Genomic DNA, 72,089 nt, shown 5'->3' on the forward strand with positions numbered 1-72,089 from the left:
CTAATCCAACGATATTGTCTTCTAATTACACAAGTTAACTAGTCTTCACTATTAAAACCTACTACAACCTCCACCACATGCACATATATAGTCTTCGGCGATATGTACACCGCTTATCTACTCTACTCTACTATTGACTTTATGTTTTGGTTCCTGAAAGTAGAAGATCACATGTCTACAAGAACCATAAGTAATAAGTCCCCGCCAACAAGCCAAATCATTATGACGATCTTCGAACGAATTTGGAGGTAACAAACTTCTAATTCAACCTTCCATTTCCCTTCACAACCACAAGAAAATCCACTTTTGTTTTTTTTGTAGCCAATATTGTTGGATTCTGCAAAGGGCTAGGGCGTTGTTTATCGAAGAAAAACCCGCCTTGATTAGGTTCTCCAATGAAGCAGCAACTTCAGAAACAAAATCGGGTCATCACCACTATTACAATTTGTCAGTTTGTGACATAAGTTGGCCTCCATCAGAAGTTTCTATACAAAACCCCTAAAATGGATCACAATTTTGGTTTCTTAACACTCTCAAAAGGTGAGGGGTTGTTATGGTGGTAGTGGAGTAGTTTTCGGTGAAGGTGTCGATAAAAATGCCCGACATGAGTAAGTGAGATTGAGCGACAAAAAGAGTAAAGAAATTAAAAAAATATATAATGGTCATGAATTATATATGGCATAATAGTCATATATTATACATCTCACATAATGTGGGGCCCATTTCTATTAGTTTATTATAAAAAGGGTAAAGAAACAAAAAAAAGATGTAATAGTTGTGCATTATACATTTGGAATGGACAACGAAACAAATTCAAACCACATATGGAAATAAAAAAAAGTTTGGAACCAAACATACAAATTACCCCAAACTACATTAGTCATTAATTTATATTAATAAAATCGTGGCTGTCCAAAAATAATTATGATTTTGTTACAAGATCTTGAAATAGTAGATATGATATTTTGACAATTAGTCAAAGTAAGTTGCTTTTTATGGAGGATACATAGTGATAGTTAATAGAGTACCAATACTTGAGTTTTTATATAGTGTTGTTCACTGAAGAATGTATATATATCGTATATATATCTTTGGCATACAATTTCATATGCATTATGGTTAAAAACTTTCTAATTTTTTTTCCGTTTTTAAAAGAATAATTATAAGAATTAAAAATCTTGAAATTCTAACTCTATAACGTAGTTATGACATATATACTGCTTATTTGCTTATATCGAAGAACGTCCGACAATCACTCTGTATCCCACATTTTAATGAAAACTTTTAGACCGAGCAAAATTAATAAATGTGGTGTCGTCCTTATTTTCTGGTCATCGTGTAATTTCTTGGTGTTGATTGTTAGTAGTAACGATCGTGACCAAGTACTCTTTGGTAAACCGCATATTACTACATCGACAATTTCTTATATAAACAACCAATCGAAGATCTACAAGGACAAGCCTAACAACGAGTCACTTTCTGTTAATTGTTGTGGAATAATTAACATAGTGATTCACTTAAGATTGGTATAATATAATATTAAGGTACTTCTAAGGAAAGAGGTCGATGGGGACTCATAATTTAATTCTGTTATTCATCCATGTCGTTCTTTTTATGGCGCCGGGTATTTTAGCAGCTGGTCGGAGAGATGTAGATGAAAATACAAACCAACATGGCGATCCTCATCATCCCGAGCTGTTTGCAGCAGAGTTTGGGTGCGTTTATGTTTTTTCTTTAATTTAAATAGAGTTATATACACGTATATGTAGTTGCAGCAGTGTGCATGGTAGTAACTATTATCTATATACGTAAATCTTTTGTAGTGCTGCTCCAAAAAGGAGGAACCTAAAAGCCTGCGTTGCAGTAAACCAAATAGACAAGTGCTGGAGGTGCAAAGCCGATTGGGCAGACAATCGTCAAGCATTAGCCGATTGCGCTCTTGGTTTTGGAAAGGGAACCACCGGTGGCAAAGGTGGCGAAATCTATGAGGTGACTGATCCTTCAGATGACGATTTTACGGAGCCAAAGGAAGGAACCCTCCGTTGGGGTGTTACCCGAGACAAACCTTTATGGATCACCTTTGCAAAAGATATGGTTATCAATCTAAAACAAGAGCTCGTAATAAATAATGATAAGACAATTGATGGTAGGGGTGCAGCCGTCGAGATCTGTAATGGTGGAGGTCTCAGTGTATACAATGTGAAGAATGTCATTATTCATGGGATCCACATCCACGATATTCAAGAAACCCCCGGTGGTAACATTAAGAGTAATGAGGGAAAAGCAATGCCAAGATCAAAACACGATGGTGATGGTATTATGGTTTTTGGTTCTACGAATGTATGGATCGACCACTGCTGGTTTCATGATGGCCCAGATGGGCTTATCGATGTCACAATGGGTTCGACAATGGTGACCATATCCAACTGCAAATTCAGCAAGCACGACAAAGTAAGAAACTAACATTTGAATATGATCATGCATCTTGAACATACGTATCTATATTAATTATCTAATTTTCTTCATACGTGATCAGGTCATGTTGTTAGGAGCAGATGCTACACATAGTGAAGATAAAGCTATGAAAGTTACTCTCGCATACAACAAGTTTGTAGAAGGTTGTATTCAGAGAATGCCAAGGTGTCGATGGGGACTTACACAGGTCGTTAACAATGACTTTGAGAAATGGGGAGAGTATGCTATCGGTGGTAGCAACGAACCAACCATTCTTAGTCAAGGTAACAAATATGTGGCTCCCGATGGCGCTAATTATAAAGAGGTATGCAAAACCAACCATGCAAAGTCTCTTATTCGGTTATTCCAGTGAACTTTATATTATTATAAACAATTTAACTTCCGTCATAATGTTCTTTTTTATTTGGTCTAACTAAAACTTGTATTGTGAAGGTTACGCGAAGGGCTGAAGCCACTGAGGACGAGTGGAGTAAATGGAGTTGGAAATCAGATAATGACGTTTTAGAGAACGGAGCTACCTTCAAACAATCTGGTGGTGATATACCAATAACCCCAGAAATGATCACACCTGACACAACACCAGTTGCGGAACTAACAGCTGATGCTGGCTTACTCGTCTGCTCACCTGGGACGCCTTGTTAAGCACCCAAAACAACGAACATTAAGGTGGTGCCGAGGAATAAGGACCGTGACAGTATAAGGTCAATGACTAATTGACTACGAGAAATCACTGAAATCTCTTGTCATTAGTTATTCTTCATTTAAAGTTTCACCAAAGTTTGTTATTAATATTTGATCTTTTACTGACTGAATATTTTCAGTCACTAAAAGTCACTACTTAGAGATTAGATTATTTGTTTTATCTGCATTTGCTTTTGTCATACACATGTAAAATAATAAAAGCAACGTGATATAAATGAAGTATACTTTTATTGCTTGAAACGTACACGTTGTGTTGATATTGATTATGCTAATGTTGCAAGCCACCAAAAGTATATATCCAAATAGTATCTAATTGGGGGATAAGAGTAACCATCATGATGCATCAATTGTCATATCTTTCATGTTACAAAAGTTTAATATTAGCCTATTAGGGCATAATGGGAAACCATTATTTTATCCTGCTAACAACTCTATCAAAAAATTTAGAATTCTACAAACCTTAATACAACATTATTCTTTTTTTTTTCTCAACAAAAAATTATATAACCATTAAACTTTATATTCATTGAATGTTAATTCTCACGATTTAAAACTAGGAGTTTTGCCATTTAAAAAGAAATAAAATATGACATATAATTATTTTGAAAATTAAATTGTTTGAATGTGACAAGATTATATTTAAGAGTTTAATTAATGTTTAAATTCAGTAAAAAGGGGTTAATTAATTGGAATTTTAAGGATTTAACTGAGGTTTAAATTATTTATAGGATTTAATTAATAATTAAATTTTATTAAATCTATTTAAATAATTATGAGTTTATTTAAAATAATTAAAAGAAATATATATAAGTCCATGGGTTAAATCTTATGAAAACGGGTTTGGGGGAAATAATGACAGCATTAAATTGAAGGGACCATTCTTGTTAAATCCTAAAAACCCTTTCTAGTCTTTCACGTTGCCGCGATTCAAAAGTAACATTTTATTTCTTTTTTATTTTAGAACCAATAGCTGGAGATACTAATGAGTTTGAGATACTAATCAAGCGATAATGATTTAAAAAAGTTAATATATTTTTACAAATTTGGTATAGTTTTTTTTTATTCGATATTTATTATTCAACTTGTTAAACTGTACACATTCAGGACTTATGACCGGCTTAGCCGGTAAAAATGACTTAATATGGTAATATATTTCTCGCTTTGTACACATTTAGTCTTTAATATTTTTGTACATATTTAGTCATTAATATATTTTTGGTGCAAAATAAGTCATTATTGTTTTTTATACTCCTTTAATACTTATGAATGATTTCTTTAGGTTTTCTCACGACATCTTACATTGGACAATCATTAATGAGGTGTTTGGGGCTTTTGATGCTCACGTCCATCGCGATTTCGATTACTTGGTTGCTTAGGTCATGTGTTCTGAACGTAATAACTTCTTTGTATGATCTCGGATTTTAACGATCTTTATATTCATGTATTCATATTTTTGTCTACTACAACTTTCGTTTAAATTACTCCCGTTAAAAAATAATATATTTTTACTTACAATCTTTATATCCATATGTTTTTTATGAACGCATGTATGGATGTTATTTATTTATTTATTTATAAAATCGTAAGTAAAAATATATTACATTTTAACAGGATTAATTTTAACGAAAATTGTAGTAGACTCAAAAAACAAACACGTGGATATAAAGATCGTTAAAATCTGATATCGTATGAAGATGATACGACGTTCATAACACAAGGCCTAAGCCAAACAACAAGACCTACACAACCAAACAGTCGAGATAAAGATGAACATAAGCATCAACAGCCCCAAACACATCATCAATGATTGTCTCACGTAAGATGTTATGAGAAAAAACTAAAGAAATCATTCATAAGTGTTAAATGAGTACAAAAACAAGAAAAAATTATTTTGAAACGAAAAAATATTAAGGACTAAATGTGTACCAAAATATTAAAGACTAAATGTCTACAAAATGAGAAATATATTACCCTATTAAGTCATTTTTCCCGGCTAACCTGGAGTAACCGGTAATAAGGATTGAATGTGTACAATTTAACAAGTTGAAGGGGTAAATGTGAACGAAAAACAAACTCAATGACCAAATATGTACAAATCGAAAAATATATTATCGTTTTAAGTCATTATCTCACTATATAAAGGTGATCGATTCATATATTGTCTATATTTATAAACCATAAGTTTGTTAAGTGTTGATAACATGCTAATGTATATTATCACACTAAAAAGTTGTCACACCAAAAAAGTTTACGTCATATGTCATGTCAACCATGGTGTTATAACACTAATTAAAGAAATTAATATGTTATAACACTCACTAATTTCCATGTCATCATTTTTTATTTTTATTTTTCGATTTATTTCTTTTTTATTTATTTTCGATTTATTTATTTTCTATTTTTTTCAATTTGTTTTTTTATTTTCGTTAGAATATTTATAAAAACAAATATAAATTAATAAAACATGCTACTTAATTAAATCCTAAATTAAACATAACATTTAGAAACTAAAAATGACATTATACACATAAAAAATAACACCGAACGCAAAAAATAGGATGGTCCTAATCTAAAAATATAAAACTATTGGATTAGGTGTCTGAACTCATAACTAAAATTGGTATATACTTAAACTGATAGTAGCACAGTCCTTTTGGGTTGCCCTCAAACCTAGCAATTAGATAGGATGACTTTGAAAGAGAGAGAGAGAGAGAGAGAGAGAGAGAGAGAGAGAGAGATTAATTTATTATGTGATTAACAAATTGAAATAAATAGTTTATTAATGTATTATGAAAATAATATATTAATTAATAAAGCTATTACTTAATTAATAATTGATCAGAAATTAATTAGAATTCATTTTGGGATTAATGGATTTAATTAAAAGTGCATGGTCTAAAGTGTAATTGTTCAATAGTTAAACAAAAGGTTCCAGAACCTGCCAACCCTAGGGATGAACGGTTTTGAGGGGATATTCTAGGGTTTCTAGAATATCACATATGGATAAATAAGGAATGAGATAAATACCACATTTGAAATATTAATTTAATATTCAAATCAAGGTTATCTAGGGTTTCCTGTCACTACAAGAACTTTAGCCCTTTACTCACATATATTATGTGATGATAAAAGCCCATTACGTGTCGGAAATTATCTATGCCTACACATAAATTAAGTGTTAACATGTGTTGGCTCATGACTGTAGATATAAATATTTACCCACACATAGTTAATGTGTGGGCATAGAGTAAGCAATACCTACACATGTATGTGTAGGAAAAAGTAATACTTATGCATTGGTAAAGGTCACGTATGATTTTTGGGAAGATGACCTGGCCGATGACGTGTCTGATGATGTGTCCGATGACAAGGACGATGACATGGGTGTTCATTGATGTCGTGGATGCTAACGTGGCAAATTACATGGCATTCCCCTAAAAAGTGTTAGTGACACGTGTTATAAAAGATGTGTTGGTAAAAGTATTTTATGTGGTGGCAAAAGAATTTTTATGTGTAAGTAAATCTTGTAGATGTGTAGGTATTAATTTTTTATGTGTTGGAAAAAAATATAGATGTGTTGGTAAAAATGTAGTTATGTGTGGGCATTAACCGTAATATATGTAGATAATAATGATCCAATATGCACAAACGATTACAAAATGGATTGGTGTAATAAGGAATATATGTGGGTAAAATACTATTTTTAATTAAAAAATTTATAACATAGCTTAAACTTCAAACCACAAATAAAAAGTTCAACTATTAAAATTAAAATACTTCAACTACTAACTAAAAAACTAGTTATAAATAGGTACGAGAATTAGGAATATACTAAAAATTATTGAATACTCATTCCATATGATCAAACTCATTAATATTCTCACCATGAGATTGTCCATATAGGGAGTGGGATGATGTATCACAGTCAAATGTATCACCTTCAGATAGTCTCGGTGATGTACTTGAAGGAGGAGGCATGCTGTTTTTCTTAATCAAAAATTGTTCCATAATTGCACATCTTTTTTTCAACTTTTGAGTATCATCCACTAATTCATCATAAGTAGGGTGCTTTGAATTCTTATTAGAACCCGTGGTGTTACTAATTAATAACAATAGGATCACATCCCCACCCTGACAAACGAACAGATCTTCGACCAAGTACCTTCTCTAGAATAGACTTATCGCTCATTGATTCCACGACATGCTCGTTTCTCCGCTTCATCATATCTTCATGTTAGGACAAATTATAAGGCAAGTACAAAAAACCACTTAATTACCAAATAAAGCACATTTAGAAGGGGTTGCAATGGGTAAGGCCAGGTCATACTCCAATAATGGTTCAAGAAATGTTGAAATGAATGATGAAAAATGTTAAAAAAAATACCCACATCCGCTACTGAAAGAATAATTAGGTACATATTTGCAAATTATAATGCTAATATGCAAGTACAGTGTCTAATATGCCAAAATGTCCATGTATGATGTAATGTCCAAGTCTGTTGCAATTAGTTATTCGATTGGTATAGAATAGATGAGATTATTTCTTTACATTAAGCATTTATAAGTAGTTACAATGCCTAATATGTTTATGCATTGTTAAGGACCGATGTAAGTACAATGCTACAATGTTAAATAAATACAATGCCTAAAATGCTAATATGCTTATGCATTGTTAAGGTCTGATGTAAGCACAATGCTTAACAATTTACAATTAAAAAGTCTAATCAATTTCAATAAGTACAAATAAGAAATGAGCAAGTACACTTACATATTTTGCAGTTTCATCGGTAGATCTCGACCCTTTTTTCTCATCCTAATGTGTAAGCCTCCAAGTCTCAATTTGACCCGTTGAAGAATCCAAATCAAGTCTACCTTCGATGTGATAGCGTATTGTACTTTTTGAACCATTTCTACTATTCATTTTACGCTTTCCACGAGCCATACCCCTCTTTTCTGCAGTCTCCTTTAAGGATTAACAACCCAATCAATAAAAGAAATATTAAATGGAATTTAGTAATGATTAATAATATTATACTTCAAATATTTTAAAACATTACCATGTATTTTGGGTCACACCACATATCACAAAGATACTCCCAATCATCTTTGCTACCCATATTTGGAGGGGCTGTAGTCTTTGCCTTTGTTGGATCTACTGGTCCTCCTATCCCTTTAAAGTAATCATGCAACTGAGATCTGTAGTTTCTCCAAGCCCTTGCCATGTGGTTGTCAATAACTTTGCGAACGTTCGCATCCTCCACATCAATTTCAAAAAGTGTCTTCAAGAAACAAATATAATTAATTGACTAGTGAATGGGATGTTAACAATCATATACTTAATTAGTAAAAACAAAACTTACAGTTAGCCTGTGGCGTAACGGCAACCGAGCTTCTTCTGGTACATGTCTCCATTCTTTGTACTGCAAGATACAATTACTATGCAAAATGGAGCCACACTCGTACATGAAAGCTGAGGCATTGTCACATACTACTTGCATTGTTTTAAAATTGAATCTTACTATCAATCTCTTCTTGGCTGCTTTCATTGTCTTTCGTGCACCATTGCCACATGTCAATTCACGTTTTGCGCTTTTAGTATCAGTATCATGTTCTTGTTCGGTACCATGTTCTTGTTCGGTCTCATAAATTGGGTCTATAAGCAAGTAAAAATAAGTTTATATTTACAACATGACATAATAAATTATATTAAAGTGTAAAATTGAACATATTTCTAACCAGATTGTTGCTCAGTTGTTTGAGATCGCTCTATAACCACGTTTGTTGCAGATGTGCCTATTTACAAAGCTAAAGAATTAGTAACGATCAAAACATTAGTGTAACAAATAAGAACAAAAACTTGTTACGTGTACTTGATATTGGATGAGGTTGATAGTTTGATATTTGAGGGATTGGATCTGGTTGTAGCAGTTATATTAGTAAAGAGGTGTAGAAATTGTTACACCAAAAAGTAAAAATTATTAATAAAAAATTACTAGTGAGGAGGTGGAATAGACAAAAATTTAAAAATAGAAGGTTGTGAAGTGTAAGGATAAAAAATCTTAAAGAAAAAAAACACAACAATACGAAAGGCAGTCCTCCACCCTTACTGTAGAACACTTAAACTAAAAATACAATCCAATATGTGGATAGTGTCAAGTTGATATGATGGTTATGTAATGAGCTATTAACTTTGGATTATGATATTGTATTTAAAACTAAATTTTAATTCTATTATTATGAGTCGATTAATAAGAGTAAGTTTAATTTAGACTTCTATTTTCTTTTTTCAACTTATATAATATTGTATAGTACCATAATTAGTATTGTTTTACCCAAAAATACAATGTACGTATAATTCAATTTATTACTCTTGGTGTATGTCTACATAAATGATTGTACACCAACACAATTTTATCCAAGATGTAACTATTGTTGCTCTGACATTAGAAAAAATAGTACATAAGTAGTTTCAATAGAAAAAAAGTATAACATTTATGGCATGAAATACAAGTTATTTTATTTTCTTTATTTTGTGTTTAATAGCTATAGGTGTATGTATACACGATATGTTGTGGTGTGTGTACAAGTGATTATGTGAATGTGACCACAATTTATATTTTTTAAAAACATACATTTTAAGTTCCTATAAATGTAATTTATTTACTAAAATGGCATAATTGTATGTAGTGGTATGTGTACAAGTGATTATGCGAATGTGACCACAATTTATATTTTTTAAAACTTACATTTTAAGTTCCTATAAATGTAATTTATTTACTAAAATGGCATAACAGTAATTCATTTCACATTTTAACCAGACTAACATGCACCTTAGGCTAAGATGCACCTTAATAGGGTCGAATTCATGGTCAAAATTAAAAAAATATGATCCAATTTGTTTCACTGGAAACCCGATCAGGTTGACCCAATTGACAACCCTACCCATGATAGAAACATACATATTTAATGTAATAAAGATTATTTGAGGAAAATGGGATTAAATATTACCTGAATTTGCTGTGTTTTAAAGAGTAGTACGTTCTCCATCTTGTCTACTCATTCCACCTCGTCTACCTCTTCTGCCTCTTTTTGACATTATGCCCTTTACAACTGTAAAAAAAACATTTTATAACTCAATCGATAATAATAAATTTAAAAATAAAAAGATTGTTACAAAAATCTAACCGACAAATATAAAGAAAATCATGCAAAAGAGTCATCTTCGTCACTATTAATAACGTATTATACAATATATCCTAGAATTGAAAAACACCAAAGATTTATGTATAAAACCATTGTGAAATCCCTTGGCCCAATTTCACACCAAACATACAATATAAGGAAATACACCCACCCCTCATAATCTCATAATGTCGTTACTTTCCTGCGCTTGGTTAAATTTCATAGATATTCGCACTTTAAACACAAAAGACACACTACCCCATATTTCATAGATTGAAGTTTTATTTTTGATAATTCTGATTAAACTGGAACATTTGCTATAATTTCTGATTTTGAATTATACTTTTTGTTACTTTGTTAAATGCTAATTCATTTTTTGAATGACTGAATCTAATTATTATAAGTTTTTCTCATTTGTATATGAATTGGGTTTTTTTTTCTTGTAGGGAAAGAGAAGTTTTTTTATGGTGATTTCAAGTTATTTGCTAATTGCTATTCATTAATGTTGTTTACATGCCTTATAGGAATCTTAGTACAATTTTTCAAATCTGCTTAGATGTTTCATGGAAGAGACTATATACACATAGCATATCCTAAAGCCCTAAACATCAAACCAATTAGAATAAGTACAAGAATATTAATTGCGTCCATGAAGGTGAATCTTGTATGAATAACCAATATAGATATCACAGGTATGGAGAAGTACTGTATGCTAGGGACATCAACAAGACAACAACTAAATTAATCCAATAAAAGTGTCGATCCAAAAAACATAAACTATATTGTGAACAAATGAAGCTAAAAATGGTAAAAGTACCTGGAATTGTCGAATACTTCACACTACCCTGAAGTCTAAGCACTGTATTTCATTACCGCCAATCTCCTTCCTCGTTCCTATAACTGCCTTCTTCCTTCGATAATTTTAAGGTTTTGATTGGGTTTTTTAAGGACGAATCAGAAGGAACAACCGTCTCCATCCATCTATAGCCATGGGCACGCCAATTTCGGAAGAGATCGTGTCGATCTTCTCCGAATTTGATATTTGTTATGTTCTGGTTATCAGGTATAAATTTAATTAGAAGATTATAATTTTGACTTCCAAGTCATTTAACTTTCATGCACACATTTAGTTTAAGAGTACTATGTGTATGGAATATGTGTTTATTACCCACACATATATAAACCTGTGTAGGTATTTAATTTACCACGTTATTTATAAAAACATATATAAACATGTGTAGCTATTTAATTTACCACGTTATTTATAAAAAAATATTGTTTAATATATTTAACTACATATTTATATATAAATATTATACGTATGTAAAGGGCAATATATTACCCACACATACTTCCAATCTTTATTTATGTGTAGGTAAATTACAACCACATAATTAAAATTTGATAATGTGTGGGTAATCTAAATTTAGTCGATCATAAATTTGGGGGGAAATTTTCCCACCAATATAAAATGTGGCTAAAAAATATTACCAACATATATTAAGTGTATGCCAATATGAAAAAAATATAATTGAAGATTACCAACACATATATAAACATGTGTGGGTATTTACCCACACATTTACATGTGTGGCTAAATTATATGTGGGTAAATACTCTAGTTTATTGTAGTGTGTGCCACTATATAATGACCCTTAGACCTCTTATTTTCGGGCACTCATTCTCCTTAAGAGATAGCCGAAAATCCTACTCTCCCCTCTTGTGACATCCCCATTTTCACGTCCAAAAAAGACCGATTTGTTTATGTTTTATTTTAAAAATCAGAGTATCCTTTTAAAGAAAAGTGTTGCGGAATTTGTTCCCAGAAAAGCATGATAAACATATTATCAAAACATTTCCGAAGAAATGTATTTTGTTTATATTAAAACTTTGGGATGTCATTCTCAATACAAAAACATAAGCATAAACAAACCTTACATTCATTTACACTAATGATTCACATCTTTTTTAATCTCTCAGTGTAATGTAGCTTCGTATCGACACCTATGATACAAATAAGTTGAGTGGGTCAGGTTGGGAAACCTGGTGAGTACATAGGGTTTTCAACCCACAATAATATAATTATTATGTTTAATCATCAAACAATCAACCCAATTACCCATCCCCATTATCTTCTTTATTCGTTAAGGATCTACCCTAAGAATCATCTAGCATTCACTTTTTCATTCTTAAGGATTCTCCTAAGGAATAGGCACGAAGTCCATCGTTGCCTATGGCATAGCTGCCAATGTTATCTATTAGGCACAACTGCCAATATTATCATTTAGGCATAGCTGCCAGGATTATGACATTCTCTATTAGGCGCAGCTGCCGATATTATCCTTTAGGCGCAACTGCCAGGATTATGATGTTCTCTATTAGGCGCAGCTGCCGATATTATCCTTTAGGCGCAACTGCCAGGATATTTAGAGTACATCTGGTAAACACGTAAATCAAAAACACCTAGTGAACACTCAGTTCAAAAATACCTAATGAACACTTAGTTCAAAAACACCTAATGAACACATAGTTCAAAAACACCTAATGAACACATAGTTCAAAAATACCTAATGAACACATAGTTCAAAAACACCTAATGAACACATAGTTCAAAAATACCTAATGAACACATAGTTCAAAAACACCTAATGAACACATAGTTAAAAAACACCTACAGGTTACGAGCCTGCTAACGTTCCACTGGAATGTCTAGAATAGTATGTGGTCGTTGTCTATACTCTGCTAGATGACTAGATCATCTTGAACATTGAGACCTCTCATCAATTTTTATTTCATTACACATCATCAAATTCATCTACCCATGTTTTACCCAACATATTTGTAGATATAAAATACATATACAATTTAAATTATTTAAAACATGTATAAAATTGTTCATCCAACATAGATATCAAGAACACAAATAATATACACACATTGCATGTAATTTATATTAAATATTTCATATCTATGTGTAAGATGAAAGTAACTATGCCCTAACTTGTAGCATGATTTGATAGAATCTAACTAGAAACAGTTAGCGGTTTGTCATTGTCAGGCTCGGGAAGGGAAAACAACTTCAGGAAATGAGAGAGAGGAAAGAGGTTTTGGTGTAAAGAATGAAATGGTCGAATTTGCTATTTATAGACTGATTTTGGCTCTCTCACTTCGTGAGCCTCACATGCTCACGTCATGAGCTTCCATGAGTCATCCCGTAGCCTTCCCAGGTGTTTTCTAGCTTCGATTAGTGTCTGTTTGACTCCTCACGTCGTGAGAAATAATGCTCACGTCGTGAGCCTTAAACGTAGACTTTCTATCTGCATTCTAGCCTTGAAAAGTGGCATTTTAACTCCTCACGTCGTGAATTTCTATGTTCACGTCGTGAGCTCAGTCAAATTAGGGTTTCTGACACGTATCATGCTCTCAGACAACTACATCTTCGGAAGGCCATAACTTTTGCATACGAGCTCCATTTTTGACGTTCTTTATATTCACGCGTAGGTGGAGATGTACTCTACAACTTTCTTTTATATCACAATGGCTAAAAGTACTTTATAATAAACTCACGTTTTATGATTTCCAGTGTCATGTTGGTTTTGTCGCGCAACTTCGACATGTCATAACTTCTTCGTTATAACTCGGATTTCGGCGTTTTTTATATGTACAAAAACCTTGTGACATATACTAAAACTTAGTTAAGATTATTTATTCTAAATAATTCTCTATCAAAAAGTCATTTTTTTGACGCTTATCGTCTCTAAATTGACTAGCCCCAATATGCGGACGCTACACCTCTCCTCTCTCTTAAGCCACCTTTTTGCTAGCTTGGATGTGAACCATTAAAGACACGACAATTGTGGTTCTTGCTTCCAAGAGATCTACAAAGAAGGAGTTCTTGTTATTTACTATAATAACAACAATGTATGTAATCTTAAACCCTTTCTTATAATTTTCGAAAATAACATAAGGTTTCTAGGGTTTCTTATTTGATATTCATAGTTATAGGTTCAATAGTGAAAACATAGATCCTTTAGGTTGCATGTGAACTCAAGGGTTTGAAGTTTATTTTTTTTTACCTAATTCCTATCAGTGATGTCAGAGCATTTGGTTTATTTTCAATTAAATAGCTATAATAGTAGAATTAGATCAATTAGGGTTTATAGAAATTAGACCCTAAAAGCCAAAAATTTCGACCAGGGTTAGGGTTTTCGTAACCCTAGCCCCGTCTGTTTGATTTTGAAATTTAGGGTTAGGGTTTTTGAAACCCTAGCCTTCCTCCCCAAGATTTACGAAAATGGCTAGGTTGTTAGGGTTTCCTATTTTAGATAATTGTTAGTTTAATTTGATTAAAAGGGATAATTATAAATTTGGATAACTCCTACACCCTTATTTTCGAAAATAAGAGGGTTAGGATTAGGATTAAATTATTTGATTAATTTAATTACTTAATCCTTATTTGATTTAATATATATAATTAATTCATAATTAATACACAAATATTAAATCAAATTTTGGTTTTTTTGTAAATTTAAATTAATTGATCATTAATTTTTGAAATTTAAAATTAAATAAACCTAGTATTTTGAAAAGTTTAATATACACCTTATTTATAATAATAAATGTTAATTACTATATGTATAATATTAAGTCTGTCAAGTCACTAGTATGCCTCCTTCACGAAGTCGGTCTATAAGGGGGTATAAAGAAACTGTCTATAAAATGGTAGTTGAATGGGTGTCCACTCTCACCCAACGCTTCCTTGATTGCTGGAGGATCGGTAGCAGAATGGACTTGATAGGACACTAATTCTGATTAAAAGTATAATGCTATTAAAAGGTACTAGAACGTTTTTATTAAAATCCCAAATCTAGTTACTTTAGGAAAAATGTGAATTAGTATGCTAACCCATGAAATTTCACATTACACTTTATAAGTAGTTAGTGGATCGTGTGTTGTTAACCGACATACTAATAGGGACTAATAAAGAGTTGTAATGGGTATCTCATAAATTATCATTTTTAATGGAGCGTGTGTGGTTTACCGGCACATCAATTGAGATGATAAATGACACTGAGGTTACGAAGCACATTTTCTTGGTTATTCACATCTTGTTTGTGATATTCGGTATCCCAGTCACAAATAGAAGAGCATAATCTGAGATTAAACATGTCATTGAATAGTTTTAATGAATCTCAAAAAACCTAGGAATTTCACTTAATTTCATTTCTTTTCTGGTTGAATTGGTAAATCGTCATTTACCTACCTTTATAACATTTACAATTAGATTACGACATCCCTTTTCTAAGTTGTGAATTATATAGTTGAGTCCTAGCCTTAATATTTTACTTTGGGTTACTATATTAAGGATTATTGTTAACTAACTAAAATTACCTTCTTTTGTAGATATCTACCTCTGCTGATGCTTCTGCTCTCTCATCCTCCTCCCATCATAACTTCTCCTTGCTCTCTATCTGCTCCAAAGTCATATTGGATGGTACCAATTAAAATGATTGGATGCGGAATATAAAGATGGCTCTTCGATTCGAGAACAAACACTAGTACAAAAATGACCTACGAACACACCATAAAAGTGTGACCATATGCATATAGTGACATTTTATTTTTTCACAGAAAGTGTGACGGAAGGTGACGCCATCGTATGAGTCTTATGGTAACTTTAAAATGTAGTGTACGTATGATATGAAAAAAATGTGGCCGTATTATAAAAGTGTGTGGCTATTGGGTAGGGAATTTTGTTGCTAAAATCAATCATTTTATTCAATAATGTGGCGTTAAACCGTCAGTAGACACATTTGTTTAGTAATTATAGTGACTGTAAACCACCAATCGGCTACATACATGTTGTTTCAATGTGGCGTTTTGCTAATAAGTTGTCACACAATTCTAAGTTTATTAAAACTATTGGGTATGTTTTGCTGACATGTAATTACGGTAAACATGACCATGTTACTAAATGGTCACATGTAATTAATTTCATAAGTGATGCTTTATTAGTCACAAAAACAATCTTTTATTGTGACTATTGCCTATCATATAGAAATAGACAATTAAGTGAAACATAATCATAAGTATTATAAAGACACACATTTTATTAAAATTATGGATTTAATATTAGCTTACGGCCATATTTATATTACTTATCATCACCAATTCTATCATTCAAACACATAAAAAAGTTGTAACTATGACTATTTTATATCATTTTAACATATAAATAAGTTAAAAAATAATCATAATTGATTTAAAGACACAATGGTGTTTGTAATTGTGGCCAATATTCAATTTATTACCGCAAAAATTGGTTATTAGTATAACCTATTTGAACATTTAGACACGCAAACATTGTAAAGGGTGACTATTGTTTGTACTATGACAATAGACAGTTATTTAAACCGTAGCCAAAAGTATTTTAAAGACACAATTTTTCTAACTATGGTTATCATATATCGACAATGTGAAACGATAAAAGGATATTGATACAAATAATAAATCAAATGAAAATAATCCATACATAAGTTCCCTAATTAAATAGTAAAAAAATCCATGTAATCAAAACAAATCTACAAAATATGCTAAAGAAAAGAAATGTCAGAAACCAAAAACTAGAACTGATTTATCTTATTCATAGTGCTCCTTGTATGCTTTGACAATGGCATCTCTCGTGTAAAACTCTTTTTGCGCTTCTTGGAGTTTTGAAGTTCATTTTCTTGAGTTGATTCTACATGTGGTACCTACAGTAGTATTAGAGAAAAGCAATTGGTCAGGGGTACACAAAAGGCATATAAGAAGCAACAACAACAGAGAAACACAAAAGGAAAAAAAAATTCATGATTCATAGAGTTCAAATTACCTAACTTTAGTTCTACATGATTCGATACAATTTTATGAGCTTCAAAATCTATTGCCTGTTACAGAAAGCATTTGTAGTTTACTGGAAAAGATTATACAATTCAACACATGGGATACCACCAAATCCACAAGTTGGATGTTGACCACAACTGCACCAACTTCGCCATGCTGAAACAAATGCAACTTACTTAACTTTAAATATAAAATTCAAGCTCACAAATGCAGTATGAAGTAGATAAACCAATCTACTTACAAATTCAAGACCAAGCTCCATTGCTTTTGGACCCAAAGAATATGATTTTGGCTGACCTGGAAGCATACAAACCGAGAGTGCAACACCCATTATACCAACAACTCCACATAAATGTCATGCTTCAACAGCCACATCATCAAGAGGAAGACCACAAGCAGTTTCTCTTACAATATGAATTTCTCAAGAAATATAAATAGTAAAATATTTTTCATTGATTTTATGATTTATAGGATTAATGAGGATAACCCTTGTGAACAAGAATGGTTCCAGCCAAACCTCTTCACCCTTCTATGCCTCGTGGGGCTGGCAATGCACAATCATCTCACACAATCACCATCTAAAACATATATATATATATATATATATATATATATATATATATATATATATTTATTTAAATAAATGAAGACAATATGTATGGCTAATAGGTTTCACTTTCACATTTTGTATGAGTATATACACTCACCTCTACTTTGTTACCTTCAGATTTTGCTTCATCGCTGTTGATCCAAAATTTAATCGGACGCCAACGTATTTCTATAGATCAAAGAACATTATCATGAAACCAAAAATGCATCCTTAAAATAAAAATACCCTTCAATGTTGTTGATGTTAATTTCCAGAAAACATCAACAGTTGCAGTCAACAACTTAAAATAAAAATACCACTCCCACCTTGTGTCATTTAACAACATAAGCAAGATTACAACACTAACATTTAAAACTAATGGTACATCAGGATGTAATAAAATGTTGCGCATGTGATATAACAACTTGATCATATGTTAGACCTGAAACATCAGCACACAAATGACCTTCACCTGTATTCATTTACATTTACAGAACATTAGTAGTTCAAGAAGTTAGATGAAAGTTTAATTTAAAAAGTTGCTTAATTATAAACATCAACATGTTTCCCTCATATAGGAGAACTTCGATGGCTTGAATGAATCACCAGAATCTAAAGTTAGCCTAACATATTCATCAATTTACAATTTGAAAGAATAACAGAAAGAATGTCCAAATAAATTCTCAAATTGATGATTTTACCGAAGACGAAAACTGAATCAGATATAACATCTTCAAGTGATTGAATGAATCATAAGAATCTCAATTTACTCTTAAATGTTCATCAATTTGCGATAATAATAGAAGAAAACATGAAAGAAATTTACACAAATTGATTTGCCTTTTCGGTTTATGCTTGTTGCATTTGTCAACTAATGCAATTTGCTCAGCATTCGTCAACTCCTCCCCTTGAATTTTCTCTCTACTCATCTTCATTTTCGCTTTCTGCATCTCAGTCTCCTCTTTCACCTCCTTCACATCCATGGAATTTCCAGCTGTTGTAAATCAGAAAGGAACGATTCATGAAACCAATTAACTGAACTTAAAGACTCCATTTTCTTCAAACTATTGAACAAATAGCATAGAGTTCTTTTAAGACATAATAAAAAACAAGAAATATATAGAACAAAATTGTATCATAAAGAGACGTACATGTGTGAGTGATAATCTTTAGATTATGAGTTTTATGAACGAATTTGGGAGGCCATATTTGTGTTGGTCCGATGCTATACTTATTCCACAGACGAAATTCGAGATTCTGTGTGGCTTTATTTTTTGCTCTATGTATGATTTCTTGAAATTAATTCAATCTTCACCTTCAACGGTTTAGCCTAATGATTCACTGTCCACCGATTGAGAGAGAGGAACATAGATGAGGCGGCGAGTAGAAACGCACATAACGAAGGATACGCCTGGAAGAATGAAGATACAATGGGGGAGTTTGGGATAAGAGTAGAGACGAAATCGTGAGAGATGCGAAAACGGTTTTTTTAGGGCACACCGAAGGGGGAAGCTAAATAAGTATGTAGAAAAAATTTCAAAATTTTTATGATTTTGAAATTTTTAAAAATGAAAAAAATACCCTAGTTAGATATTTCAGGTTTCAAAAAGTTCAAAAAAATAAGTAAAGGTTATTTGATTATAACTTTTGTTACCGTTTATATCTAAAAAATTGTTATCCTAATGAAATAGTTTTAAAATTTTGAATTCCCTTCATTTTTAAAAGATTTTCTAGAATTTGTTTAATAATGATGAACCACGAATTACTCTAAAGAAAATATTTAAGTTTCGTATGGGTATGGATACTGATATGGGGTGGTAGGGGCTAATATGGGGGTTGTGTGTATAGGTGGGTGGGATGGGTGTCAACATGGGTTTGTAGGTATGGAAGTGAGGGTTGGGTTAAGCCATAAGTCTTAATCTTTAAGCCCTAATCCCTAAAACTTAAACCATAAGCTATATGTCATGAGCCATAATCCATAAACCCCAATCGATAAGCTATATTAAGCCATAAACCTTAAGCCCTAAGTCACACTCTTTAAGTTGTACACCATAAACCTTAAGCCCCAAACCCTAAGACACAAGCTTAAAGCCAAAGCCTTAATCCTAAGCCATCAACTTAAGGTTTATGGCTTAATAAACCATAAACCCCAAGCCTTCATCCATAAGCCACAAGCCATAAACCATAAACCATGAGCCATAAGCCATAAGCCCACCTACATTACACCATACACCCAACAATATATAACCCATTCCTAATTTTTATGTGCTACCCCTACGATACACAACCTACCCCACCCTCATCCTCATCCTCATCCTCACCCTACCTCGACCATCACAACCACACATCCCTACCTACAAACTAACACAAACACCCTACCATATCCAAAATCCCTATATCCACCTACCCCTACCCAAACACCATTATATACATATACACCCACCCACATACACCCTACACCATTTACCCATACCCACCTAGACATACCCACCCACATGTACAAGTATAAGATAGATAGGGAAAGCTCGGATAAAGTTTTTTATTTTCAAAAAATTATGTATAATGATGATTATAAATGACGACGGTGAGTATGATGATAAATTAATTACAAAATGTTTAAAAGTTATTTTACAGTGGTCAAAAACCAACCACACAATCAATTGAAATAACATAATCAAACACATAAATGTTTTGATAATTGTTCTCAAACACATGAATACAAACCATAGAAAAATCATATAATTTTATCTATTTTATATAATCAATATTAATCAATAACTTTTCTAATTATATTATTTAATCTATCTTTTTTTAAGAATATTTGGTTATTACAATTTTTCACTAAAAATTAAAAATCCCACTCTTATTTTTCATTTTCCTTCTTCTTCCCCGTTTCCTCCATCTAGCCAAGCATGCCCTACAACGCCGGCCTCCACGAGAGACCCACCTCCAACCTCCACGCTCTTCCATTGCCCGCGTCGACTATGCAAAATTAGTTAAACCTCTTCCCTTACAGTTGGTGATCCACTTCTCTCGCCTTACAACGCCGATCGTCTCCACTCCTCCACATCGCTCGTATCTCTAGCCATCGCCCTCCAGTCCAGTGACCACCTCTGCCAACCCTTGAACCACCTCCAACTAGTGCATCCTCCAACAACAGAAAAATCCAATGATAACGTCCCTCGGGTAAAACTTTCTTTCCCTAAAATCGATTTTTTTGTTGGAATCGTGTTTTCCCCTGAATACATCAACTTGTTTCTCTTTTCCACTGGAAATCAATTCTTAGTAATACATTGATTTGTTCTTTCTTTTTTTGCTATGAATTAGATTATAAGTTCATATACCAACTTTTTCTTCTTTTTTGCCTTGTTGTATAACTTGATTACCACTGTGTATCGGTCATTTAATCAAGATCAGATTGAACGACCATTAAAATACTTCTTGTAGATAAAATCATTTATTGTTTAAGCTTGGCTTGATTTATAAAAGGGTTGCATTTAAACTTGTTGCTTATGTGATTGAATCATTTGGATTAACCTATTGGTTTGAATATATTTCTACAGGAGATTAGCATATGCTTGTGGACACGAAGCCATTTTTGGAGTAACATACTAGTTAATGTATAATTTGGATTACTTCATCAAAATGTCGTGCTTCAATGTAAGCATCAATTAGGCCAAAAACTATGTCTATCAAGATTATAAGAATTGTTTATAATTTCATGCCATATGGAATCTTCCTGGGTGAAAAATACGTTATTTGTACTCTACAGCATCAAAGTTGTCATGGTACAATTATCAGGAACAAAACCTTCAAATTGCATTCTATCTACATAATTTATGTTTCTGTTTCTTTACTAGTGTTCTTCGGTTCATGTTTTTTTTTCATATCTATTGTAAGCTTGTTTTTGTGAAGGGTTAAATGTAAGAAACAACAATGTACTTTTATTGATTTCTATATTATAACATCATACTTTCACCTATTCCAGTTAAAACATAGTATTTTATAAAAATAAACACTGAATTCAGTAAAAAAAATAATACAAAGGGTAAAATTGTCATTTTTATAATTCAGCACATAAATTCAAAGGTTCCAACCAAACAGCATGTTAAAATTTTACGGTGACCATTATAAACTTTTAGACACACATAAAAATGTAACTTGTCACCATACATTATTTATAGTCATTACTTTACTTTATTTTACTAAGTGGCTTATAAACACCACCCATTCGAAACAAAAAAGATGTTATGTGGCCATTTGGTTTTTTTCAGCCAAATCATCATATTTTGACAGACATAATAAAAGGCATATGGCCATAAACCCCTAAAAGTAACTTGTTTTCTTGTTTTTACTAAGTCACTAGTAAACACCACCCTATGAACATATAAGTATTTAATGTGGCCATATGTATCACATCTTAGCTACATTGGATTTCATGTGTCTAAAAAGGCAACATGATACAGAAACATATACAATTGCCTCATGTCACCATATATTTATCTATTGTCTCACATAAAAAAGTATCATAATATTGATCAGTAATCGTGGCTAATGGTGACATATGAACATAATGTTCGAGTGTGGCTAATAATTGTCACATTTGATATAATTAAATGTGGTTAAAGTTTTGATTCTCTATACAACGGTCACACAAACTAACTTAAATGCATCCAAAAATAGTCTTTGAATTTTTTTAGTGACCTTTGGCCACACTTTTAATATAAAGTATGACAGGTGTTTTTTGAAAAGTGTGACCGTATGTCATTTTTGTACTAGTAAAAGATTATGTCCTCGAGAAAGAACTTGTTGAAGTCGAAGAGGCTAAAGCTACTCCTGAAGAATACGCCTCCTACTAAAATCATTACGACGATGCAACAAAAGTTGCTTGCATCATGGTTGTCACTATGACCCCTGAGTTGCAGAGATTTTATGAGGACTACTGGCTTTATGAGATGAACAAAGACCTTATGGAAAAGTTTCATGAGCTCATCAAGAAAAGTACGAAGTGGTCAAAGCCCTCATGGCATGCAATATGAAAGAAGGAGAATCATTATGTGGCCACGTGCAAAGAATGCAATGATACGTGGAACGCCTTGTTAGGCTAAATGTGTATTTTGATGAGGAGTTGGCCATTGACATGGTCTTGAAATCCTTACCTAGTAGTTATGATAAATTTATCTTAGCTTATCATTTGAACAACATTAAGACCACCTTGGCTCAGATGCACAACCTACTGCAGACTGCCGAGGCAGGAATGAAAGGTAAGAACTCAAACCCTAATCATGCTAGTGCTCCCGTTCTCGTCATTGGTCAAGGAAAGGGGAGGAAGAGGAAAGGTCCTCCTAAACAAAACTAGAAAGGAAAATCTCATGTTGGCTCGTCAAGAAATGAACCCAAAGAAAAATCTAGTTCTGACATTCCTCACACTTCTGATCCCAAAGAGGCCACTTGCTTTTATAGCAATGACAAAGGGCATTGGAAACGAAGATGCCTAAAGTATCTACAAGACAACAAGGATGGCAAAGTGAAGCCATCTTCTGCAGATATATACAATATTTCATCTAATAACTCATCATCTTCTCGTTCTTGGGTCTTTGATACAAGATGTGGTTTTCACATTTGTTCTGATTTGCAGGGTCTAAGAAAAAGTGAGGAGGTGGAGCACGGGAGAATGAATATGGTCATGGGGAATAGGCGATCTTCTTCTGTTACCAAGATTGTAGTTTATAGTGAGTTTATAGTCTAGTGCTTAGTAGTGGTGTTAGTTTGGATTTAATAAATTGTTGCTACTCGTCAAAATGACACGTAACATTATTTCATTTCATGCATTGTTCAGACAAGATTTTAGATATTCTATTGATGATTTGAATGGTTCTATTTCAGTTTATAAAAATAGTGTTTTTATATTTGAAGTTTTACTTTGTAATGGTATGTATGAAACTGTGACGTGTGTTGACAATTTAGGCAATAGTATATTTATGATAAACAATACTTTGTTAACTTTGATATGTTTGTTAACTAGCATTTGACATGTAGTGTACAATATTTTTGATAACTTGTTTGACAAATGATGTTATTGGATGACATGGATTTTTTTTTGCTATATATGTATTTATGTATTATGCGACACTATTTTCATTCAATTTGAAAATTGATAAATCTATAATTTTTTAGAACACTTAAAATTATTACACGCAAACTGTGTGTCGCTTTCTTTTGTGTGACGAAAAGTAAACAATCATGATGATGAAAGACAAAACATGTCACTAAAATCAATAATAGTAATGAGAGATTAAAAAAATGTGTGACTAAAAGTCAACAATAGTCATGATAAATTAAAAAAAATGAATGAGTCATGACAAATTAAAAAAAATGAAGGACTAAAAGTCAACAATAGTCATGACAAAAAATAATGTGTCACTAAAAGTCAATAATAGTAATGAAAACAAAATAACCTGTGACGAAAGATAGTTTTTATGACGTTTATAGAAAAATGATTGAAAAAACTACAAAAATTGATATATTATAATGACGGCTTTTTAGCTATAACAACATTTTTTATGGGTTATAGTCACCACAATTAAACATCGCTACAACTAATCATCAATGACGCGACTTTTACTTCCAAATTGAATGAAAAAAAACCGTCATAAATGTCTATAGTGACGGGCTTTTGCGTGTCCGTTGGTCATTTTTTTTATTGTTTTAGATAATTAAAAATATAAACTATAAAAAAAAGCTTTATTTACTTAGTTTGATAATTTTATTATTAAATATAAAATAAATTCAATTATTAAATATAAATTAAAAAGAATATAATTTAATTTGTTATATATATATATATATATATATATATATATATATATATATATATATATATATATATATATATATATATATATATATATATATATATATATATATATATATATATATATTCAACGTAACGGCCATTAAACTCTAAACGGCATCATCACATTCACAAACTTTTAACCACCTCATCACCTTCTATCCACCTTGTCAATTTTCCCATTTAAACGTTGGAGATGGCCTAGCGTTAACTTTAAATTTTTCCAAACAGTTAAACTTCAATAAAAATGGATAATTAAGGCCATAAATCTAAAGTCTCATTTTAGTCAATTTTTTGGACCGAGCAAAATCTGTGAATGAGGTGTTGTCCTTGGTTTGCGGTCATTTCTTCTCTTGGTGCCCGTTGTTAATTAGTAGCAAAAATAGTTATCAGGTATTTGTTGGTAAACCACTTATTACTAAATATGTATAAGCAAAATTTTCTTATTTAAAACAAAGATCTCCAAAAACAAATATATTGAAGGAATCACTTGCTTTTATCGTGGAATATTAAAGCTAGTGATTCAAAAAAAATCATCATATGTAGTGTAGTATTTTAGGTACTTTTGAGAAAGAAGTTTGTAAAAGGGGTGGAAAAGAGAATCAAACGAAGACAAAACATTATTTCGTACTTTGTATTACCCAGGCCTTATTTTTGGTGCCTGTTATATTAGCTCGGACATCCACCTTCGCAACCACACCCAACAATGAAGAATTAGAAGAGAATACAGCTAAAATCCCTGAGAAGATCCTTACAGCAAAGATCGCCAATCAAACTGAAGGGTGAGTATATTTCTTCATGAATGTAAGCAATTAGACCTCAAGACCTGGAATTAAATAAGGTTTGACATTTAACTTTAATCGCAACAATGTCGTAGTAGCTCTTATTCATATATAAAATTCCTGTAGATCTTTACCCGGATCAAATTCAACAAGGAGGGACCTGCATACTTGTCAAGCAGCAAACCCAATAGACAAGTGCTGGAGGTGCAAACCCGATTGGGCAGAAAATCGTCAAGCATTAGCAGATTGCGCCCTTGGTTTTGCAAAAGGAACAACAGGTGGCAAAGGTGGTGAAATCTATGAGGTGACTGATCCTTCAGATGACGCTTGTGACAAACCAAAGGAAGGGACACTTCGTTTTGGAGTTACGAGAGACAAACCTTTATGGATCATCTTCACCAAAGATATGGTGATCACGCTGAAACATGAGCTCGTGATATGTAATGAACAAGACAATTGATGGTAGGGGTGCCTCTGTCGAGATTGCTAATGGTGCAGGTCTCACCATTGGGAATGTCAAGAATGTCATTATTCATGGAATCCATATCCACCATATAAAAGTAACGGAAGGTGGTGTGATTAGTGATTCAGAGACACATTCTAGGGCAAGAGCAAAAAACGATGGTGATGGTATCTATATTTATGGTTCTTCCAAGATATGGATCGACCATGTGACACTCAATGATGGACCAGATGGACTTGTCGATGTCACAAACGGCGCCACTTGTGTAACCATTTCCAACTGCAAATTCACCAGTCACAACAAAGTAAGAATTAACATTTGGTATCTCAAGTACTATATATATATATATATATATATATATATATATATATATATATATATATATATATATATATATATATATATATATATATATATCCGATACAAAGAAAATTTTTGGTAGGAAGGTAAGAAGTTTTTTTTCTATATATTTTTTTGACGAACAAAATAAATAAATCACTAGATGATTCATTTGTAAGATGATTCACAAGAAAAAATTCCCAAAAAAAACATCTTTATGATTCATTTTTAAGTAAATTAAGAAAAAATTCACTTTTATGACAATTTTAGTGAATAACAACAAAATCATTGTATAAATGAATCATCAAGATGTTTTTTTGAGAATTTTTTCTTGTGAATCATCTTACAAATGAATCATCTAATGATTCATTTTGTTTGTTCGCGAAAAAAATATGTAGAAAAAAAACTTCTTACCTTCCTATCAAAAATTTCCTTCTTATATGCCTATTAACTATATACAAAATATGTAAAACGTTGTAATCCATGAACAGGTCATGTTGCTAGGGGCAGATATTACACATACTCAAGATAAAAATATGCAAGTCACTGTCGCATACAATCTGTTTGGAGAAGGATGTATCCAAAGACTGCCTAGGTGTCGATATGGTTTTTTCCAGGTCGTTAACAACGACTATAATAAATGGCAAATGTATGCTATTGGTGGTAGTAGCGACCCTACTATCTTGAGCCAAGGCAACCGTTTTTTGGCTCCTGATGTGGCTAAATCGAAACAGGTATGCAAAACCACCCATGCATGTAGCGTACTTACTAAATGATATATACTTGCATGCCTCTTTGTATCGATCTAAAAGAAAAATAAGATGTTTAAAGGTGACACAAAGGCATGATGCCCCTGAGGAAGAGTGGAAGAACTGGAAGTGGAAATCGCAAAATGACACTTTACTAAATGGAGCCTTTTTCGTACCATCAGGTGGTGAGTGGGAACCAACCCCTGAACAGAGCGCCGGTCTGATTCCACCTTGCCCTGAACCTGTTGAGGCACTCACTTGTGATGCTGGCAAACTCACATGCACGCCTGGCCAGCCTTGTTAATCATCTAAAAAGAAAAAGAAAAAAAAAACACATTAATGTTCTGACTTCTGAAGGTCAAACAAAGGAATGACGCTCGTGATGAAGAGTGGAAGCATTCGCATTAATCGGGAAAAGATGTACAGTTAAGGAACCTCTCAATACAAAGGCACCATAGTGTATATTTTATCGTTTATAATCTTTAATTTTACATTTAAGTTAATCACGTTTGTATATATGCCATGTACGTAGGATTGCAGGCTCATGTGTGCATATGATCAGTTATGTGTAATTAGATCTGTTTGTTTAACTAGACATGTTACCATGTTAATTTAGATCGGTGATATTTATCCATCATTGTAATTGTAATATATAGTAAACTAATTGTTATATATAGTAAACTAGACGTACGATCGTGTTTTACACATGGTGAAATTATATGCTAAAAAAACATATTATAAAACATAAAATTTTTCAAAATGTTAAATACTCTCCATAAGAGCACATCAAGGTACAGTCCTTACTGTACTTGAAGACTTTTTGCAACGGGTATTCCCTCTTCCCCAACAATATGTGTGGCATGGGCTTTAAAGAAATAGTGTGTGTGGTATGGGCTTCAAAAACAACGACATGGCAAGAAGAGGATATCATTTCTCTCTTTAAGAAGATTTCTGTCATGAAACTCTTTCTTGCACGCGATGTAATCCAGATTTTTCAACGTGTTTCTTTTATTTTAATAAGTTTGAATAAGTCATGTGCCATGTTGGCCATTGGACCGAGTCTAGAGGAGTTAGTGTAGTCTGTTACCTGTTTTCTTGCTTTTTCTTTAGCTTAAATGGGCAAGTGTACGTATTGTCATTTTATCTGAACCTCAAAAGGTGAATAAGAAGTGTGCAGCTTTTGCCCCACTGTTTTGTTTCTTGTGTTTGTCTCAAGTTTTGTCACTGTCATCTCTGGCCAACATTTGGTATTAGAGCAACCTGGTGTATGCCAAAGTTTCAACCCCGAGTGACAACAATGAGCGAGAAGAATGACAAAGATGGTTCAGTTACACTTCACTATCCTATGCTCTCCAGAAGTAACAACACTGCTTGGGCCATTAAAATGAAGGTTTTTATGCAAGCTCAAGGTGTCTGGGATGCAGGTGAGCCAAGAACCACGAACACGGTTGTAGAGGTCAAGAAGGATAAAACGGCAATGGCGGCCATTTACCAAGCGATACCCGAAGACGTTTTATTGTCAATAGCAGAAAGGCAAACAGCAAAGGAGGCATGGGACGCTCTCAAAATCATGTATTTGGGAGCCGATAGATTGAAGATAGCAAGAATCCAAACCTTAAAGTCAGAATTTGAGGCATTAAGCATGAGGGATTCAGAAGATATAGATGAGTTCGCTGTGAAAGTGAACAATATTGTGAGCACAATACGAGCCTTGGGAGACATGGTGAAAGAATCTTACGTTGTGAAGAAATTACTACGAGCAGTCCCGTCTAAGTTCTTGCAGATCGCATCAACTCTCGAGCAATTCGAAGACTTGGACAAAATGACAGTAGAAGAGGTAATTGGAAGACTGAAGGCACATGAAGAAAGAATGAAGGGCCATGACGAACCTAAAGAGAAGAAGCTCCTCTTGACACATGAGGAATGGTCTGAAAGAAACAAGGTGCAATCAGAGAATGATTCAAAGAAAGAAAATCGAAATGGATCTGGGTCATTTCGAGGACGGGGCGGACGTGGGAGAGGAGGCTCCCACCAAAAGAGAGATGGAAACCGTAACACATCCAGTGGTCGAGACAAGAGCACTGTTCAATGTTACAATTTTCAAGAATACGGACACTATGCCTCGGAATGCACGAATCCAAGACGAGAGAGAAATCATGAAAGCAATCTTGCTCAAGAAGATGTGGACACTAAACCAACACTATTCTTTTCTTCAGTCAATACTTGTAAAGAGGTGGAAGAGGTCTTTCTAAATGAAGAAAAGGTACATCCTCGGTTGAAGTCAAATGGAGATGAAGCAAATCAGTCTAGTATGTGGTATCTAGACACAGGTGTAAGCAATCATATGACAGGTGATGAGAGCAAATTTAGAGACTTAAATAGAATGATTCAGTGATATATAAAGTTTGGAAACGGGTCAAAGGTTCAAATTAAAGGGAAAGGGTCGATACTATTTCAGTGCAACAACGGTGAGCAGCGCCTACTTAAAGAAGTTTATTTTATACCAGACTTATGCAGTAACATACTAAGTCTGGAACAAATGGCGGAAGTGGGAGATCAAATTCAAATACAAGGAGCTTTCCTGTGGGTGCATGACACGATGGGAAAACTGATGATAAAGTTAAGAGGACACCAAATCGATTGTACAAAGTCTTGCTGAAAGAAGTCGGATCAGAGTGCTTGCTAGCTAAACATGATGCAACAACATGGTGTTGGCATGCAAGGATGGGACACATGAACTTTAGGGCACTGAAGCATATGTCAGACAAGAAGATTGTTGAGGGAATCTCTAGAATAAGCAACCTCACACATCTCTGTATTGCCAAATTTATACATAGTTTTAGGCAATATTGATCTACATTTTATTTAATATTTTGGTTATTTGCATAGAATTATGGTACTTATGAGGATAAAATGTTATTTGCAGCCAAAATAGAAGTATTTTCAAAGAAAGGGACCAGAAGTGACAATGCTTGGAACTTTGGGGGACTTGAAGAAAAGAAGAACGAAAAAACACCCAAAAGACGTGCTCACGACGTGAACAGTTGATGGTTCACGACGTGAGTAGAAAGAGTTAGAAGATAAGCATCCGGGTGAAGGAATCCTTGCCGAATACGATTATCTCGAGTTCACGACGTGAGACTTAAATTCTCACGACGTGAACGGTAAATTGGAAGATATTATAAATACCTTTGCCCATTACGATTTGGGAGACTTTTGGGCTGAAGGAAGAAGTTCCAGGAGACGATTTACAGCAGAAGCAAGGTCCTGAAAAAGGGTTTTCAACACCAAAAGAGTAAAAGTTCATAATTAAGTTATTTGTTTGATCCTTATAGACATGTTTTCTTATTTGAGTTGTGTTTATATGTTAGTTGCTACTATGAGCAGCTGAATCTAGCTACTCTTATCTAGCTAGATGAAGCTTCAAACTTATGAATAGCATGATTTTATATGGATTTATTTAGTTGGTGAATTGCTTGTGTTTGATTTATTGTTACCTAGCATGCTTATGTTGTTGCTTTAGTTGCTTAAATTCATGTTATGTGTAGCTTAGTGACCATTAACTGCATTAACTTGATAACCTAGTAATTTAGTGAACATTGAATTGCAAGAGCTAGGATCAACCAAAATCTTAGTTAGTAATTGAAGTAATTAACTTTGCTGTGCTAGAGAACATAGATTATGATCATAATTGTGTTTACATGATAAATCTTACATAGCGTATTCATAACATAATTGATTATGTGTTTAATTGTGTGTGACTATATGTAGTTTTACATGAATTAATTAACTATTGGTAAATTTAGACCTAAATATACTAATATAATAATAACCAACTTAATAATCCATAATTATTAGTTAGCCATAAGGACGAAGTGGATTCGAACTAGATAAGAGTGTCTTTTAATTATTGATTGAATTTGAGTTAAGTTAGTTTGATCTTGCAAAATCAGATAAAAACCCCCTTTTTAGCTTGTTAATAATTAGATTAATTTAGTAGTAAATAGATTAATTAATAACACCGTTCCCTGTGATCGACACCCGACTCACCTAAGTTATACTGTAATATGACTAGGTACACTGCCTACAAGTGCATAGTTAGTCTAAGTTTGTTTGGTTATAAATATTAAAATTAGTGGGTACTTCCGTGCACATCAAGTTTTTGGCACCGTTGCCGGGGAACGGCTTAGTTTATTATTTATTTATTTGCTTTAAGTTAACCGATCCTTTTTGTGGGATAAAACCCGCAAAAAGTTAATTTTCCAGAAAGGTTTGATTTTTTTCCTCTGTTACAGGACTCACGACGTGAGCATATAGTCTCACGACGTGAGAACTGTGATTTTTAGTTTTCTTTAGTTTTTAGTTTATTTTTATATTTTAGTTCAGTTTTACGTTTTTATTTTGTTTAGTTTGCAGGAGTTCATGACCAGAGGCTCTAACACACCTTTGGTGCCACCACTTGAAGATCCGGAGTCAGCCCTTCACAAAAATAAGAACAAGAACGCGAAGGAAGATCAAACGCCAAAGAAGACACCCTTGCAAGAACTAAAATCAGCCTTTTCAAGGAAGTCGGGGAAGAAGACTAAGACAGTGGAATCGAGTTCAGCCTCAAAGGATAAGGGCAAAGTTGAAGAACTTGGTCCAATTCCTATTCCACACGAATCAGAATACGAATCCGACATAGAATTTGAACTTTATACGAGTGAACCCGAGGACGAGCCGGAGAACGAGATGGCAAATATAGATGAGATGGCCATGGGGGACTACAAGAAGCGCATTCGAGATGATGTGGGGCCGGGTTTAGTACATCCTACGATTCCTGCAAATGCCACATTCGAGTTGAAGGGACATATCCTTACTGCACTTAAGGATATCCCATTTTACAGGAAGGATCACGACGATGCTTTCAAACACTTAGACGAGGTGAACGATATTGCGGATTATTTTAATACTCCCAATATCCCAAGGGAGACAGCTTTGCTAAGGATGCTACCGGTCACTTTCAAGGGAGCAGCAAAAGACTGGTTGAAGGCACTCCCACCTGGTACAATCACCACATGGGCCCAGTTGCGTGAGAGATTTCTAGATCAGTTTTGTCCACCCTCCAAAATCTCTAAACTCAAGAAGGCAATTGCCAACTTTGAGCAAAATCCGGGGGAGTCATTATACGAGGCATGGGAGCGCTACAAGGGGTTGTTAAGGAATTGTCCTCAACATGACCTAAATCTTCAGCAAGAAATGTCGACATTTTATGATAGGGTGAATGTCATGACTAGACAACTCCTTGATTCACAAGGACCACTAACAAAGAAGAACCCAATTCAGGCCAAGGAGCTGGTTGAAGAATTTTCAAAGCACTCTCGTGAGTATCACAACCCAGGACGCGATGTAATGAAAGGCAGTGGAGGTACACAAACTGAAGAGATGGCTACTGTGATGGCAATGCTTAGCACAATGGATAGGAGATTGACTCAAATGGACCAATCAATTCATGTAATTCGAGTTGGTTGCGAGAGATGTAGTGGCCCACACTTGACAAAGGATTGCAATATGGATGAATATGGAAACAAGAAAGCTCAAGTATGTTACACGAGTGGGGACAAGTATGAAGAAGATTGGAGAAAACCAAAGAAGGAGTGGCTGCCTTACGAAGAATACAAGAAGCACAAAGAAGAGAAATTTAGGCAAACTGGTCGGGGCTTATACCAAAGAGAGCAACCACTAGCTGAGAAGAAATCAGAATTAGAGACCATGTTGATGAAATTCATGGAAGCTTCAGAAAAAAGACATGATGGTACTGACGCTGCAATGGAAGAACAAAGAAATATAATGAAGAATCATCATGCCATGATGATAGATCAGCAAGCATTGATAAAGAATCAGCGAGCCTCCATCAATAACCTTGAAGTACAACTTGGTCAACTTACCGCTTTGGTTAATGAGAAGATGTTCCCGAAAAATCCTGAAAACAACACCCAATCTCACGTAATGGCCATAGATATTGAAGAAGAGGCGATTTCTGAGTTCCTAGAAGCCTTAGAAGTGGAGCCACAACAACCCGATCCAAAGCCAAAGAAGCCAATGCTCGAAATTGAAGAATCTGCTGGAACACCCAGTTCATGTCGTGAGCCCGCTATGCTCACGTCGTGGGCTCAGTCTGAACATAAGAAATCCGTATATGTTCCAGCTTATAAACCACCTTTCCCATTCCCGTCTAGAGCTAATCTCAGTCCACTAGAGAGAGAACATCTGGAGTTTATCAAGCAATTAAAGGGTATTCCTATCAATACTCCTTTTATTGGTTCACTTGCAAAAGTTCCAGAATATGCTAAGTTCTTACAAGACTTGTTAGACACTCGTCAGCAATTAAAGGAGAATTCTAAGGTGATTCTAAGTGAGCAAAGCTCAAAAGCTGTGTTGGGAGAAGTACCTAAGAAGATGGGGGATCCTGGACGACTCACTCTCCCATGTGAGTTTGGGAATAATATGAAGATTTATGCTTTAGCCGATTCTGGGGCTAGCATAAATTTGATGCCTTATTCGTTTTATCAAAAATTAAATATTCAGAAGTTGAAGGCTACAAAGATGACTATTCACATGGCGAACCGTTCAATGACGCAACCCCGGGGCATTGTGGAAGATATTTTAGTAAAAATTGGGAAATTCGTTTTTCCAATAGACTTTGTGGTATTGGATATGAAAGAAGATCCAAATGTACCGATTATTCTTGGTCGGCCGCTACTAAACACTGTTGGAGCTCTTGTTGATATTCGGGAGTCTAAGCTCACATTGAGGGTTGGTGATGAAAAGGAAATTTTTGGGATAGAAGATGGCTTTCAAGGGAATCATGCTCAAGAAGAGGTTTTCAACATTGATGAAGAAAATGAACTTGAAGAATTAGAGAAGCTCATGGAAGAAGAAATCAAAACAATTCAACAAGTTAAAAGAACAAAACCAAGAGCATCTGTTCCATTTTTAGTTGAAGTCATTGCCTACACAAATCCAACTTCTTGGGTGAGCAAGGAAGATGATGAGATGACGAGTGATGAAGAGGAGGTTACATCAAAAATAACAAGTCCAGTGGTAAAGGAAGAAAAGGATACTATGGAGTGTAAGTATGAAGACAAGATAGAGACTAAAGGGACCAAACGCAAGCTTGATGGAGACGAGGTCAAGGCTAAGAAGGAAAATTCGAAAAAGGCGTATAAAAGACGAGTTCAAGCTTACAAGAGGCGTTTCAAGGAACAAAAGATCCTAGTGGTGGACTCTTCAGATGACTCAACGTAGGAGGCAAGGAGTCCAGCTCAAGACTCCTCAAAAAGAAGCGCTTCTCGGGAGGCAACCCGAGTTTGGTTTGCATTTTCTTTCTTTTTCCTTTTAGTTTTTAGCGTATTTTTAGGAAGTCGATCATGTCATCTGAATTATTATCTGCATAAGGAGCCATTAAAATCAAGTAGTAACACTTATTGAATATCTTACAAAATTTAAAATTGGAGAAATTAATAAATTTTATGATCAGACAGGACTCACGACGTGAATTCAGATGAGATACGGGCATGGTTATTCTATATGATAACTATATTTTTTTAGCCTGCCCACTTTCAGTAATGACCCAATATATGCCTTATCCCACTTCCTATTTAATTGGCCCAATTTTAGAGTCTAGACAGAACTCACGACGTGAACCATTATGGATTCACGACGTGAGTGGTAAACCACTCGGGACCACATATTAAAAGATAAAGAACTAGTTTGACCAAACCACTTTCCCAACCTCACGAAGTGAAGATCGTTCTCTGGTCCCCCACCCGATTTTGGCATAGTTTTACTTAATTTAATCTTTTTGCTTACGTAATCTTCATCACAAAGGTAAATATCTCTTATTTCTTTTGTTAATTTTCACTAATTTGTTGATTTAGGGGCTAGGGTTTTTCATATGTGTCAATGTCGAAATTTGGCCCGAATTGTGTTATTCATCCATCATATTTTACTTGATTATGCTTAGAAATGGTTTATGAGTAAACCCTATCAACAAGATTTAGTCCCGACCTTTGATTCTTGAGACCATTTCTCGCTGTGTATAGCGACCTCACGACGTGAGTTTCATATGACTCACGATGTGAGTCTTGTGCATCAACAAAATTGTTCTGTTGTTATCTAAATTATTGGATATTTGGTTTTGTGTTTGTTGCTTGTTTTTGCAGAAATGGGTCCTAGAAGGGAGGCACCTCTTGGAGTTGCGGGTTTACACCCGTTTTACAATTTTCCCACAACAATGTCTCGCGACATCTTGACCCGATGGAACAACAAATTAGGGTGGCTCTACAACCGAGATATTGCAGTTGCTCCTACAATCAATTGGACGCGGTTGAGGGAAATCGGGCTCGTGGAAAGGCTGTCCCCGTTTTTAACAAAAATATTTATTGGAGATGGGTATTCCTTCACTTGCTCGGGTTGGCTCAACCTATTTCGAATCCAAGAGCGGGTGTATAAGGAATTATGTGTTGAGTTTTTCTCAACAGTGACATTCCAGGAGACTGTCCAAGACCCACATTGGCCGCAAGCTTTGGTATTCCGGTTAGGGGGAGAGTATCGGGAGTGCAACCTCGTTGAATTCGCTTGGAGGGTTGGTCTATATGATCGACGAGAGGCAATGACTCCCGAATTTGGTATGTTATTGAGCGAGGCAGCTAGAGGATATACGGAGGGTGTCACTGGATATGCTTTCTGGCATAATATTGCATCCGGGATTTTTAATTCCGGAGTGTCTCCCGAGAGTAGTATTCGGTCCCCTATCCACCGCTTACTCCACCGTTTCATCACATTCTCCATCAATCATAGGAGGCATGGAGATAAAGTAACAAAGCAAAATCTATTCTTCTTATGGTGTATCTTGCAACCCGGAGTGTGTTGCAACATTCCTTATTTTCTGGCACGTTTTCTGGCCGGGTCTGCAGCTAGTTCTCGCCCGGGGAGCCCCATTTGTGGAGGGCAATTTATTACGCGTTTGGCCCGCTCGTATCATTTGGTTGTCCCTGATATTATTCGTTCCATGACTTGTGTGGATGAGCATGAGTTTGGCATGGGGTATTTGGAGACCATACGGGTTGTCAGAAACTTTGGGTCGCATTGGGGAATAGTACCTTCAGATGATGAGGGTAATGAGGGTGATGAGCAGCCTGATACACAACCAGAACAACAACCACAGCTACGACCGAGGAGAAGGAACGTGAGAGGAAGAGGAGAGAGAGGACAGCCAATGCATCCACCCGCACCCATGGTAGGAGCACCTTTTGGGAATGATATGGCTGGGTATTTTGACCAGTTATCATTGAGTGTCAACTGGATTGGGGGTACCATGGAGAACGTGGTTCAACACCTTGGGGTGGAGCAGCCGCCTCATTTGGGGTATCATTACCCAATTTGCCCGAGGTGGACGGAGTATCGAGGACATGGAGGCGACGGGGCGGGCACTAGTGGAGCAAACGAGGAGGATGAAGATGATTGATCAATTAGTTTTATTTTGTTAATTTTAGACTTGGTTTGTTTTTATTTTGTTTTTACATTTGTTTGGATTGTAAGACTTTAAGATATTATGTTACTTTGCTCTTCTTTGGTTGTTAATTTTCAGCTTGCTAAGGAGTCTTGGGGAAGGAGTAAGGTCGAGTCAAGAGTCGTGTTCGTTTAGGCGAGTGTCGTTCAAGTCTAGTAATTGGAAGTCGAAACCCACAATTGGAAATAAGTGTGGGTGAGTCGAGAGAGAGGTTATAGTTAGAAGAGTCGTCAAAATACACTAAATTTAGAAGGGTCTTAATTCGTTAAGATGTTGAGTGGAGCATATATTTTTACAAGGAAGAAGGCAGTTTTAATTCTGGCTTACCCAGGATTCACGTCGTGAACCCATATTTCTCACGTCGTGAGTACGGTTTCAAGGAAAATCAGAATGCGCACTTCAGCGATTTCACGTCGTGAGCCTGTACTCATTTACGTCGTGAGTTGTGAATTTCCACCATATTCATTTCGTTCCGTTCTTCTTCATTACACGGAATTACTACCATTCCTTATGACACTTTTGTGACGATTCGATGGGCTGTTTTCTCTAATATACAATGTGGCGTATGCTTTCCCACATTGTCTACATGATTTAGAGGCTTGCATCATTCTTTTTGAAGATTGAAGTTTTGATTGATGGCTGGTTTCGCAAGTTCAAGTCCAAGTTCTTATTTTAAAAAGAGGTCCATATTCGAGATGCACGTTTTTCTACACTTTTGGAGTTTTGATCACGCCACTATCCCAGGGGAGTCTGTTCATTTTTCTCCCTTCTCTTAATTTTTATATTATTTTAAGCATACAATGAGGGCATTGTATGAAATAAGTGTGGGGTAGGGGGTAGAAAAAGTAAATTGCTAGATGATTTGGTAAATTTTAAAATTTTTTATTGGATCTAGTAGTAATAATTTGAATTGTACTTGCTAGTGGAATGATCCGATAAGAGCTCAAATGTTTAGTTGAGCCGATATACGTTATAATGCATTTGTGGCCTCCCTTATTTTAGTGAAATCATGGAACAAAAACATAACCCTGCTTAGTTTGAGGAATGCAACATGTTTAGCAGCCTAAACCTGAAATGTATCCAGGAAAGATATGTCTTAACCAATAAAGGTTGAAGTTAAGCGCCCTTGCTTAAGCATGTAGGTTTTTGAGTGATATAAAAAAAGTGAGTTATACATATAAAAAAAAAGAGAGAGAGAAATTACTGAAAAGTAAAAATTCTTGAAGAATTTTGGAGCTATCAAAGTATGAAGATCAAAGATCAAAGTTCTAAAGAATAAAAATTTGAAGATGCCAAAAATCATGAAAGAAGTGAATTCAATGAAGTGAAAGATCAAACATTAAAGAAAAGAAGAATTCAAGAGCTCCAAGTTGTGGTATCTTCTAAAAGGTTGTAATTCTCTAGTTTATGTATGCTTGGGTAGCTTTACAAAAATATCTTGAGGTTAGAAAGCTTTCTGAGGATGGATTCGAAGGGTTGCATAAAATGAGCATTGTTCGAAAGAAGTGGGCGAGTGTTTATGAAGATTGTGAGTATTTAAAGTATGGGGGGGTCATTTAGGAAAAATTTAGACACAAATGCATGCTTTGAGGTCTTGGCATAATGGCTGAGCTGGAATTGGATTGTTTTATGTAATGCTAGTGATGAAGGTTTAAGTTTAAATAAGTAGATTTGCTTGAGGGCAAGCAAAGGCTAAGTGTGGGGTATTTTGATATTGCCAAATTTATACATAGTTTAGGCAATATTGATCTACATTTTATTTAATATTTTGGTTATTTGCATAGAATTATGGTACTTATGAGGATAAAATGTTATTTGCAGCCAAAATAGAAGTATTTTCAAAGAAAGGGACCAGAAGTGACAATGCTTGGAACTTTGGGGGACTTGAAGAAAAGAAGAACGACAAAACACCCAAAAGACGTGCTCACGACGTGAACAGTTGATGGTTCACGACGTGAGTAGAAAGAGTTAGAAGATAAGCATCCGGGTGAAGGAATCCTTGCCGAATACGATTATCTCGAGTTCACGACGTGAGACTTAAATTCTCACGACGTGAACGGTAAATTGGAAGATATTATAAATACCTTTGCCCATTACGATTTGGGAGACTTTTGGGCTGAAGGAAGAAGTTCCATGAGACGATTTACAGCAGAAGCAAGGTCCTGAAAAAGGGTTTTCAACACCAAAAGAGTAAAAGTTCATAATTAAGTTATTTGTTTGATCCTTATAGACATGTTTTCTTATTTGAGTTGTGTTTATATGTTAGTTGCTACTATGAGCAGCTGAATCTAGCTACTCTTATCTAGCTAGATGAAGCTTCAAACTTATGAATAGCATGATTTTATATGGATTTATTTAGTTGGTGAATTTCTTGTGTTTGATTTATTGTTACCTAACATGCTTATGTTGTTGCTTTAGTTGCTTAAATTCATGTTATGTGTAGCTTAGTGACCATTAACTGCATGAACTTGATAACCTAGTAATTTAGTGAACATTGAATTGCAAGAGCTAGGATCAACCAAAATCTTAGTTAGTAATTGAAGTAATTAACTTTGCTGTGCTAGAGAACATAGATTATGATCATAATTGTGTTTACATGATAAATCTTACATAGCATATTCATAACATAATTGATTATGTGTTTAATTGTGTGTGACTATACATAGTTTTACATGAATTAATTAACTATTGGTAAATTTAGACCTAAATTACTAATATAATAATAACCAACTTAATAATCCATAATTATTAGCTAGCCATAAGGACGAAGTGGATTCGAACTAGATAAGAGTGTATTTTAATTATTGATTGAATTTGAGTTAAGTTAGTCTGATCTTGCAAAATCAGATAAAAACCCCCTTTTTAGCTTGTTAATAATTAGATTAATTTAGTAGTAAATAAATTACTTAATAACACCGTTCCCTGTGATCGACACCCGACTCACCTAAGCTATACTGTAATCTGACTAGGTAAACTGCCTACAAGTGCATAGTTAGTCTAAGTTTGTTAGGTTATAAATATTAAAATTAGTGGGTACTTCCGTGCACATCAGTTGTGGACCCAGACATAGGTAAGATTTATGTAAGCAGAGATCTCGTGTTTAAAGAAGATAAGACTTGGCCGTGGGAGGAGTCAAAGAAAATTAAAGTGATACCAGGTGTCAAGTTCACAGTACATGGCTTTGACCTAGAAGACACTAATCACTTAGAAGTTGGGTCGCCATCCAACACAGCTGATCAATCAGAAAGTGGGCCTCAATACAACGGTGGAGAATGGGTTGATAATGGGCTTCAAAATGAAGATGAAAATTGGACTGAAACTGGGCCTCAAACCACCACACCTCAAATTACTAATCAAGTAAGTCTGTATACAGACCCTAACAACACTTTTCAGCCGAATTATCACACACCAACATCGATACCTTCCTCCGTCGATTCATCCACCACCGCTTCAAGCTCCACCGGAGGCGGTGCTCCAAAACGCTACAGACTCCTGACTGATTTGTACGAAGAAACCGACGAGCTGTTGTTAATCAAAGACAATGATGAACCATCCACTTTTATAGAAGCAAGTACGAAAAGCGAATGGTTGGAGGCGATGAAATCTGAACTGGTGTCGATTGAACGAAATAAGACTTGGAGTCTGGTGGATTTACCAAAAGACAGAAAACCAATTGGATTGAAATGGGTTTTCAAAGTAAAGAAGGATCCAAATGGGAAGATAATCAAGCACAAGGCGAGGTTGGTTGCACGTGGGTTTGTTCAGAAGCACGAAATAGATTATGATGAAGTGTTTGCTCCGGTTGCAAGAATTGAAACGGTACGTCTAATCCTTAGTCTCGTAAGTACAAATGGGTGGTATGTACACCATCTCGATGTGAAGTCGGCTTTCTTGAATGGAACTCTAGAAGAAGAAGTGTACGTTACTCAGCCTGAAGGGTTCAAAAAACGAGGGGAGACAGAAAAGGTGTATAAGTTATCGAAGGCTTTGTATGGGCTTAAACAAGCACCTAGGGCGTGGAATGCTTGTTTAGACAAATACTTGAAAAGTGTAACATCCAGATTCCCAGGTATGTCATTTTAAGTACTTATTTATGAGGATCATTGACCTACTCGACGAGTTGGCGCTATAACTCGCCGAGTAGAGTCGGGATGGCCACGTGGGTTTAATGATCTACTCGACGAGTCCGGATGTAGACTCGCCGAGTAGGCGCTATGAGTTGAAACCCTAAATCTTTGGGCCTGAGACCTATTTAAAGGTCCTTATGGCCTTCATTTGCGGCCACACATACCCTTGAGAGACACCATTCGAACCAGAGAGCATAGAGAGAGAGAGGGAGCTAATTTCTTCACCTTAGAGCTTTCTTGCAAGGAAGAAGGAGGGGATTCAAGCTAGGCTGACTTGAGGGGCTCAAATCTTCTACCATTTCATTCAAAGTTGCTGCTTAAGGTATGAATCCCTGCCCATTTTCGTATGAATGGTAGATCTCATAAATCTAGGGTTCTTTTTCCCCTTTTTAGTTGAGTTATGGAGTATGTGAAGGCCCTTTGGGGCATAGGCATCAGATCTGGGCCTTGAGAGGTCCAGAGAGTCCCAATCATCCAGCTTTATGCCGTCCCATAAGAGTTTTGAGCCTAAGTTATCATTATAAGGGTTATTTTGTCAAATAGAGCTTGATGTGTGGTGCATGGACATAAAGGTTGAACCTTTACGTGACTTTTGGATGCTAGAAGGCCAGATCTATAAGTTAGAGAAACAGATCTGACCTCAGAAGGTCAAATGAGTATTGCCATGGAGGAAGCTCGCCGAGTCCATGACAGGACTCGACAAGTCGGATCGGGTTGCCCCGCGATTCGTGACCAGTGGTAACCCGTCGAGTTGGGAGGTTAACTCGACGATCCGAGTGAGGCCTTAGAAGGATTCAGAGGATACGCATGAACTCGCCGACTCACACGAGTGCACTCGGCGAGTCTGGTCAAATTGGACCGTTGACTGGAGTTGACTTTAGGGTTTGGTCAAACTGATTAAGAGGGGTCAGGGAGGAGTAGAATGGTCTTCTACCCATTCTCTAGAGATGAGAATGTAAAGAGAGTATTGATTAGAATTATTATCATTGTGCTAGGCGGAGGCTAGATCGAGGATATCGAGCACGAGAGTTTACTAGACATCTTACGAGGTGAGTCTTCTCACTATAAATTACCTAGAGTGGTATCTATGTGCAGACCGAAGGGTCTTATGTGTTATGTGTTTACTTGAGATTATGTGCATTGTGATTTATGTATGCTATGTGCTAACCAGACCGGACCGAAGGGTCCAACGATTTAGACCGGACCAGAGGGTCCAACGAGCTAGACCGGACCGGAGGGTCCAACAAGCTACGGGACTGGGGGGTCCCGCTGAGACACGTTGACCAGAGGGTCTTACCGAGTTATAGCCTCGAGTGGCTTATGTGCTGAATGTGGTATTTTGGGGAACTCACTAAGCATGTATGCTTACCGTGTTATGTGATATGTGTTTCAGGTACTACCGAGGATCGCGGGAAGGCGCCGGCATGATTTGTACACACTGGCAGAGGATTATGTTTTTGAGATTCTGGGATATGTTTTATTGTGATGAAATTTGATACATATGAGATTTTGAGAATATTATATGAGTTTTATTGTGTTCGAAAAATGAAAAATTGTTTTAAAATTTACGTCGTTACAAAATGCTTGGGTTTTAATAGGTGTGCTCAAGAATACTCAGTGTATACACGAAAGAAAGCAGGGAAGATGTTAATTATCGGAGTATATGTGGATGATCTACTTGTGACTGGAAACTGCTCAGAAGAAGTACAAGATTTCAAAAGTCAGATGAACAGAAAATTTGAAATGAGCGACTTAGGGCTCTTGACTTACTACTTGGGAATTGAAGTAACTCAAAGTGAAGATGGAATCTCTCTGAAGTAGGAAGCATATGCTAGAAACATCCTCACCAAAACTAACATGCTGGACTGTAATGACACAAAAAGTCCTATGGATCACAAATTTCAGCTCACCAAAGATGAGAATGGGGAATTGGTAAATCCTACCGAATACAGAAGCATTGTTGTAGCATTGAGGTATCTAACACACACTCGTCCCGACTTGTCCTTTGCAGTCGGTGTAGTTAGTCGCTTTATGGAAAAACCAACTACAAAACATCTTCAGGCTGTCAAAGGTATTTTGAGATATGTGAAGGGTACAATGGACTATGGTTTAGTCTACTCTAGAGGAAGGAATGAATTCACAATCACTGGTTACTCTGACAGTGATATGGCAATGGATATAAATGATAGGAGGAGCATTGGTGGAGTAGCCTTCTATGTAAATGGAAATCTGGTCACTTGGACGTCTCAAAAGCAACGTAGTGTAGCATTGTCCTCGTGTGAAGCAGAATTCATGGCAGCCACCATGGCAACCTGTCAAGCGATCTGGCTACGTCGTTTACTTTCATAAATAACAAAACAAAAGGTAGGACCCGCAACACTGTTCATTGATAACAAGGCAGCTCTCGACCTTATGCGCAACCCCATGTTCCATGGGCGTAGCAAACATATAGATACACGTTTCCACTTTATTAGGGAATGTATAGAGAATGGAGAGGTAAAAGTAAATTTTGTTCGTAGCAACCAACAAAAAGCAGATATTCTCACAAAGGCAATGGGACAAGTAAAGTACAAGGAGATGAGAGAGTTGCTTGGAGTAAAGAAGGTAACAAAGTCTGGATTAGGAGGAGAATGTTGATGTAATCCAAATTTTTCAACGTGTTTCTTTTATTTTAATACGTTTGAATAAGTCATGTGCCATGTTAGCCATTGGACCGAGTCTAGAGGAGTTAGTGTAGTCTGTTACCTGTTTTCTTGCTTTTTCTTTAGCTTAAATGGGCAAGTGTACGTATTGTCATTTTATCTGAACCTCAAAAGGTGAATAAGAAGTGTGCAGCTTTTGCCCCACTGTTTTGTTTCTTGTGTTTGTCTCAAGTTGTGTCACTGTCATCTCTGCATCCCTGTGTAAAAGGCCAACACTCTATCCCTCTCTAAGAAAATTTACTTCTCATGTGCTTAGATTGAGTGTGAGAGGTGATAGGTGAGGGAAGGTTAGATCTAATGTTTCCAATGGCGGTGGTTTTAGTGGGTCGTGATGGAAATTGTAAATCGTGGCGATGAAGATGATGAAGATGGTAGATATAAGAGGAATGGAGAAATGTCTTCTCTTACGATTGTTGCTTGATGACCTCACAAACTCGGATAACAGGGACTAATTTTTTACGATTGTTGCTTGAACAGTTCTTTCCTTTCTCCTCTTCTCTAACCTAACGTCGGTCCCTTCATTTGAAAACCCTGATTTCAAAACCATATGACCCTCTCCATCTCTATATTCTCGCTCAGAACAACACTAACAAAACTGAAGGTTCAGATCCCTCATCGGTGGTGCCCCATATATGGCTTTTTTGTTTCTTTTTCTGAAGACAAACCATTGCAGCAACTCCCACCACCCCTCACTATCGATGCTACCTCCATCTTGATCGCCGCGATCTATAGTTTCCACTACCACCATCACGACCCACCGTCATTGGCAATGGTCATCGCACCACAACTACTCTCTCTCTCTCTCCATAAGAAAAGCCCTAATTTTTGTGTGATGGTTGATTTACGATGTAGATGGATGGAGATAGGAACGGTGTGGAGGGTGAAGGAAATACATAGAAGGTGGTTAGAGGTGGGCTCAGTAGGGAGGGGTGTGAGGATTTAAATAGTAGGTGGCCGGAGATAGAAACAATGAAGATTGTGAGGGATATACGGAGGTGGTGGGTGGTAACACTGTTTACAGTGTCATCTTTAAATGTAATATTTTATTTTGCTAAAAATATTATCTTAATCTGTTAATCGTGATTGTGATTTTTTGATTTTATTTTCAATGATTTTAGGTTCTCTAAATTGAAGTGGAGATCTATCAGAGGAAGCTTTTCGCCAAGGAAGCAACCAAGGTATGTATTTTATTCTAAATTTCTTTGTGGTGTTGATCGCAGACAGTAGTGGTGAATAGAAATGGGTAAAGAAATGTATAATACATTGCTTTAGAGTGATCGGTGTGGGCAATGGCCAAAGTAGTTTTGTGGAGGCCCCTCAACGTCAGTATAACGCCACCAACACTCCCCCCCCCCCCGCGCGAGTTTCGCGTTGCTGCTCGTTGCCAGGTTAACATCCCCTCAACGCCCGTTTTTCTTTCTTCTTCCTCTGGTTTTCTACTTTTCTCCTTCCTCATCGTCGTTTCTAAAAATGAACACCACCCCCTTTAGATGTTATGGAAGAAGATGATAGGTACAAAATAAATTCCATTTCTTATATAGTGAAAATAGAAAGTACGTTGGATTTTTCCCATGGTTTGCTCTTCTATAATGGTTAAAATGTTTGGTTTCTTTGAGCATGTGCACGAGAATCACAATAATGAAGGTTGCAACTTGCGTAGCAAGTTTAAATCACATTGGGTTACTTGAAGGTTTGGTTTATGTTTTTCATTGTTAGGTGATGGCAAACAATGATCAGGTCATTCAACAAGGTTATTTGTATCGGGGCTACAAGAGGGAGTAAATTGTGGAGCCTTCCTCCAAAGAAGTTATTAAGAGGTTGTTTTTATTGGTAATATCTAGCAATCTATTATGATTAGTGTAGTGTACATCAAGTAGTAAAACATATGCAATAACTAGAATGAAGGCAAACATATGTTGTAACTGAAATTTTGAGTTTTTTTTTTGGGAATAGTTAGATTAGTCATCTATAATATAATCTTTTGGTAATACATCTACTTTTATGTTTTTCTAACTTCTATTCATTTTTTTCAGGAAGGAAGATTATTATGATTTGTATTGTGTGTACTTAGCGGGAATCAGAAATATTAATGATTACATTTGCATTGATCACCCGGTAAAAGTTATTATGTATCACATGCATTTCAAAGGGTTCTATGATTATATAAGTAGTTTTAAAACTACATTGTTATATTTGGTATTTAATTTGTGACACTGACGGTAAGTTTTGAGTTTTGATAGTCACTTTGAACGGAAAATTGCAAGAAATAGCAACGTATTCCCTCTTCCACCATCATCTCATGCTCATTTTCTAGTGAACGTGTCCACTTTTACTGATTTTTTATGTGGGTCCAGCTGTCTTACATTTTAGTCTTTTTCCAACATTTTATTCTTTTTTATAGCAATTTAATATTTTTTTTTACAGTTAAAAAAATGGATTTAAGCGCTTTAATCCTTTTTTCCGACATTTTAATCATTTTTTTACAGCTGTTTACTTATGTTTTAACAACATTAAAATCCCATTTTTTACAACATTAATATCCCAGTTTTTGAAAGCATTTTAAACCTTTTTAGACAACATTAAATTTCCAAATTTTGACATCTTTTAAAAACTTTATAGACAACATTAAAATACCAATTTGTGTATGCATTATAAACATTTTTTGATAGCATTGTAAAGCGTTTTTTAACAGATTCTAAAAATGTTTTAACGACAAAAAAACAACTTTTAAAAATGTTTTAACAACGCTTTTAACAACATTTTTGACAGTTTTTTAATCTGTTTTTTGGCATTAAAATCAACCTCTATATTATGATAACAAAGAATGCCTACTTATTGTTGTTAGATGGGCTAATATAACTTATATGAGCTATGAAAATGGTGATCATGTATATCATTTAATATGGCTTTTGTTACAAAACGCATTTCATGTATTCACCTAGCAAAAAATTAGCATCTCAAGTTTGTCAAATAATATTCTATGACAAAAACATATAAATAAAACATGAGGAAATGAATGAAAGGTGGCAATGAATTAGCATTTCTTAGCAATGAAATTAATTAACTTGACCTATTCAAAATCGATCCAATTTCTAGGGATGTCGAGTGAAGTTCCCTAGAAAATGTGTTGGAAACCTCGGATGCATATGGATGCCAAAAAAAAGATTTTTTTTCCAATAAAAAACATTAAACTTAAAAAAAATCTACCCATTTGTAGCATTATTCTTTCATTTTTAAGATTATTGTTTCACGATCCAATTTGTTAAGACATTGTACTTTTTGGTGTACTTTGAAAATCGAAACTTCAATTTGAAACTTATTGTCTATGATGTGGCATATGATGTGGTTACAGAGGCAAGATTCCTTCAAGCAAAAGTTTGGAACCCTACATGATCAAATAAAATAACTGACAATCAACATGATTCAACTCATGATATATAGCTAATTGGAACTACGATCGATTTAATTGCTTTTAGTAATCATTATTGCTTTTATTTGTTTTGTTTTGACACCTTTCATTTTGTGGATACAAAACAATGTTTGGGTTTTAATTTGATAAGCCTTAATTCTAGATATATCTGAAACCATGTGTACAACGAAAACCAAAACCAAAACCCTTTTATCTTTTTTTTTTAAATTCTTTTCGCTTTTTCTAAAACTCTTTTCTTTATACTTTTTCTAAAATTGTTTTCTTTTCTCAAAATCCTTTTGTAAACATGGTTTTTCTTTTGAAAACTTTATACCACTTCCTTAGTTTGAGTTCAGACACACCCGAAAGTGTGCCCGAATCCCTCAAACCAAGGCTCTGATACCAACTTATAACATCCCAAAAATACAGTGTGAAAATTTCGTTTTAATTTAGTAATAAAACCATATTCATCAAACGTCATATAAGAATCATAAACAATGCATCTCAAAATATCAAAACAACTGTCAATTATATCAGAGTATAAACATCCCAGGCTGAACAAATGGTGTGTGCACTGCAATCTTCCCGAGCTCCTCTTTTAAAAATGAGTACCTGAAACTAAAACTGAAAACCATAAGCACGAAGCTTAGTGAGCTCCCCCAAACTATCACATACCATACAATAACTCATATAGCACATACTGGGCCTTGCCCACTGCATCTGGCCCCGCCCGGCATCGGACCGAAGTCCGGACTAGCTTGGGCCCCGCCCACTGCATCGGGCCCCGACCGACATCGGACCTACGTCCGGAATAACTTGGGCCCCGCCCACTGCATCGGGCCCCGCCCAGAATCGGACCTAAGTCCGGAATAACTTGGGCCCCGCCCACTGCATCGGGCCCCGCCCGACATCGGACCTAAGTCCGGATTAACTTGGGCCCCGCCCGGCATCGAACCTAAGTCCGGAATAACTTGGGCCCCGCCCACTGCATCGGGCCCCGCCCGGCATCGGACCTAAGTCCGGAATAACTTGGGCCCCGCCCACTGCATCGGGCCCCGCCCGGCATCGGACCTGAGTCCAGAAAACTGCATCGGACCGAAGTCCGGAACTAACCAAGGCCTTGCCCTCTGCATCGGACCGAAGTCCGGAAACTGACTGAACATAGCATAGCATAATCATAACTACTAGCATAAACACATATACTGCATACTGCACCGGACCGAAGTCCGGACAACATAACACAAGGACATGCTTGAATCACAAAGACATCAAGCACACTGAACTACTGCATTGGACCGAAGTCCGGAACTACTGCTAACTAAACGGGTCGGCATTGTGGGCGTAGACCCGTTCCTACTGGAAGGAAACTCACCTCACACTGCTGAAGTCCCGTAGACCACAATCCCACACTGCTGAAGTAGCACAGACTCAACCCCAGCTGCTGGATGACAGATTCCCGAACTGTCAACACCAAAATAACACCCAATTAATAATTGGGTTCCACTACATAACTATAAATACATACTTTGGATATTTACTACATTATCCCTAGCTTGTCTTACCCAAGCCCAAAGCCCAATCCATACGCCCAAAGTCAACTAGGGATCAAAGCCCAACTATGGCCCATCTATGGCCCAATTTTCTAAATTGGGCCCAAACCCTCATATGGGCCTTACCCCATAGCCCATCTAAATATTCTAGTCCGTATAATCGTTCTTGGATGGCCCATTATTGGCCCAATTACCAAAACCCAATAGAAAGGCCCAACTCAAGGCCCAAGTGAAACTAGGGTTTCACATAAAATGACGATTAGGGTTAAGTGTTTCTTACTTAACCCATTAAGGACTTAATCCATTAAGTCCTTTACTCTACTAGATCAATGATATGGAGAAATTGGGCTTAATACACAATCCAATCTCAATAGCCCAAAAGTGGGTCCAATAAGTCTAAGGCCCAATTACTCACAATTAGGGTTTTCTAAACCCTAATTAGGGTTTCCACTCAAACATGGCCCAAAAGGCCCAAAATAAATCTTTAAGCCCATTAGGGTTTTGCTAGTCCATTAGGGTTTTGCTAGCGGGGCACCACCCACTACCACCTCGGGTAGTGGTGGTCCATGGCGGCTCACGGCGGTGGCCACTACCTCACGGTGGTGGTTTGGTTCATTTTCATTATTCCAAATTCAAATTACATTTTACAAAACTAAATCTCAATTAATCACACACACACACACACACACTAAACTAATCACACACACAGCCACAACGTGGTGGCCGGCGGTGGTGCTTGGCGGCAGCCACCACCTCATGGTGGTGGCGATGACTTCTTTTCAGATTCCGGCCAAAGATTCCTCACTCACACACTACATCACATACACACTAAAATAAACACCCACCGGCAGCCCTTCATCGATCTTGAAAGAGGGAGTTGACGGCGGCAGCAGCCACCATGGCCGGCTGCCATGGTGGTTCCTCACGGTGGTCTTCAGCTTCACGCAATATCGAGCGACGGCGGATGGGGTGAAGGGAAAATAAATAACAGTGGCAGCGGTGGTTTGCATCAACATCCACTCCCGGTGGTGCACAGTGACGGCAGTAGGAGCGCTATCGACGACAGCAGCGACCCTCTCGGCAGCTTCTTCTCCACCGGTTGTAGACACGGTGACGGTGACTGGTCTCGGCGGTCTCCCAGCCTCAGCATCGTGGCAATGTAACAGTAGCCTTCGTCGGCAGCAAGGCTGTGGTAGCGTTTCTATAATGAGGCAGCATGCGGCGGTGACAACCTCAACGGGGTGGCGGAACCGAGCTGTCGGACTAGGTGTTGCTCCGGCGGCTGATGAGGGTTTCCTTGGTGATGGCGATGGTAATAAGAGATGGGGAGTATGTCGGCTGCAATAGTCCTTAGGGTTAGGGTTTAGTTAAACCTTTATACCCGACTCCACTCCATAATTTGCCTTAATGGCAATAACAGCCCCTCCATGCCCCTTTTTATTCAAATTTAATCCAAAAGTTACCATTTAAGTTCCTGCCCATAAAACTCTTTACAAGTTAAATCCGAAATTTACCAACAACCCCCTTACTCCATAAAATCTCTTCAAATTAAGCCCCAAAAATTACCATTTAGCCCCTGCCTTCATAAATATTTACAAAACTAATCTGGGACTTACACTTTTAACCCCTAACTTCTAAAATTCTTCACAAATTAGTCCGGGACTTATATTTATTAATTTATTTAAATAAACAGGGCGTTACAATTCTCCCCCACTTAAATTAGATTTCGTCCTCGAAATCTTTCCTTACCATTCCTTACACGCCCAACCATTCTAGTGAGATTGTCACCATCCTGGGCACACCCTAGCCTCCTCAGGGTAGCCATGACCAACCTTGCAAAGCCTTAAATTCCACTGGTGAACGGATTCCTCACAACAGTCTACGTCTACTCTGTTTGATATCTGCTGCCTTGGGATGGTCTGATCCCCTGACAAACCACTCATACTAAATCATTGCCGAATCCGGTCCTCTTGTCTCTCAGCTGCCTACCTATCTCCTGATAACTCAGGGCTCTCACTAGAAAAACAGAACCACGACTCCATTATCCCTGTGGTTCACTAATACTTGGCCAATGCTCAGCTATCTCCACTGTGAGTGACTTGTCACTATCCATTTCAACCAGCTATTCTATCCGCACTTGCAACCTAAACACAATTACTAACACTGCCCAAACACTGAAACTGTACGAACACTGAACTGCCTGAAGCAGTATGTTGCCACATGGCTGCTTCCCGAAATCTATCTAGGCCTTCCTGGTCTCAACTGATTCGCCAATTATCTGAAGTACCGGGTTCCGGCCCGGCTACGGAGCCATAGGACTCCCTACCTAGTCGCCTCACACGACTTCTGAACGAAATCCTTCTCTAGAACTAGCTGCTACTAGTTATCTTGTCACTGAGGCTCTAACAACTTTCTGATCTAACCGATTGGGTCCATGCGCCGAATCCTGACGTCACCAAACCCAAGGCTAAAAGTGATTGCTACATGACCATTGGTAGCCTCATGTCATACATGACCTTAAGCAGTCCACTGCTTCCTTGCTCTCATCTCTGTAGTGGCGCTTCTACAATCTTATCACTGGCTTAACCAGGTCTAATCCATCTTGGAAATTCCGAAATCCAATCCGTGGATTTCCATTTCCTCACTGCTACACCCGAACTGGTGGGTACTACTCTTCTTTCCGCGTCGTAACAATGCACTTACGCTATCTACCAACCTAGTGAATGCTACGGTTGCACCCGCAGACTTACAACACTCTATCACTGTCTAACTGCTAGTGAATGTTACGGCTACACCCGCAGACTTACAACACTCTAATACTATCTGGCTGCTAGTGAATGCTACGGTTACACCCGTAGACTTACAACACTCTAACACTATCCGACTGCTAGTGAATGCTACGGCTACACCCATAGGCTTACGACACTCTAACACGATCTATACTGGATCTAACACGCGCTTGCTCCGCACTCAGCTGAACTCATGTCCTGTCTGGAATCCTCAACCTGATTCCCTAAGGCTTGCTAGCAAACATTACGGGAACGCGATCTCCTTATTGGCAAGTTTTTCCGAACTTCCATCTCACACTATCATCAAACCATACAGCTGTTTGGGTTGTCTTCCTTCCAAACAAGGATGCGAAACTTATCCTAGTTTCAAAACTACTCCTACTACTGAATCCTTGGATGATTCTCCCCCACTTTGATTCAACTAACGTCTTACAGCACACAATACTGGAAGGATTCTCAATCCTTCTTACCATTCTATGCCCAATCTGCTGAAAACCACGCTTACCATTGCTAGTGTTGCAATACTAGCCATTCCAAAAGATCACACAACTTCTAAAATCCAAATAAATCTCCGATAATAACCCGCTAGACCCAGGAAGCTCCGAATCTCAATTAGAGACCTCAGAATCTTCCACTGCATCACGGCCTCTATCTTGGCCGGATCGACTAGAATATCCTTCTGATTGACAAGGTGCCCAATAAATTGCACCCCGCGCAACCAGAACTCACAAATGGAGAACCTTGCGAAAATTCTCTCCCTGCTCAAAGTCTCTAGCACCTCCCTCAGGTGCTTCTCGTGATGCTCCTCAGTCTTGGAATAAACCAAGATGACGTTGTACTTTCCCAATCCCGTAATTTGGGGAATTGCTCTATCACGATTCGTTAATGCTTATCGGCATGCAATTGGCATATGACATCTCTTGAAAATATAATTCAGACACAAAACCGAGGATAACTCAGGGTTACACTTACTCAAACCCTTGAAACGAAAGGCTCCCTTGTGTAGTTTCCCGCAAGTGCTGCACCGAATCTGACCCCGCTGGCCTCTTAGAAGCTGATCTGAAATCTACAGTCCCCTCCCGAGACCCCTCATTATAAGCAACTGATCTGGTTCCCTCTTACCAATGTGCTCCAAGTCCATATCTCGTTCTCAGGCTCAAGAAGTCATATCATTCAGGGTCTTGCACCCCGAGATACTCATGATCTCCCTGCTATCATTCTACAGTATGTTCTGATAACTTACCTTATTCATTTCCTCATCTGCTGCATACTGTGGTACCATATAAGCTCTTTCCCGAGACTTGGCAGTGATCTCTGCCACAGTCTCAGTCGCCTGGTGGAGATCTAATAACTCTTGCGCCAACTGTTGCGCCTCAATCGCCTGGGCACACTCTGCTCAGAATCTGGTCTAAAAGTCATCCCATGACATAGCATCAACCGCATCATCACTCAACTTACTACCAACTTCTTCCTATCAATCTCGTGCTCTATCCCTCAGGAGACAGGAAGTAAGCCAGATCTTGTCTCCTTTCGATATCTTGTCCATATCTCGTTCTCAGGCTCAAGAAGTCATATCATTCAGGGTCTTGCACCCCGAGATACTCATGATCTCCCTGCTATCATTCTACAGTATGTTCTGATAACTTACCTTATTCATTTCCTCATCTGTTGCATACTGTGGTACCATATAAGCTCTTTCCCGAGACTTGGCAGTGATCTCTGCCACAGTCTCAGTCGCCTGGTGGAGATCTAATAACTCTTGCGCCAACTGCTGCGCCTCAATCGCCTGGGCACACTCTGCTCAGAATCTGGTCTAAAAGTCATCCCATGACATAGCATCAACCGCATCATCACTCAACTTACTACCAACTTCTTCCTATCAATCTCGTGCTCTATCCCTCAGGAGACAGGAAGTAACCCGAGATACTCATGATCTCCCTGCTATCATTCTACAGTATGTTCTGATAACTTACCTTATTCATTTCCTCATCTGCTGCATACTGTGGTACCATATAAGCTCTTTCCCGAGACTTGGCAGTGATCTCTGCCACAGTCTCAGTCGCTTGGTGGAGTTCTAATAACTCTTACGCCAACTGCTGCGCCTCAATCGCCTGGGCACACTCTGCTCAGAATCTGGTCTAAAAGTCATCCCATGACATAGCATCAACCGCATTATCACTCAACTTACTACCAACTTCTTCCTATCAATCTCGTGCTCTATCCCTCAAGAGACAGGAAGTAAGCCAGATCTTGTCTCCTTTCGAGACAATGTCTGGTACAAAAGTGTTGGCGACATATGCCAACCATCTGCTGCTAACAATGGGGTCCCTAACCCCCATGACAATATGAAGCCTCACAAACTCTGAATTCCCGAAACATCAACGTACGGGTCTCTATCATGACTCTTATCTTAGTGCAGAATGCACTTGGCCTCTCATCACAAATCTCTATAATGCCCTCCTTGATCACACTGAGGATCACAGGAGTCTGGTCAATGATACTGCACGTAATTCTCAGATGGAATAAACTCCCTCATCTGATCATCAATCTGCCCGGCCCCAGAGTCCGAGCCTGATCCCTCGTCGACACCAAAACTACCATCTGGTCTACCACGTAGCGCCACTATACTCGACAACATATGCTCACTAACATCACAATACTCATGCAAACTCGAGGGATCTCACACACTACAAGTTCCCTGGTCTTATCTCCGCCTTCCTTGATTCGAGTACGGATCCTCTGCTTTCAGTAGTACGGGCCCATACTACCTTCCACATCTATCCGTACTTTCCTCAAGAACTGCCTTGACTCCACCAAGTCCCTTTTACTGCTACTGCTCTCTGCTACTCTCATCCTAGGCTTACCCTAGGGAAATCTCCAACCCACTCTCCGCCATCAGCTGCATAAGAAGTCCCTGCTTTCTTCCCCTAACTAGCTCGCGAATATTGTTACATATTACTCAGACTAGATAATTCTTCGAATGAGAGATCCTACCCTACAACGGTTGGACTCAAACAAGAGCTGCGAAATAGAGCTAGACCTAACCTTCTGAAATTATTTAGTCCTTGCAATATGTAACTTAACATATTCGTTTACTAGTTAGTGAAAGACAACTAGAACTCCTAAAAGCACAAAGAAAGCAGCATTCGGGCATTGAGTACACATAATCAAGCATATACTACTCTGGCTATCATACTGACTAATCTGTACTAGCATGCAGTTCTCAATAAGCTGGTACACATATAATAGGCACATAAGGCATCCTTCCTAGATCCTTAGTCCTAATCTAGCATGCAATTCTCATAAAGCTGATAATCATATCATAGCATAATCTTGTATGGATAATTTGGGAGTACTAACTTGAGCTCGGCTGATTGCATGCACTACACCCTTTTATCTTTTTTTTTTAAATTCTTTTCGCTTTTTCTAAAACTCTTTTCTTTATACTTTTTCTAAAATTGTTTTCTTTTCTCAAAATCCTTTTGTAAACATGGTTTTTCTGTTGAAAACTTTATACCACTTCCTTAGTTTGAGTTCAGACACACCCGAAAGTGTGCCCGAATCCCTCAAACCAAGGCTCTGATACCAACTTGTAACATCCCAAAAATACAGTCTGAAAATTTCGTTTTAATTTAGTAATAAAACCATATTCATCAAACGTCATATAAGAATCATAAACAATGCATCTCAAAATATCAAAACAACTGTCAATTATATCAGAGTATAAACATCCCAGGCTGAACAAATGGTGTGTGCACTGCAATCTTCCCGAGCTCCTCTTTTAAAACTGAGTACCTGAAACCAAAACTGAAAACCATAAGCACGAAGCTTAGTGAGCTCCCCCAAACTATCACATACCATACAATAACTCATATAGCACATACTGGGCCTTGCCCACTGCATCGGGCCCCGCCCGGCATCGAACCGAAGTCCGGACTAGCTTGGGCCCCGCCCGGCATCGGACCTAAGTCCGGAATAACTTGGGTCCCGCCCACTGCATTGGGCCCCACCCGGCATCGGACCTAAGTCCGGAATAACTTGGGCCCCGCCCATTGAATCGGGCCCCGCCCGGCATCAGACCTAAGTCCGGAATAACTTGGGCCCCGCCCACTGCATCGGGCCCCGCTCGGAATCGGACCTAAGTCCGGAATAACTTGGGCCCCGCCCACTGCATCGGACCCCGCCCGGCATCGGACCTGAGTCCAGAAAACTGCATCGGACCGAAGTCCGAAACTAACCAGGGCCTTGCCCTCTGCATCGGACCGAAGTCCGGAAACTGACTGAACATAACATAGCATAATTATAACTACTAGCATAAACACATATACTGCATACTGCATCGGACCGAAGTCCGGAACACATAACACAAGGACATGCTTGAATCACAAAGACATCAAGCACACTGAACTACTGCATTGGACCGAAGTCCGGAACTACTGCTAACTAAACGGGCTGGCATTGTGGCCGTAGACCCGTTCCTACTGGAAGGAAGCTCACCTCACACTGTTGAAGTCCCGTAGACCACAATCCCACACTGCTGAAGTAGCGCAGACTCAACCCCAGCTGCTGGATGACAGATTCCCGAACTGTCAACACCAAAATAACACCCAATTAATAATTGGGTTCCACTACATAACTATAAATACATACTTTGGATAATTACTACATTATCCCTAGCTTGGCTTACCCAATCCCAAAGCCCAATCCATAGGCCCAAAGTCAACTAGGGATCAAAGCCTAACTATGGCCCATCTATGGCCCAATTTTCTAAATTGGGCCCAAACCCTCATATGGTCCTTACCCCATAGCCCATCTAAATATTCTAGTCCGTATAATCATTCTTGGATGGCCCATTATTGGCCCAATTACCAAAACCCAATAGAAAGGCCCAGATCAAGGCCCAAGTGAAACTAGGGTTTCACATAAAATGACGATTAGGTTTAAGTGTTTCTTACTTAACCCATTAAGGACTTAATCCATTAAGTCCTTTACTCTACTAGATCAATGATATGGAGAAATTGGGCTTAATACACAATCCAATCTCAATAGCCCAAAAGTGGGTCCAATAAGTCTAAGGCCCAATTACTCACAATTAGGGTTTTCTAAACCCTAATTAGGGTTTCCACTCAAACATGGCCCAAAAGGCCCAAAATAAATCTTTAAGCCCATTAGGGTTTTGCTAGTCCATTAGGGTTTTGCTAGCGGGGCACCACCCACTACCACCTCGGGTAGTGGTGGTCCATGGCGGCTCACGGCGGCGGCCACCACCTCACGGTGGTGGTTTGGTTCATTTTCATTATTCCAAATTCAAATTACATTTTACAAAACTAAATCTCAATTAATCACACACACACACACACACTAAACTAATCACACACACAGCCACAACATGGTGGCCGGCGGTGGTGCTTGGCGGCAGCCACCACCTCACGGTGGTGGCGATGACTTCTTTTCAGATTTCGGCCAAAGATTCCTCACTCACACACTACATCACATACACACTAAAATAAACACCCACCGGAAGCCCTTCATCGATCTTGAAAGAGGGAGTTGACGGTGGCAGCAGCCACCATGGTCGGCTGCCATGGTGGTTCCTCACGGTGGTCTTCAGCTTCACGCAATATCGAGCGACGGCGGATGGGGTGAAGGGAAAATAAATAACAGCGGAAGCGGTGGTGTGCATCAACATCCACTCCCGGTGGTGCACAGTGACAGCAGTAGGAGCGCTATCGACGACAGCAGCAACCCTCTCGGTAGCTTCTTCTCCACCGGTTGTAGACACGGTGACGGTGACTGGTCTCGGCGGTCTCCCAGCCTCAGCATCGTGGAAATGTAACAGTAGCCTTCGTCGGCAGCAAGGCTGTGGTAGCGTTTCTATAATGAGGCAGCAGGCGGCGGTGACAACCTCAACGGGGTGGCGGAACCGAGCTGTCAGACTAGGTGTTGCTCCGGCGGCTGATGAGGGTTTCCTTGGTGATCGCGATGGTAATAAGAGAAGGGGAGTATGTCGGCTGCAATAGTCCTTAGGGTTAGGGTTTAGTTAAACCTTTATAGCCGACTCCACTCCATAATTTGCCTTAATGGCAATAACAGCCCCTCCATGCCCCTTTTTATTCAAATGTAATCCAAATGTTACCATTTAAGTCCCTGCCCATAAAACTCTTTACAAGTTAAATCCGAAATTTACCAACAACCCCCTTACTCCATAAAATCTCTTCAAATTAAGCCCCAAAAATTACCATTTAGCCCCTGCCTTCATAAATATTTACAAAACTAATCTGGGACTTACACTTTTAACCCCCAACTTCTAAAATTCTTCACAAATTAGTCCGGGACTTATATTTATTAATTTATTTAAATAAACAGGGCGTTACATATAGAGTACTTGCGAGTTGGGATCCTAGAAGGAGGACTTGGGGTGGATACGGATACGATGTGGAAGGTAGTATTGGGCCCGTACTACTGAAAGCATCGGATCGGTAAGCATTCCAAGTAAGAATCCTCAGGGTGCTAAGGAACAAGTAGGATCGGTTGGCCGAGTGTGAGTAATCCCAGTCGAGTCTCTGATTATTTTATGTTGTGTTTCAGAGGCATCATGGTGGTTACGCACCACAACCCAGTAGGCAGTGGTACCAGTGGTACCAGTGATGAAGAGATTTGTAGGTTGATTCACGAGGAGGTGGCCACAACCATTCGAGCTGAGATTCCTGAGATGTTTGGGTCTATCAAGACCACGTTGATTGAGACATTTGACGAGTGGTATGCCGCTCTTAGCGAGGCTGCTGTTGCTGCAGCCACCGCAGCCGTCGCCGCTGCCAGGCCACAGGGGGGTGACTCGTTGATGTACCGAGAGTTCAGCAACACGAAGCCACCATAGTTTGATAGGACTCAGGACTCGATAGCCGCGATGAGGTGGATCTCTGACATTGAGGGGTGCTTCTACACATGTTCTTGTCCGGAGCATCTGAGGGTACGGTTCGCGCTGAACCAGCTTCGCTTGGGAGCGAAGGACTGGTGGAAGTTTGTGACATCTGACTTTACTACTGCAGAGCTTACTGCGGTGACTTGGGAGAGGTTCACCGCTATGTTTCGAGACGAGTACGTTCCCCCGATGGAGAGGGAACGGTTGGCCTAGGAGTTCTTGTCCCTCAAGCAGGGGACTGAGTCTGTGACTGTGATCAGACGGATGTTTCAAGATAGGGAGTTATTTTTCCATGAGCACGTGTCTTCTGAGCAGGAACGTATGAGCCGATATCTGAGCATTATGAGGAGAGACATTCGGGAGTTCGTGGCGAACTCGACATACCGAACATTTTCCGAGCTCCAGGGAAATGCTCGGAAGAGGGAGATTGAGCTAGAGACTCAGGCCAGGGAGGAGCCAGAGTCTCAGAGGAGGGATAGGCGGCCGACACAGTCCCAGCCGGCGGCCAAGCGGGCAAAGCCCGCTGATTCGAGATCGGGAGGTCAGAAGGGCTGCACTTGTGGGAAGTACGGCAAGAGCCATGATGGGGTGTGTAGAGCAGGTGTGTGTTACAAGTGCGGGAAGGAGGGGCATATCGTGAGGGATTGCCCCACAGGATTTTCGGTTTGCTTCCATTGCAACCAGACTGGCCACAGGAAGGCTGAGTGCCCGTAGCTGCTTCAGGGATCAGCGTAGGGATCTGCGCCTTCTTCTACTCGAGCGACAGATAGTCGGCCAGTGAAGGCCGAAGCACCGAAGGCTCGCGATAGAGCCTTCCAGTTGACCGCGGAGGAGGTCCGCACAGCACCTGATGTTGTGGCTGGTATGTGATCTTTTGCTTATTCTTTTGTTTATATATGGTGCTTATTTGTGATATGTTTAGGTACTTTTCTTGTGAGTTCTGTACCTGCTTTGGTGTTGTTTGACTCAGGTGCGAGTCGATCCTTTGTATCGCTAGCATTTAGTCGTCACATCCGTATCCGACGTGAGGCGTTGAGTCGACCTTTGAGAGTCTCCATAGCTGATGAGCATGTTGTTTTTGCGACTGATGTGATCCGGGGATGTGTGCTTGAGATTTTTGGAGTCGAGTTTCCGATAGATTTGGTACCTATCGCGATGGGGGATGTCTGTGTCATCATGGGCATGGACTGGTTGAGTCGATTCGGGGCTATGATCGACTGTGAGCGTCAATTAGTGACCATCCGGAACCCTAGTGGGGGAGTACTTACGGTATTCGGCGAGGGTACCCGATCTGGGTCATCATTTTGTTCGGCTGCTTGAGCGAGGCAGAGCTTGTAGCAGGGTTGCATGGGTCTTCTGGCGTATGTGTCAGATACGCGGGATGTTACGGAGAGACCGAGTACTGTCGCTGAGGTTCCGGTGGTTAGCGAGTTTCCGGATGTTTTCCCCGAGGAGTTTCTGGGTGTGCCTCCCGAGAGGCAGGTGGAGTTTCGTATTGATTTACTTCCGGGGGCGGCACCTATCGCCAAGGCGCCCTATCGCCTTGCGCCGCCAGAGATGCAGGAGTTATTCTCGCAGCTCCAGGAGCTGTTGGGAAAGGGATTTATCCGGACGAGTAGCTCGCCTTGGGGAGCACCGATCCTTTTTGTCAAGAAAAAGTACGGCTCACACCAGATGTGCATTGATTACCGGGAGTTGAACAAGCTGACGGCCAAGAACCGTTATCCACTCCCGAGGATCGACGATCTGTTCGATCAGTTGCAGGGTGCATCTTGGTTTTCCAAGATCGATTTGAGGTCTGGTTATCACCAGATGAAGGTTCGTGAGGAGGATATTTAGAAGACAGCATTAAGAACTCGTTATGGGCATTACGAGTTCGTGGTGATGCCTTTCGGGCTCACCAATGCACCAGCAGCGTTCATGGATCTCATGAACCAAGTATGCAGGCCTATGTTGGATCGTTCGGTGATCGTGTTCATCGACGATATTTTGGTGTATTCGAGGTCTAGAGAGCAGCATGAGGAGCATTTGAGAGAGATCCTTGGAGTAGCAGACCTCATTTGAGACTCTTCACTAGAGATTGTTCGAAGCTCCAGTGTTGGCTCTCCCTGAGGGAGTGGAGGACTTTGTGGTTTACTGCGATGCATCCATATCGGGGTTAGGTGCAGTGCTTATGCAGAGAGGGCACGTGATAGCATATACATCGAGGCAGCTGAAGCCTCATGAGACAAGGTATCCTACCCACGATTTAGAGTTGGGGGCAATGGTATTTGCCCTCAAGATCTGGCGCCATTACTTGTACGGGGTTCGGTGTACCATATACACGGACCACAAGAGCTCGAAGTATTTGATGGACCAGCCCAACCTGAATATGCGCCAGAGGAGGTGGTTAGACGTGGTAAACGATTATGACTGTGAGATTCTGTATCACCCGGGCAAAGCTAATGTGGTAGCCGATGCCTTGAGTCGCAAGGCGGAGAGTGCCCCGATTCAAGACATATGCATGAGGATGACCGTGATGACTCCGGTATTGGATATCATTCGAGAGGCCCAAGCGGAGGCCGTGAGACCGGAGAACCGCAAGAGGGAGCGGGTGATTGGGCAAGTATCCGAGTTTATGACGGATAGCCGAGGACTTATGACCTTTTGAGGTCGAATTTGGGTACCTTATACGGGCGGAGCTCGTAGCACTCTGATGGAGGAAGCGCATAATTCAAGATTTTCGATCCATCCTGGGGCCACTAAGATGTATTTGGATCTGAAGAAAGTCTATTGGTGGCCCTGTATGAAGAGGGATGTTGCTTGGGTGGTCGAGAGGTGGTTGACCTGCCGCCGAGTCAAGGTAGAGCACAACGTCCACATGGTCCATTGTAGCCTTTGGAGATTCCCCAGTGGAAGTGGGAGCAGATCTCGATGGACTTTATCACAAAATTACCGAGGACGGCGTGTGGTGTTGACGCGATCTGGGTGATTGTGAATCGGTTGACGAAGAGTGCTCATTTCCTTGCTATTAGTGAGAGCTCTTCTGCTGAGAGGCTGGCAGAGATTTATGTACGAAAGGTGGTAGCTCGGCATGGAGTGCCGACGTTCATTGTGTCGGATCGGGATGTGCGTTTTACTTCCAGATTCTGGAAGAAGTTCCATGAGGAGTTGGGAACGCGATTGCATTTTAGTACCGCCTACCACCCACAGACAGACGGTCAGAGCGAGCGAACGATTCAGACGCTCGAGGACATGCTTCGAGCATGTGTTATGGACTTTGGCGGGAGTTGGGACACATACCTACCCTTGGCTGATTTTTCTTACAACAACAGCCATCACTCGATCATTGGTATGCCTCCCTTTGAGCTCCTATATGGGAGGAGGTGTCGCACTCCTATCTGTTGGGGTGAGGTGGGGAAGAGAGTTATGGGCAGTACCGAGATAGTGCTGAAGACGACCGAGCAGGTTCAGCAGGTCAGACAGAGGTTACTAATGGCGCAGAGTCGTCAGAAGAGTTACGCGTATAGACGACGATCTGAGCTTGAGTTTCAGGTCGGAGATTTTATGCTCCTGAAAGTTTCCCCCCGGAAAGGGGTGATCCGGTTCAGGAAGAGGGGCAAGTTGGGGCCTCGATATATCGGTCCGTTCAGAGTGACCGCCAGAGTGGGTAAGGTAGCATACCAGTTGGAGCTACCTGCGGAGTTGAGTCAGATCCATAACACCTTCCACGTGTCCCACTTGCGGAAGTGTGTGGCTGATGAGACGGCAGTGGTACCATTAGAGGACATTCAGGTGGATGCGAGCCTGAATTACATAGAGAGGCCGATCGCGATTTTGGATCGAAAGGTGAAAGTTCTGAGGAACAAGGAAGTGCCCCTGGTTCAGGTCCAGTGGCAGCATCGGAGAGGGTCCGATTTAAATTGGGAGTCGGAGTCAGAGATGCGGGAGCAGCATCCAGAGTTATTTGCGGAGCACGACTTCGAGGGCGAAGTCTGATTCTAGTGGGGGAGAATTATAACATCCAGATTCCCAGGTATGTCATTTTAAGTACTTATTTCTAAGGATCATAGACCTACTCGACGAGTTGGCGCTATAACTCGCCGAGTAGAGTCGGGATGGCCACGTGGGTTTAATGATCTACTCGACGAGTCCGGATGTAGACTCACCGAGTAGGCGCTGTGAGTTGAAACCCTAAATCTTTGGGCCTGAGACCTATTTAAAGGTCCTTATGGCCTTCATTTGTTGCCACACATACCCTTGAGAGACACCATTCGAACCAGAGAGCATAGAGAGAGAGAGAGAGGGAGCTAATTTCTTCACCTTAGAGCTTTCTTGCAAGGAAGAAGGAGGGGATTCAAGCTAGGCTGACTTGAGGGGCTCAAATCTTCTACCATTTCATTCAAAGTTGCTGCTTAAGGTATGAATCCCTGCCCATTTTCGTATGAATGGTAGATCTCATGAATCTAGGGTTCTTTTTCCCGTTTTTAGTTGAGTTATGGAGTATGTGAAGGCCTTTGGGGCATAGGCATCAGATCTGGGCCTTGAGAGGTCCAGAGAGTCCCAATCATCCAGCTTTATGCCGTCCCATAAGAATTTTGAGCCTAAGTTATCATTATAAGGGTTATTTTGTCAAATAGAGCTTGATGTGTGGTGCATGGACATAAAGGTTGAACCTTTACGTGACTTTTGGGTGCTAGAAGGCCAGATCTATAAGTTAGAGAAACAGATCTGACCTCAGAAGGTCAAATGAGTATTGCCATGGAGGAAGCTCGCCGAGTCCATGAGAGGACTCGACAAGTCGGATCGGGTTGCCCCGCGATTCGTGACCAGTGGTAACCCGTCGAGTTGGGAGGTTAACTCGACGATCCGAGTGAGGCCTTAGAAGGATTCAGAGGATACGCATGAACTCGCCGACTCACACGAGTGCACTCGGCGAGTCTGATCAAATTGGACCGTTGACTGGAGTTGACTTTAGGGTTTGGTCAAACTGATTAAGAGGGGTCAGGGAGGAGTAGAATGGTCTTCTACCCATTCTCTAGAGATGAGAATGTAAAGAGAGTATTGATTAGAATTATTATCATTGTGCTAGGCAGAGGCTAGATCGAGGATATCGAGCACGAGAGTTTACTAGACATCTTACGAGGTGAGTCTTCTCACTATAAATTACCTAGAGTGGTATCTATGTGCAGACCGGAGGGTCTTATGTGTTATGTGTTTACTTGAGATTATGTGCATTGTGATTTATGTATGCTATGTGCTAACCAGACCGGACCGGAGGGTCCAACGATTTAGACCGGACCAGAGGGTCCAACGAGCTACACCGGACCGGAGGATCCAACAAGCTACGGGACTGGGGGGTCCCGCTGAGACACGTTGACCAGAGGGTCTTACCGAGTTATAGCCTCGAGTGGCTTATGTGCTGAATGTGGTATTTTGGGGAACTCACTAAGCATGTATGCTTACCGTGTTATGTGATATGTGTTTCAGGTACTACCGAGGATCGCGGGAAGGCGCCAGCATGATTTGTACACACTGGCAGAGGATTATGTTTTTGAGATTCTGGGATATGTTTTATTGTGATGACATTTGATACATATGACATTTTGAGAATATTATATGAGTTTTATTGTGTTCGAAAAATGAAAAATTGTTTTAAAATTTACGTCGTTACAAAAAGCTTGGGTTTTAATAGGTGTGCTCAAGAATACTCAGTGTATACACGAAAGAAAGCAGGCAAGATGTTAATTATCGGAGTATATGTGGATGATCTACTTGTGACTGGAAACTGCTCAGAAGAAGTACAAGATTTCAAAAATCATATGAACAGAAAATTTGAAATGAGTGACTTAGGGCTCTTGACTTACTACTTGGGAATTGAAGTAACTCAAAGTGAAGATGGAATCTCTCTGAAGTAGGAAGCATATGCTAGAAACATCCTCACCAAAACTAACATGCTGGACTGTAATGACACAAGTATGGGGAATTGGTAAATCCTACCGAATACAGAAGCATTGTTGTAGCATTGAGGTATCTAACACACACTCGTCCCGACTTGTCCTTTGCAGTCGGTGTAGTTAGTCGCTTTATGGAAAAACCAACTACAAAACATCTTCAGGCTGTCAAAGGTATTTTGAGATATGTGAAGCGTACAATGGACTATGGTTTAGTCTACTCTAGAGGAAGGAATGAAGTCACAATCACTGGTTACTCTGACAGTGATATGGCAATGGATATAAATGATAGGAGGAGCATTGGTGGAGTAGCCTTCTATGTAAATGGAAATCTGGTCACTTGGACGTCTCAAAAGCAACGTAGTGTAGCATTGTCCTCGGGTGAAGCAGAATTCATGGCAGCCACCATGGCAACCTGTCAAGCGATCTGGCTACGTCGTTTACTTTCATAAATAACAAAACAAAAGGTAGGACCCGCAACACTGTTCATTGATAACAAGGCAGCTCTCGACCTTATGCGCAACCCCGTGTTCCATGGGCGTAGCAAACATATAGATACACGTTTCCACTTTATTAGGGAATGTATAGAGAATGGAGAGGTAAAAGTAAATTTTGTTCGTAGCAACCAACAAAAAGCAGATATTCTCACAAAGGCAATGGGACAAGTAAAGTACAAGGAGATGAGAGAGTTGCGTGGAGTAAAGAAGGTAACAAAGTCTGGATTAGGAGGAGAATGTTGATGTAATCCAAATTTTTCAACGTGTTTCTTTTATTTTAATACGTTTGAATAAGTCATGTGCCATGTTAGCCATTGGACCGAGTCTAGAGGAGTTAGTGTAGTCTGTTACCTGTTTTCTTGCTTTTTCTTTAGCTTAAATGGGCAAGTGTACGTATTGTCATTTTATCTGAACCTCAAAAGGTGAATAAGAAGTGTGCAGCTTTTGCCCCACTATTTTGTTTCTTGTGTTTGTCTCAAGTTGTGTCACTGTCATCTCTGCATCCCTGTGTAAAAGGCCAACACTCTATCCCTCTCTAAGAAAATTTACTTCTCATGTGCTTAGATTGAGTGTGAGAGGTGATAGGTGAGGGAAGGTTAGATCTAATGTTTCCAATGGCGGTGGTTTTAGTGGGTCGTGATGGAAATTGTAAATCGTGGCGATGAAGATGATGAAGATGGTAGATATAAGAGGAATGGAGAAATGTCTTCTCTTACGATTGTTGCTTGATGACCTCACAAACTCCGATAACATGGACTAATTTTTTACGATTGTTGCTTGAACAGTTCTTTCCTTTCTCCTCTTCTCTAACCAAACGTCGGTCCCTTCATTTGAAAACCCTGATTTCAAAACCATATGACCCTCTCCATCTCTATATTCTCGCTCAGAACAACACTAACAAAACTGAAGGTTCAGATCCCTCATCGGTGGTGCCCCATATATGGCTTTTTTGTTTCTTTTTCTGAAGACAAACCATTGCAGCAACTCCCACCACCCCTCACCATCGATGCTACCTCCATCTTGATCGCCGCGATCTATAGTTTCCACTACCACCATCACGACCCACCGTCATTAGCAATGGTCATCGCACCACAACTACTCTCTCTCTCTCTCTCTCTCCATAAGAAAAGCCCTAATTTTTGTGTGATGGTTGATTTACGGTGTAGATGGATGGAGATAGGAACGCTGTGGAGGGTGAGGGAAATACATAGAAGGTGGTTAGAGGTGGGCTCAGTAGGGAGGGGTGTGAGGATTTAAATAGTAGGTGGCCGGAGATAGAAACAATGAAGATTGTGAGGGATATACGGAGGTGGTGGGTGGTAACACTGTTTACAGTGTCATCTTTAAATGTAATATTTTATTTTGCTAAAAATATTATCTTAATCTGTTAATCGTGATTGTGATTTTTTGATTTTATTTTCAATGATTTTAGGTTCTCTAAATTGAAGTGGAGATCTATCAGAGGAAGCTTTTCGCCAAGGAAGCAACCAAGGTATGTATTTTATTCTAAATTTCTTTGTGGTGTTGATCGCAGACAGTAGTGGTGAATAGAAATGGGTAAAGAAATGTATAATACATTGCTTTAGAGTGATCGGTGTGGGCAATGGCCAAAGCAGTTTTGTGGAGGCCCCTCAACGTCAGTATAACGCCACCAACACTCCCCCCCCCCCCCCCCCGCGCGAGTTTCGCGTTGCTGCTCGTTGCCAGGTTAACATCCCCTCAACGCCCGTTTTTCTTTCTTCTTCCTCTGGTTTTCTACTTTTCTCCTTCCTCATCGTCGTTTCTAAAAATGAACACCACCCCCTTTAGATGTTATGGAAGAAGATGATAGGTACAAAATAAATTCCATTTCTTATATAGTGAAAATAGAAAGTACGTTGGATTTTTCCCATGGTTTGCTCTTCTATAATGGTTAAAATGTTTGGTTTCTTTGAGCATGTGCACGAGAATCACAATAATGAAGGTTGCAACTTGCGTAGCAAGTTTAAATCACATTGGGTTACTTGAAGGTTTGGTTTATGTTTTTCATTGTTAGGTGATGGCAAACAATGATCAGGTCATTCAACAAGGTTATTTGTATCGGGGCTACAAGAGGGAGTAAATTGTGGAGCCTTCCTCCAAAGAAGTTATTAAGAGGTTGTTTTTATTGGTAATATCTAGCAATCTATTATGATTAGTGTAGTGTACATCAAGTAGTAAAACATATGCAATAACTAGAATGAAGGCAAACATATGTTGTAACTGAAATTTTGAGTTTTTTTTTTTTGGGAATAGTTAGATTAGTCATCTATAATATAATCTTTTGGTAATACATCTACTTTTATGTTTTTCTAACTTCTATTCATTTTTTTCAGGAAGGAAGATTATTATGATTTGTATTGTGTGTACTTAGCGGGAATCAGAAATATTAATGATTACATTTGCACTGATCACCCGGTAAAAGTTATTATGTATCACATGGATTTCAAAGGGTTCCATGATTATATAAGTAGTTTTAAAAATACATTGTTATATTTGGTATTTAATTTGTGACACTGACGGTAAGTTTTGAGTTTTGATAGTCTCTTTGAACGGAAAATTGCAAGAAATAGCAACGTATTCCCTCTTCCACCATCATCTCATGCTCATTTTCCGGTGAACGTGTCCACTTTTACTAATTTTTTCTGCGGGTTCAGTTGTCTTACATTTTAGTCTTCTTCCAACATTTTATTCTTTTTTATAGCAATTTAATATTTTTTTTACAGTTAAAAAAATGGATTTAAGCGCTTTAATCCTTTTTTCCGGCATTTTAATCATTTTTTTTACAGCTGTTTACTTATGTTTTAACAACATTAAAATCCCATTTTTTACAACATTAATATCCCAGTTTTTGAAAGCATTTTAAACCTCTTTAGACAACATTAAATTTCCAAATTTTGACATCTTTTAAAAACTTTATAGACAACATTAAAATACCAATTTGTGTATGCATTATAAACATTTTTTGATAGCATTGTAAAGCGTTTTTTAACAGATTCTAAAAATGTTTTAACGACAAAAAAACAACTTTTAAAAATGTTTTAACAACGTTTTTAACAACATTTTTGACAGTTTTTTAATCTGTTTTTTGTCATTAAAATCAACCTCTAAATTATGATAACAAAGAATGTCTACTTATTGTTGTTAGATGGGCTAATATAACTTATATGAGCTATGAAAATGGTGATCATGTATATCATTTAATATGGATTTTGTTACAAAACGCATTTCATGTATTCACCTAGCAAAAAATTAGCATCTCAAGTTTGTCAAATAATATTCTATGACAAAAACATATAAATAAAACATGAGGAAATGAATGAAAGGTGGCAATGAATTAGCATTTCTTAGCAATGAAATTAATTAACTTGACCTATTCAAAATCGATCCAATTTCTAGGGATGTCGAGTGAAGTTCCCTAGAAAATGTGTTGGAAACCTCGGATGCATATGGATGCCAAAAAAAAGATTTTTTTTTCCAATAAAAAACATTAAACTTAAAAAAAATCTACCCATATGTAGCATTATTCTTTCATTTTTAAGATTATTGTTTCACGCTCCAATTTGTTAAGACATTGTACTTTTTGGTGTACTTTGAAAATCGAAACTTCAATTTGAAATTTATTGTCTATGATGTGGCATATGATGTGGTTACAGAGGCAAGATTCCTTCAAGCAGAAGTTTGGAACCCTACATGATCAAATAAAATAACTGACGATCAACATGATTCAACTCATGATTTATAGCCAATTGGAACTACGATCGATTTGATTGCTTTTAGTAATCATTATTGCTTTTATTTGTTTTGTTTTGACACCTTTCATTTTGTGGATACAAAACAATGTTTGGGTTTTAATTTGATAAGCCTTAATTCTAGATATATCTGAAACCATGTGTACAACGAAAACCAAAACCAAAACCATAGTCAGAAAAATGAATATTTTGTGCCAATGATTTCTTTTGGTAATGTTGAGATGTTTATGCTAATTGAATTTCCGAGAATACCTTTGATGATGATGAGTGGTATGAACTTCAAAACAAGAAAAGAAAAAGAAGATAAACTTACAATCCAAGATTCCCCTACCTCAAAGAGTTTGATTCAAGAAACTTGATCACTTTTATGCTTTTGTTCCCACAATAAACTTTGAACCTTATGTATTTCAAATTAATAAGAAATAATTTGAAAGTACAATGTCATACATGGGTTGATTTACTAAGTACAATGCCTTGATAAGTTAAATAATTAAAAAATTGATAGTGCAATGTTGTAATAGCATCATGCTTTCATTTCTTTCTACTACGTTACTCAATTAATTATAGCATTTTTTGCCACAAACATTATAACTTAACCAAAATTATATCACAAAATTTATTGCTTATAACTCCCTCCGCAACGCGCGGGCTAAAAAACCTCATTATTATACATATTCAAAGGTGTATCGGCCGGTGAAGAGTCCTGGTATTGAGCCTCAATGCCAGGTAGTTTGGAGCTTAGTGTCACGGACCGAGTTTCTGGAAAATTCCACATTCGTCTAGAGAACTCCGGAACGATCAAGTATCCTCGAGAAGTCTTCGGAAAGATCAAGAATACTCTACGAGACCCCGGAAGACGCTAGAAAATTATAGGTGTCCGCGGAACATGATGGAACGATCCGGAATAATCAAGAGTGCACTAGTGGAAACTAGAACGATACGGAAGATCCTAAACCATCGTAGAATACTCTAGACACAAAAGAGTAGTATAGAACCTTACAGAATTTTGTATGTAGAATAAGATCTTGTAAGAATGATCTAGAATACTCGGGAATGTCCGGAACCTAGAAACTTCCCTTGAGGAGGTGTAAGGTTCCTATAAATAGGGAGAAGGGCTCATTTGCCCAATCTATCGAGAAGTTGCCTTGTAAAGAAGTTGAGTTATATAATAGAAGCTTTCTTGAAGTGTCCCTTGACATAACTCTTGCTTCCTAAGTTCGTTAATACATCTAGATCGTCGAAGTTAGCCTGACTTAGTTAGAGAAACACTAAGTGGCACACGGTATTGACTAGTCTAAAAGAGTCATCTCGTGACATTAGGCTTCATTTGGCTTCCCCTTACACCTGTTTTTCCGCCGTTTCTCCAACCAATCTCTTTCTTTCATATGTTGCTTTCTGTATTCATAGTATAATGGATGACTTGATTCTTTTTGCTATTCTAATCCTCGAATTTTCGTCTGATTCGTTTTTTCTATCATTCATCTACGGTTTTGGCCAGATTCCTTTATGATGCTTCAATCCTCGATTTTCCGTTGGGGATGTTGGATGAGTAGCGATGGATTTCCTCGATTTTCCGTTAGGGATGCGCGAAGAGTAGCGATGGACTGGGGATAATTTTTTGGGTTCGATTACGGTGAAACATTTGCGCTCCCATGCTCCCTCCATCTGGTAGAACCCACGATTCGCTTGTGTTTAGAAGTCACTAAACGTTTTCTTTTGAGACACAATTCCTCGAATTCTTGTCTTCTTGAAACATCTTCGGAAACCCTTCGTCGGGTTCCAAAAGTGAATCTTTGATACTGAACCCTCGACATGGATTTTCCTCTGCCATCTTCACCATTTCTCCATTTTCTCTTCGCCTCCTCTAATCACGAGACCTCTTCTTCTTAAAACTCAAAACTCTACTCCTATTAGTGCTCATGTCCTTGCAATTGGGCAAAATAAAGGAAAGAAGAGGAAAGGTGCTCCTAAAATTAACTAGAAGGGAAAGGTCCATGGTGGGTCGTCTAGCAATGGCCCAAAAGCAAAACCCAGTTTTGACATTCCTTCTGTTAGTGGTCCCAAGGAGATCACTTGCTTCTATTGCAATGAAAAAGGCTATTGGAAACGAAGTTGCCCTAGGTACTTGCAGGACATCAAGGATGGCAAAGTGAATCCATCATCGTCAGGTATTTAGACTATTCAAACTAATAACTCACAATCTACTCATTCTTGGGTCCTTGATACAGGATGGGGTTTTCACATTTGTTCTGATTTGCAGGGGCTAAGAGAAAGTAAAGAGGTGGAGCATAGAAAGATGAATCCGATCATGGGTAATAGGCGATCTTCTCCTATTACCAGGATTTGAATTGATAGTCTTATTCTTGGTGGTGATGTTAGATTAGATTTATTTGATTGTTGTTATTCATCATAAATGACACGAAACATTATTTCTTTTCATGCACTATTTAGACAAGGTTTTGGATATTCATTTAATGACGTGAATGGTTTAATTTTGGTTTATAAAAATGGTATTTTTCATGTTTGAAGTTTTGCCTTGTAATGATGTGTATGAAACTGTGATTTGTGTTGATGGCTTAGGTAATAGTGTATATCATATTGATTCGTCTAATGGTTTAGACAAGTCATGCTTGTGGCATTGTCGTCTAGGTCAGATCAACAAGAGGCGCATCGCTCGACTCCATAATGATGGAATGTTGGAATCATTTGACTTAAGGCCAGATGATGAATGTGAATCTTGTCTTTTAGGAAAGATGATAAAATCACCTTTCACTGGATTTTGTGAAAGAGGTGAAGGTTTGTTGGATCTTATACATATAGATGTGTGTGGACCCTTTGGATCCACCATAAGGGATGCTAATCGATTTTATGTAACATTTACAGATGATTATAGCAGATATGGCTATATCTACTTAATCAAACATAAATCAGAAACCTTTGAAAAAATCAAAGAGTTTAAACATTAAGTCGAGAATCAATTAGGCAGGAAGATAAAGATGCTCCGATCTAATAGAGGTGAAGAGTATCTCAGTATCGAGTTTGACGACTATCTCAGGGAATGTGGAATAGTTTCATAATTGACTCATCCTAGGACACCACAACTTAATAGTATGGCTAAGAGGCATAATTGGACCTTGTTAGATATGGTTCGTTCCATGATGAGTCGAGCTTCTCTTCCCATTTCTTTTTGGGGGTATGCCTTAGAGACGGCCGCCTAAATCCTCAATATTGTCCCTACTAAGAAGGTTTCCAAAACACCTCACGAAATGTGGGCAGGGAAGGTTCCCTCGTTAGCACATATCAACATCTAGGGTTGTGAAGCTTTCGATAGACGAGAAACTCATGACAAGTTAGAACCTAGAAGTGAGAGATGTATTTTCATTAGCTATCCACAGAAGTCTTTTGGATAATTTTTCTACATGCCTAGTGAGAACGTGGTATTTGTAGCACGATGAGGAGTCTTTCACGAGAGAGAGAGAGAGAGAGAGAGAGAGAGAGAGAGAGAGAGCTCATATGCAAAGAGGGCAGTGCGAGTACGATTGAACTTGAAGAGATTTAAGAGTCAACCAGTGAAGGAACCATATAAGATACTAGCACTCAACCAAAGGATGAGAATCTTGTTTAAATCATTGACAATTCATTACCTATTCGACGTTCTAGTAGAGTTAGCGTACCAACTGAGTTCTATGGTTTCCATATAACTTCAGATGGTGACACGTTTCTCAGTGATCGCACACTGGTAAATTTGGATGAGCCAGCTAACTATAAGGAAGCAATGCCAAACCCTGAAGCTGCCAAGTGGAAAGAGGTAATGGATAGCG

General features: G+C 38.1%; 1 protein-coding gene, 1 non-coding gene and 1 pseudogene across 3 annotated transcripts; 2 read left to right on the forward strand and 1 right to left on the reverse strand.

Moving 5' to 3' along the window:
• The first annotated feature begins 1,471 nt into the window (after positions 1-1,471).
• Positions 1,472-3,396, forward strand: LOC145162521 (pectate lyase 4-like). Its single transcript, XM_079081639.1, has 4 exons — positions 1,472-1,715; positions 1,824-2,451; positions 2,537-2,779; positions 2,908-3,396. The coding sequence occupies exons 1-4, from the start codon at positions 1,567-1,569 to the stop codon at positions 3,115-3,117; spliced, it is 1,230 nt and encodes a 409-aa protein (XP_078937765.1). The 5' UTR covers positions 1,472-1,566; the 3' UTR covers positions 3,118-3,396.
• A 17,009-nt stretch (positions 3,397-20,405) lies between these two features.
• LOC145163908 (pectate lyase 1-like) lies at positions 20,406-27,631 on the forward strand (annotated as a pseudogene). Its single transcript, XR_013739755.1, has 5 exons — positions 20,406-20,414; positions 25,230-25,465; positions 25,592-26,232; positions 26,759-27,001; positions 27,099-27,631. The product of XR_013739755.1 is annotated as a pectate lyase 1-like (transcript).
• A 4,500-nt stretch (positions 27,632-32,131) lies between these two features.
• On the reverse strand, positions 32,132-32,238 carry LOC145168217 (small nucleolar RNA R71). The gene has a single exon (XR_013741788.1). It is a non-coding gene; the product is annotated as a small nucleolar RNA R71 (small nucleolar RNA).
• Positions 32,239-72,089: the final 39,851 nt, after the last annotated feature.

This window comes from Lactuca virosa, chromosome 3 (assembly GCF_052849685.1).
Source record: "Lactuca virosa cultivar CGN04683 chromosome 3, Lactuca_virosa_CGN04683_v6, whole genome shotgun sequence".
Classification (NCBI taxonomy): Eukaryota; Viridiplantae; Streptophyta; class Magnoliopsida; order Asterales; family Asteraceae; genus Lactuca; species Lactuca virosa.

Excerpts from the sequence above, each read along its gene's own strand:
- LOC145162521 (XM_079081639.1), top strand. The coding sequence starts at position 1,567 with ATGGGGACTCATAATTTAATTCTGTTATTCATCCATGTCGTTCTTTTT. Across the intron at positions 2,452-2,536 it reads AATTCAGCAAGCACGACAAA|GTCATGTTGTTAGGAGCAGA; the intron begins GTAAGAAACTAA and ends ATACGTGATCAG. Across the intron at positions 2,780-2,907 it reads ATGGCGCTAATTATAAAGAG|GTTACGCGAAGGGCTGAAGC; the intron begins GTATGCAAAACC and ends TGTATTGTGAAG.